The sequence below is a fragment of the Marmota marmota genome, unplaced genomic scaffold (genome assembly GCF_001458135.2).
Source record: "Marmota marmota marmota unplaced genomic scaffold, marMar, whole genome shotgun sequence".
In the NCBI taxonomy this organism is placed as follows: domain Eukaryota; kingdom Metazoa; phylum Chordata; class Mammalia; order Rodentia; family Sciuridae; genus Marmota; species Marmota marmota.
In genome coordinates, this window is record NW_026000057.1 from 30,121,277 (window position 1) to 30,193,365 (window position 72,089).

General features: G+C 39.4%; 2 protein-coding genes across 2 annotated transcripts in view; one reads left to right on the top strand and one right to left on the bottom strand.

Annotated features, from left to right (window-relative positions):
- LOC107141150 (microsomal triglyceride transfer protein) overlaps window positions 1–3,099 on the top strand; it is a 46,559-nt gene extending 43,460 nt beyond the window's left edge. Inside the window, exons 17-18 of the mRNA XM_048813859.1 lie at window positions 120–290; window positions 1,772–3,099. Of these exons, the coding sequence (XP_048669816.1) occupies window positions 120–290; window positions 1,772–1,946 (346 nt within the window). The 3' untranslated portion in view covers window positions 1,947–3,099. The remainder of the gene's footprint in view (window positions 1–119; window positions 291–1,771) is intronic.
- Window positions 3,100–21,813: 18,714 nt separating this feature from the next.
- CUNH4orf54 (chromosome unknown C4orf54 homolog) lies at window positions 21,814–40,205 on the bottom strand. Its single transcript, XM_015484589.2, has 2 exons — window positions 34,738–40,205; window positions 21,814–26,350 (listed from the first exon to the last, which is right to left on the bottom strand). Exon 1 carries the CDS (start codon window positions 40,127–40,129, stop codon window positions 34,775–34,777), a length of 5,355 nt encoding a protein of 1,784 aa, XP_015340075.1. The 5' UTR covers window positions 40,130–40,205; the 3' UTR covers window positions 21,814–26,350; window positions 34,738–34,774.
- Between the last annotated feature and the right edge of the window lie 31,884 nt (window positions 40,206–72,089).

Here is a 72,089-nt window from a genome sequence, read left to right on the forward strand (position 1 = left end):
TCACCTCTCAATTGCTAAGTATTTCCTTCCAATTGTCAGTGTCATAAGTTCAGACAACTTGTACTATCAGTCCAGCTCTACTAACTGTGGTATGAACATGTATTTTTCTCAATCTTTAGGGTGGCTGTGGTAATAACTGGTGACATCACAGTGGACTCCTCTTTTGTGAAAGCTGGCCTGGAAACCAGAGCAGAATCAGAGGCTGGCCTGGAATTCATCTCCACAGTGCAGTTTTCTCAGTACCCATTCTTAGTTTGCATGCAGATGGATAGGGCTGAAGCTCCATTCAGGTAAGAAAAGTGCTCATGGAACGATCCAGGAACATCTATGCTCACCAGGAGCTGCATTCAAATTTAAGTGTTCAGTTTCAGAATTAAAAAAAAAATCACCAAACATTAGAAATCAAGCAAAAAAATGAACTTTCTATAAAGAATTAAAATAATAATAAAACTAAGAAATCAGTTCCTAGGATACCATGCAACTCCAATGACTAGTTTATTTGATTCTGAATTAAATCATATTCTAATCCAGAAATAACTCTTCAAGATAAAAAAGAGATTTGATTTACTGTAAAAGTTACCACATCGTTTCAGCCAAAATACCAGATGTACATTTGCTGTCTGGTATCTTTCACAATTGTCCTCTGGACAGAAAGTTCAAAACGCCTGGCAACCCATTTACAATGGTTTAAAGGATAAGATGAATTCACAATTCTTAGTTATCCTGTACATCAACCTGGCCTTGTTTAACTTTGAAGTCAAGCTTAAGTGTTTAGAATTCTGAAAATTTTTAAAAATGGGTTAATAGAATGCTTAATGTCTTAAAAGCCAAATAGATACTTGTTCATGCAACTTCACAACTTCTCCTCCAATCTAGAGTCTCTCATGAACACTGTGTCCTTGAACCTTTTAACCATTATTTGGAGCAGTACTGTCCCATGGAGCTAGAATGCTTTGGGTCTAGGTAACACTGATTCTTTAGTGATAGTTATAGAAGTCTCTTTGACATAAACTATCTGACTATAAGATAATTTGTGTACTTAAAATAGCAAGTCACAATTTACATCATCTTCTTTGATAACCAGGCCAGAGTATCTCATGTTACTAACATTTTATGACCCATATAATATAAGTACAAATATGAATAGGTTATATTTTCATGAAATAAATGGTAGTGCCTTATAGTTAGAATATTAAACTATCACTAACCTATACTATCTTATGCTTAGAATAACCATCCATCCATGCATGAAAAATGTCAACCTTCTAATGGTCAAAATGCAGTGGCCACCAACCCAGCCACATGGTTACCTGGTTTGGTTCCATGTTTCACTTGGGCTTGGAGCCTTGGGAATGTTTCCTGTCAGCATTCTCAGCTTAAATCTGGTTGGACTTGCTATTTACCCTAAAGGGGAGTGTCCCGAAGGTGGGGCTTCTGGAATGAGGAGCAGAAGACATCGAAGGCCTGTGAAGCTTAGTTCTATTAAACATCTCCAAAGAAATGAAAGGCATTCAGTCCTTCATTCCAGAAAAATATATGGCAGGACTCCCATATCCCAGGCATTTGGAGTATAATTAGTAGCATGAAAGGAAATGTGAAGAAGAAAACCAACCCATTCGCGGGAGTGGAGCACAGTAATCTTTGGTACTTGAGTCTTTTGTCAAATTGTTCTGGGACAGAAGCGTCAAGTGTACACTCAGAAACCTGGCTGGGATGGGTGTGGGGTGACTTTAACGTGTGTGATTTTGTTGTTGCTATTGTCATAATGCAGGCAATATGAGACAAAGTACGAAAGGCTGTCCACAGGCAGAGGCTATGTCTCTCGGAAAAGGAAAGAAAGTCTACTGGCAGGATGTGAATTCCCGCTCCACCAAGAGAACTCTGAGATGTGCAAGATGGTGTTTCCCCCGCAACCAGAAGAATCCTCTTCAGGTGGATGGTTTTGAAACTGAGTGCTGATTTTTCACTTGAATTTGTCTCCTCTAAAGGGATACAATGTGACATGCCTAAGTACTTGCTCTCTGAGAGCACAGTGTTTACATATTTACCTGTATTTAAGATTTTTGTAAAAAGTGATGGAAAACTTCAATTGATTAAATTTGGGCCTATTCAGTACACTACCTGCAATGTCACTTTCAGTCATCACGTGACACTTTCAACAACTTTCTACTTTTCTTGTACCTCTCTCAAATCCCATCTAGCACAGAGAAATTAGTTCTGCTCTAAAAAGAAACAAGCGTTTAAAAACAAAACAAGCAAACAAAAAAACACAGACACTTAGGAGAATCCAATTTTGTTTTGACAGTTGGCTGTCGATAGATACGAAAGCCTTTGAGAGAACCTTAAGTCTGTCTGGCTTTCTAAGAGGCATATTGTCTGCTAAGGGGAAAAAAAATCAGACCTTTTTCTTTTTTTCTTCTCTTTTTTGGGGTGAGGCTGCAGGGAGAGGCTGAAGACCAGACTTTAAAAGAATGTTATTAGCCAGCTTTTAGAATTAATATTTACATCTTCTGTTTTATTAAGCATTAAGGTAGAGAATATGCATAATTAAAACACATCATTTTATCTTTCTGCTAGCCATGCAATGAGGTTGCCTGGAATCCATTCAGATCTCTACCTCCTACAAAAAACAAATGGAATTAGCACATAGAAATTTAAAAAAAAAACTAATTTTGGAAACTCCATTTGACCACTCTTATGCCACATCTGCATGAGACATGTGGCACACTGTTTTTTATAAGGGACTTCCTTATACAGGTTTCTCTGCCTGCATGTTTTGTGATAGAAGCTTGGTCGGTTTGACAACAATCTGCATGATAACCACTGTAACTGAGGGAACATTGCTTCAAGAAATGGATTTGTATTTTGAAAGTATGAAATAAAAATAGTTTCTTTATTTGCATGAATTAAACGAGCCATGTCAAACATTTAAAAATATTTATTAATAAAATCTATATGTTTATTGTGATAAACCCCAACATGAACGACAGGTGCTTATTTGCCCATTAAACATACACACATATGATGAAGGTTTAGATAGCCCACTAAGAGCTGTAAATTGAAAATGAAGTGTGATGTAATAAATATGTGGAAATCTTATTGATATCCTTGCTTTTATTACTCCCAACACTATGAGACCAAGATCACATACAGCCAAGCCTCCACAACAGAGCTGGCCAAGGTCACTAGATGGGAGGTCAGAGACATTTGGAGAACAGGCCCCTGAAAACCACAGCAGTCAGGACATGTAAACTCAAAAAGAAAGCATAAACCTACTTTTCAGAAAACTCCAAACAGCACCTTTATTGTTCTGTTACTAAGAAGGGAGAAAGGAGTCAGAAACTGAGGGTGGCAGGAGCATAGCAGATGGTTGCATCCGCCACTGAGGAAGCATCAGTAAATATATTGTCAGCTCATGCCCTGGCAAGTGGGTCCAGGGCATGAGCTGAAGATATAGTGGGCTGACACACCTCAGCCATGGGTTGTTTAACAACTCACAGCTGCCTCTTTGAAATGTAAAATACTCACTTCCCAAAAAGTAAGACTCTGGTGCCCTGAACATTTGTGCTTTGCCACTCCAGACTGCTTATCTAGCAGACTTAACCAAATCGCTGCTCACACATGAAGACAGGGCATGCTGGCAACTTTAGCATTCTCCAGAGAAACAAGAAACCATAAGCCTAGGATAAACAGTGACTCCTTTTTAGAGAAACATGGTAGAATTTTAAGAGGGATGGACTATGTTCTGCATTTGAAAATGACACATCCAAGCCAGCTCTGACCACTTCACAGTTGCAAATGTCAGACAGCCTCTATCTTCTGTGCAGATGTCTGTTGGAAACCACATGGTCCTGGAAGATGAGTCTCCAGGCCTCTGCCCAGTCAGCTCCTTCCTATGAGTGGTATGGATATAGCCAGGCTTCTCTTCTGTGAACTGTTATTTCCTGTCATGTGTCCTGTCTTCACATTCAAATAAGTGTTAAAACTCACACTTATTTAGTGTTTTTTATTTGCCAGGTATCTTTAAGTGTTTTTATATATATATATATATATATATCTCAAATCATTTAACCTTCACAACAACCTTGTTTAAAAAATAGTAATATTTCCATGTTGTAGATCAGCACCAATGAGGAAAATATAATGTATTTTAAAATTTAATGTATTGTAAAATATTTTTACATTTCTAGTAGCTACATTTAAAAGTAAACAGAAACAGAAGAAATTAATTTTAATAATGCATTTTATTTATCTAACTCAATGCATTAAAAGTATTATCATATCAACATGGAATTAATATAAAATTATTAATGGGATATTCTACTTTGGAGAAGGATTTGGTCTTCGAAATGTGATGTCATAGCACATTTCAAGATGGCTAAACATATTTTGAGTGCTCAGTATCCTAGAATGGCTAGTGATCACTGAACAGAGCAGTGTAATTATAGATGGAGAAACTGAGGCAGAGAAGACACCTCACTCCACAGAAGACGCTTTGTCACCTAGAAAATGGTAGAACAAGGACTCAGATGTACACGGTCTCACCCCAGAACCTGCTCTCTCAACTCACTATGCTATATTTATGGGATTCTTTTGGTTACAAAGATTTGTTTGTAAGAGAATGAAAATGGTAGGTCAATGAAATTAACAAATGGGACAGTAGCTACAAAGCCTTATATTACAAAGTTCTGAGAGTCATTCCCCTTACTCCATGACTCCTGTATCTCTTTCTGTGATGGTACTAGAGGCAAGTTTGAATTTACAATAACAAATGCACATTTTTTTTGTAATAGCTTTATGGAGATAGAATTTACACACTATATACATTCACTCCCTTATAGTAAATAATTTAATATTTTATCACATTCAAAATGTTGTACAGCCATCACCATAATCAATTTTAGAATATTTCCATCATTTCAATAAGAAATCTGTGCTCTTTAGCTATTGTTTCCAATCTTCCCATCTCCCGGTCCTAGGAAATCACTATCCTATTTTCTGTGGTTGTAGATTTATTCTGAACATTTCATGTAGTTGGAATTTAGCATTATACTTTCAAAGTTTCTCTACATTGTAGCATGTGTCAGTATTTTATTCTTTTGATTTGGTCAAACAGATTATATGGGTGTGCTGTTTGTTTATCCATTCACTCGTGATGGACTTTTGGTTTGTTTCCAGTTTTGACTATTAAGAATAATTCTTTGATAGACAGATTTTTGGGGTGGGCAGATTCTTTCATTTCTTTTGCATATATACTTAGGAATGGAGTTGCCACATCAAATATAACTCCACATTTAACTTTTTGAGTACTGTCAGATTGTTTTTTCAAGTGACTAAACTACTTTATATTTCCAAATGCAGCATACAAAGGTTCTATTTCCACATTCTAACCAACATTGTGTCTTTCTTTTTTATTATAGACATTCTAGTGGATATTAACTGGCATTCACTATGGCTTTGATTTATATTTTCTTAATGCCTAATGATGTTGAGAATCTTTTGATGTACTTGTTGACCATTTATCTTTTTTAAAGAAAAAGTTATATGGATTATTTTCCCTTTAAAAAATTGAGTTACTTATCTTTTTATTGAATTGCTAACATACTTCACATATGTTAGCTATAAGTCCCTTATGATATATATGATTTGCAAATATTTTCTACCATTCTGTGTATTTTCATTTTATTGATAAGATCTTTGAAGCACAACAGTTTGTAATTTTAATGAACTCTGTTATTTCTTTCATTTTGTTTGTGCTTTTGGTATCATATTAAGAAAAAGTCATTGCCAAATCCAAAATCACAAAGATTTATTCCTATGTTTCCTTCCAAGAATTCTGTAGTTTAAGTTTTTAAATTTAGGTACTAGATTCATTTTTGTACATTGTGTGAAGGAGGGGGTCCAAAATCATTCTTTTGTATATGGATATCTAGTTGTTCCAATAGCAATTTTGAACAAATTGTTCTTTCTCCCTTGAATTGTTTTGATATCCTTGTTGAAAATCAATTAACCATGAATAGGGAAGCTCAACTCTGGATTGTTCATTTAATTCCACTATTTGACATGCCATATTTATGCCATTACTACACTGTCTTGATAACTGTTGCTTCATACTGAGTTTGAAAATGTGAAGTATGAATCCACGTATTTTGTTCTTTTTCAAGATTATTTTGGTCATTCTAAGTACTTTGAGTTTCTATATGAATTTTAGAATCCGCTTGTCAATTTCTACAAAGCCCAGTTGGAACTGATAGGGATTGTGTTGAAACTGTGCATAAATTTGGAGAGTATTGCCATCTTAATTATATTATTTTTTAACCAACAAACATAAGACATCTTTCCATTACTTATATCTTTAATTTCTTTTAATGTTTTGTAATTTTCAGAGTATAAGCTTTACCCTTCTTTTGATAAATTTATTCCAAATATTTTAAGATTTTCAATGCTGTTATAAATGCAATTGTGGTTTTTCAACTGTTTATTGCAAATATGTAGAAATACATACTTTTTGCATTTATTGTGTACGTATCCTGCAACCAAGCTAAACTCATTTAATAGTTCTAATATCTTTTGGGAGATTCCTTAGAATTTTCTGCTTAAAAAAAAAGTGCACAGAGATAGTTTTACTTATCTCTTTCTAATCTGGATGGCTTTTATTTCATTTTTATTGCCTAATTTCTCTAAATGCAATCTCCTGCACAATGCTAAGTAAAAGCGGCAAGAGTGCACATAGCAAAGATGACAGTGTTGTGAAAATGTGACAGGCTGCCAAGAGCTACAGAGTAGGAAAGCAAGGCCCAAATCATGCAGTCATCACATTAGTTCTCTTTTCACTAAGTACAAATAAATCAAAGCCCATTTGAAATCATCTCAGTGGCCTCCTGTTAAAGGACGGGAACACAGAATCCAGGGGACCTATCCTAGCATTCAGAATCTGTTCAAGATTCAAATTGGTTGAAACCTCAGCATTCCTTACCAGTGGAGCTGTCCCCTAAATAAGGCAGTGAGAAGAAAAGGGAGCAGGAAAGAATAGAGAGGCCAGGCCTGGAATCTCAGCTCCATTACCTACTGGCTAAATGATTTGGGATATGCGACTCAGGTTGTCATTGCTGAAAGAGGTATGATAATTTCTATTTCACTGTGCTGTTTAAAGATCCAGGAGATAATGCCTATAAAGCATAGTGCATGGCACACAGTAGAATTTGGTTAATGTGTGTGCCATCAGAGATGCAGTGAGCAAGGTTCTCATCAATGGTTATTGATAAAAGAGGTTTTTATTGCACTTTGTTTCTATTCCCCCCTTACAAGTAATTGGAGAACCCAGGGTTATTTCTTCTCTAACTTTCAGGGCTGGGAGTAGTACAGCATTAGGTATCGTTCACATACAACATCCAGGAAGGTGGGACGAAGGAGAGTAAGGCAGAGAAGGAGATTTGGAGCAAGGTACTCCTGTACATCTGAAATCTTACCTCTTCCTCTTATTATTGATATAAAATTTTAAACCTCTAAACCTCTCAGCTTCTACATCTGTCAAACAAGCATCAGCCTATAGGTGGTTGTGCAGATGAAATAAGGTCAAGGGAAAGTGCCTGGCACTTCATTAGTATTCACTAATGTTAACTTTTAATATGCAGTCCTATAGCACTCCTGAGTGTCATGTTCTGACTTTGGGGAGTGAATCTATTTTTTGGACTTTTACTCATGAGCATATGAGATTTGGAAAGGTTACCAGTTTTGTTATTTTATTTACTTATCATGTAAACACTACTTTCACAATATAACAATTTTTTTCATTTTGTGTAAAACATGACTTTTGTCCATTTCTCCATAAGCCCAAGTTAACTTGAGGTTCTACTGATTTTTTTCATCAAGTTCTATTGCCTCTGTCCTCTGTGAATGTGGTAATTAATAAGAGGAAAGAATGAGTATTTTCATGAGGAAGTATGAAATGAGTCTAAAATTCAGTCTCAAAATAGGCATTTTCCAATAAGAAGTTCTTGAAAACCATATTAAGAGAATTCCATGTCTGTTATGGTTTGGACGTGAGGTATCCCCCAAAAGCTCATGTGTGAGACAATGTTAGAAGGTTTAGAGGAGAAATGATGGGTTGTGAGACCCTTAACCCAATGAGTGAATTAATCCCCTGATGAGGATTAACTGAGTTGTAACTGAAGGTGGGTAGGAAATGGTGGAGGAGGTGGGCATTGGGGGACTTGGCTTTGGGGTATATATTTTGTATCTGGTAAGGGGAGTCCCTCTCTGCTTTCTGATCATCATGTGAGCTGCTTCCCTCTGCCACACTTTTCCACCAGATGTTCTTCCTCACCTCGAGCTCTGAGGAATAGAGCCTAGTGTCTATGGGTCGAGACCTCCAAAACTGTGAGCTCCCAAATAAACTTTTCCTCCTCTAAAATTGTTCTTGTCAGGTCTTTTAGTCATAGCAGCAAAAAAATAAATAAAACAATGTCATAAATGAAATAGATAGTTTTTATGAAAGGGAAGAAAATGCCAGAAGACCATACTTCAGCCTAATCATTATCTTTCTCAGAATTTGAGCATAAGACTATTATTCTTAGTCACTATCTCCCTATCAGTTTCTTTTTCTATGCCAAAATCCATGCAAGAAATAGAGTTACTACATGAAACCTTTAAAACTTGATAATTTGAGAAGAACTCAGTAAACTTCATAAAGATAAGGGCAAGGTGTAGGAAAACCACAGGGTACAGTGTAGCACCCTGAAACTCAGAACAGCAGGGAGCCTGACAGGTCAAGGAGTGGAAAGAGCTGTGGTTTGGGGTTGAGGGCATGAACAGCCTTCCTTATCTCCACCAGGAGAGAAACAAATACCTGACTTCAACTTCTTCCCTCTGATCACCTGAGGATATATACCCATTGAAATAGCCAGAGGGCAAGAGTTCTTAATGTTCTAGACTAGGCAGAGCTGGTAGAGAGAGTCAAGAGTGGTTTGGAGGGGGGAAATAGAAGAAATCTAGCCCATACATGTGATGGGTTCTTTCCTGCAATTTGTTAATGGAGGGTCCATTAGGATGAAGAAATGTACTAGGTTGAAAAAGAATACCAGCAAGATAGATTGCCTTACCTCCAGAAACAGGGCAACGAGGAAAGCAATACAAATAAAAATAGTTTTGTGCCATTTAGCACAATGGTATAAATGTTACCCCCAAAAAATGTGTTCAAAATCTTGAGGTTGTACTGATTTTCATCATCAAGTTCTATTGTCTCTGTCTTCTGTGAATGTGGTAATTACTAAGAGGAAAGAATAAGTATTTTCATGAGGAAGTATGAGATGAGTCTAAAATTCAGTCTCAGAATAGGCATTTTCCGATAGGAAGTTCTTGAAAAATGTATTAAGAGAATTCCACGTCTGTTATGGTTTGGATGTGAGGTGTCCCCCAAAAGCTCATGTGTGAGAGAATGTTACAAGGAAAAGATAAAGAAAACATCTCTGAGGAGGTGATATTTGAACTAGGCCCCATGATTTCTTTGTTGTTACCTCAGTTACTACTTACCCAGAACTGGCCTTTGGCTTTGGCTGTGTGTATCAGCTTCCTGTACTATCCATGGCATCCAAAACCCCAGGGTGGAGTCAGTCCTGTTTATCTTCAGCTTGGGTGTGTAAACAATTTGCACACTCAGAGATCTTGCTGTACAATTGGAAATTCATAAAAATTCTACCACTGAATGACATCAGTAATCCTTTGCTACCCTCCTATTAATAAAAGTTTAATTTATTCACAATTGACTTGGAACATCACATAAACCTGTAAACTCTTTTCACCCTTCTATTTTTATTAGAAAGATTCCTGCCATAATCTTCTAGGATTACATGTAAAAAGTTGTGGATATCTCTTTCCAGAGTAGGCTTCAGGTTTAAATTACCTGATTTGTTTTTTTAGTGAAACTGAATCAACTCCAGTCTGTTTCAGAGTACCTATTTCCGCTTTTTAAAAAAAATGTACTTAAATGTATTTCTCCCACTTAGTTTTCTTAAAGATTAACCATGTAAACACAGTCATAAAATAAGAAGTCAGTGTGAGAGAAAATATTCAAATTGTTGAGATATACAAAGATACTTAAAGATAGAGCTGTTCTTATATATTCCTTAACTAGAAAAGAAGACTTTAGCACTTTAATGAGATCTGAAGCACGGTAAATACAAACTACTTGGCTAATCAGACAAGTCCTCCAAATTAAAATTATTTATGCCCAACCAAAGTCTCCCTCTATCTTTATTTCTTAACCAACATTTCATATTGCATTTAAGTGTCAGGTATTACTACAGGCACTTCATAAGAATCAAATCAGATAAGGGCTATTATATCCTCTGTCTATGAGAATCAAAGCACATAAAGTGTTAGAGAGGTTATGCGTTTCATTCTAGCCTAGGATGCATGACATTATGAACAACATTGTCTCTTGTCCCTGCAGGGTGGCTCTCCCAAAGAGACCTTACTCTTGAGTGTTCTTCTTTTCTTATCGTTCTCCTGCCTTTCTGCCTAAATGGATCTTCCAAAGCCCAGCTCCTATCCCATTTCCTGTGCCTAGAAGCTGCCAGCCACAGAGATACCTGCTTCCCAGGTATGCTTATTACATATACCCGCATAGGAATTAACCATACCAACTTGGATGACTGTTCTTCTCCATTGCCTCCTGTTGTTATATTCTAGTTTTTATTTTTTTTAATATATTTGTTTTTCTTATGTAAGTATTTTATCTTCCCAAATAAAAATGTAACCTTCTCAAACTAGGAGGATGCTATAGTCTTTAGTATCCTCCATGCAGTGGGTGACAAGTGTTCAATGACTACCAAACTACTCCCAGGGCATTTTTAACTAAGAGTGCTCCTCAAGATGGCCAAGGTGTCATTTGAAGAGGACAGATTTGTGTCACAACCTCCACAGCAAAGCAATGCACTCTGCCTCCATAGCACAGTGCTCTTATTACTCCCCTTAAAAGAATAAAACTAAATAAAATGTCAAAAAATAAAGGCTGGATTTAATTTACTAAAAAGGAGTGTTATAATCAACTTTGTGTTGCTGTGACTAAAAACCTGACAAGAAAGATGGTGGAATAGAGGGGGTCTCTTTCCTGGCTGATCCATGAAACCCTGAAAGCAGACAGGCAGCTTCTCTGCAAGGTGGGTGAACAACAAAAAAAAGAGGGGGCGCTATGCAGGAATTTAAAACCAGACATTCAAAACAGACCAAGGACACGGGAGGTTGAATATAATAAGGTAAGGGAAAATATCAACAGCGACATACCTGCTGCTGTGGCCAGGCCAAAAAACAGCCAACGATCCCTCCATGAGCATAGTGGAGGGTAAAGGAACCCATATTTTTGGGAGGCTTGAGGCATGTCTGGGTATGGACTGTTTAGAGATCAGGGACATTGCCCAAAACAAACCTGAAAGACACACTGCATAATATCTGTGTGCAGGGAAAGAAGCGGCCATCTCTCCAGGTAGCCTCATCGAGGAGGACAAAGGAAGGAACCATTCTGCAGCCATGGCACAGGTGCTGGCAGTTAAGGGAGTAGATTCCTGGCAAACCCAATTTTGTCCTGAAGTACAGGCCCAGGAGGCATAGAGTATGCTTAAGTGACCAGGAGAGAATCAAATGTGGAAAGAGGTTTATGCAGGGGACAACTGGTTGCAGAAACCCACTCAGCTCTACTGCTCCCACTCCAGTCGGATTGCTTGGCGGATCTGCTGGGAGAGATGCCTCTGGCCAGGAACTCAGAGGGGTTGGAACAGGAGAGACTGAGACCAGGAAACGTGGGATCTGCAGATGATGTAGGAAACTAAGAATTGGCTCCCCTACCACAGGAGTGAAACCCAGGGGAGATCCCTGGGGTACAGTCTTCCAGCATGGACTAGCAAGTACTGGGTCCTGGAGGTGAGCAGATTTAAATCTCCAGAACAATTGACATTAACCAAAGAGCCTGGAACCTGCCTAAGCCTAAACCCTAACTCCAGGAATTCCACAAGGGATTACCTCTCTCTCTAGCAATCCAGAGGGTGAAGCATCAAGCTCCAGATGACCCTACCAAAAACTGCTGAAAAGAGAAGCTTAGAATATTTTGAACTTCAATGGAAAGAATTCTTTAACTCTTCATCAAGATCTTTTTTTTCCCCACTTTTTTTTAAAAATTCTTTTTCTTTGTTTAATTGACCTTAATGGACACTTATACATTTTTTATATATTTTTTTCTCATTTCTAGCATTTTTGAAGTCAGTTATTTTTCATGGACTAGTTTTTTTTTGTGAACTAGGATGTTTGATCAAAATATTTTATTTTGGTATTGTATTCTACTATTTTTTTTTAATTTTTGCTTTATATTTTTACTTTATATATTTTTTTCTCCTACCTGTTTCCCTTGAGTCTCCTTTTCTTCTGCTAACAGCCAATCTCTATCTTTCACTCTTCCTTTAATTTTTTAAACTATCTTCTCTCCTTCTCCCTCATAACCATAATGTCATATATCACTTCTTTTCTCTCCCTGTCCACCATTTAAACTTGTAAACCCTTTTGCAAACTTGTTGTTTTTATTGTAGTCAATAACTGATCATATTCTTTCTGCTTATTGTGATAATTAACATTATAGACATCATAGTATGAACTATTTTGTTGAATGCTGTACCTTGTTTGAATTAGTTACAGTTATTATTTGTCTCCTCCTGAACAGTGAGGTACTGGAAACCTTCAGGGACACTGTAAGTCCACAGGGTAAAAACTTAACTGTCTCAGATCCATACTGTTAGATGGGTAGACACACAAACATCGTGAAAAAGCAAGGGAAAAAGTCACCCCAAATAAATCAAGATAATAATCCAATAAGAGAATCCATTGATAGCACAGTGGAGGAAATGTCAGAAAAGAGTTTAGAATGTAAATAGTTAAACTGATCTTCAAAGTAAACATGGTGTAAGGAATGAAATCAGAAAGAAAATACAGGAGGTGAAAGATAACTTCAATAAAGAGGCAGAGATTTAAAAAAAAATCAGAAATTCTCAGAATGAAGGAACTGATAAACCAAATTAAAAATTCAGTAGAAAGCATCACCAACAGACTAGACCACTTAGAAGACAGAACCTCAGGCAATGGAGACAAAATATATAATCTTCAAAACAGAGTTGTCCATGGAAAGATGATGTTAAAAAACCATAAAAAGAACTTCCAAGAACTATGGGATAACATGAAAAGACCAAACTTAAGATTTATCAAGATAGATGAAGGTGCATAGATAGAAACGAAAGGAATGCACAATCTTTTTAATGAAATAATATCAGAAAATTTCCCAAACCTAAAGAATGAAATGGAAAATCAAATACAAGAGGCTTACAGGACCCCAAATGTACAAAAGTACAACAGACCCACACTAAGGCACATTATCATGAAAATGCCTAGCATACAGAATAAAGATAGAATTTTAAATCCTGTGAGAGAAAAGTATCAGATTACGTATATGGGGAAACTAATTCATATCTCAGGTGATTTCTCAATCTTTATAGGAATTTGCAATTCCTATAAAGAACCTTAAAGCTAGGAGGTCCTGGAATAACATATACTACCAAGCTCTGAAAGAAAATGGATGCCAAACAACCCTATATCCAGCAAAATTAAGCTTATATTTGAGGATGAAATAGAAACCTTCTATGATAAACCAAAGTTAAAAGAATTCGCAACTAGAAAGCCTGCACTACAGAACATCCTCAATAAAATTTTCCATGAAGAGAAAATGAAAAAAAAAAAAAAAGAGTGAAAACCAGCAAAGGGTGGAACTGCACTAAAGGAATAGTCAATCAAACAGAAACTAATTCAAATTAAAAACTGGAAATAAACCAAATTGACCAGGAATAATAACCTTGAATGTTAATGGCATAAACTGCTCAATCAAAAGACATAGGCTGGCAGATTGGATTAAACACAGGACCCAACAATATGCTGTCTCCAAGAGACTCACCTCATAGACAAAGACATCCACAGACTGAAGGTGAAAGTGTAGGACAAAACATATCACTTACATGTATCACATAAACAAGCAGGGATTTCTATCCTGATATCAGGTAAAGTGGACTTCAAGCCATAGCTAGTCATAAGATATAAAGAAAAACACTTCATACTGCTTAAGGGAATCATATATCAACAAGACATAACAATCATAAGTTAACACCCATAAATCAAATGTATTCCTATATATCAGTGATGAACCCACTGAAAGAGAAATTAGGAAAACTACCTCATTCACAATAGCTCCCTCCCCCCCAAAATTAAATATTTGAGATTCAATCTAACAAAAAAAGTGAAAGATATCTACAATGAAAATTATTGACACTAAAGAAAGAAATTCAAGAAGACTTTAGAAGATGGAAAGATCTCTCATGCTCTTGGATAGACAGAATTAAAATTGTCAAAATGGCCATAATTCCATTTTGACAAAAGCGCTATACAAATTTAATGCAATTCCTATAAAGAACCCAATGGCATAATTCTTAGAAATAGAAAAAGCAATCATAAATTCATTTGGAAAAAAAGAGACCCAGAACAGCCAAAGCAATCCTTAGCAAGAAAAGTGAAGCAGGAGGCATCACAATACCATAACTTAAATTATATTACAGAGCCATAGTAACAAAAACAGCATATTATTGGCACCAAAATGGATCTGTAGACCAATGGTACTGAATAGAAGACACAGAGACAAACCTACATAAATACAAATATCTTATACTATACAAAGGTGCCATGAACATACAATAGAGAAAAGATAGTCTCTTCAACAAATGGTGCTGGGAAAACTGAAAATCCATATAAAGCAAAATGAAATTCTCTCACCATGCACAAAAATCAACTCAAAGTGGAACAAGGACTTAGACATTAGACCAGAGACTGTGTGCCTAATAGAAGAAAAAGCAGGCCCATATCTTCACCATTTCAGCTTAGGAACTGACTGATTTCCTTAACAAGACTCCTAAAGCACAAATAGTAAAATAGAGAATCAATAGATAAGATGGAATCAAACTAAAAAGCTTCTTCTCAGCAAAGGAAACAATGACTAATGTGAAGAGAGAGCCTAAAGAATGGGAGAAAATCTTTACCACATGCACCTCAGATAGAGCATTAATCTCCAGAATATATAAAGAACTCAAGAAACCAAAAATCCAATCAATAAATGGGCTAAGGAACTGAAAAGACACTTCACAGAAGAAGAAATATGATTTGTCAACAAATATATGAAAATATGTTCAACATCGTTAGCAATTAGAGAAACGCAAATCAAAAACTACACTGACATTCCATCTCACTCCAGTCAGAATGGCAATTATCAAGAATACAAGCAACTATAAATGCTGAGGAGGACGTGGGAGAAAAGGTACACTCATACATTGCTGGTGGGACTGCAAATTTGTGCAACTTCTATGGAAAGCACTATGGAGAGTCCTCAGAAAACTTGGAATGGAGCCACTAGCTATCAAAATCAGCATACTACAGTGACACAGCCATATCAATGTTTATAGCAGCTCAATTCACAATAGCTAAACAATAGAACCAACCTAGATGCCCTTCAAAAGATGAATAGATACGGCTAGGGTTGTAGCTCAGTGGTAGTTTACTTGCCTAGCATGTGTGAGACACTGGATTCGATCCTCTGCACTACATAAAAATAAATAAATAAAAATAAAGGTATTGCATCCATCTACAACTAAAAAAATATTTTTTTAAAAAAGATGAATGGATAAAGAAATTGTGGTATATATACACAATGGAATATTATTCAGCCTTAAAGAAGAATGAAATAATACAATTTGCTGGTAAATGAATAGAGCTGGAGAATATCATGCTAAGTGAAATAAGCCAATCCCAGAAAAACTAAAGGCCGAATGTTTTCTCTGATATACACATGCTAATCCACAAATGGGGGGCAGCTAGGGAAGAATAGAGGTACTTTGGATTAGTTAGAGGGGAGTAAAGGGAGGGTAGGGGGTATGAGGGTAGGAATGATAGTAGAATAAATTGGATATTTTTACCCTATATACATATATGATTACAAAACCACTGTAACTCTGCATCATGTACAACCAGAAGAATGAGAAATTATACTCCATTTATGTATGATGTGTCAAAATACATTCTACTGTCATGTGCAACTAATTAGAATAAATGCAAAAAATGCAAAAAAAAAAAAATCTGAAAAGAACAATTTAGCGGAGGTAAACTTATTTTGGCTTATGATTCAGAGGTTTAGTCCATAGTCAGCCAAGTCCATTGCTCTGGACCCAAGTGAGCAGAACATCATGGCTGAAGGTCACGGTAGGGGAGCTGCTCCATTCATGGCAGCCAGAAAACGTTACAGCTCTCACAACCCAGTCATTTCACCTCTGAACATTCCTGCATGAAGACAACAGCTTATCCAAACCATAACAGGAAGGAAAACACTTTTTTCTTAAACTATATTTTAAATATGTTCACTAAATTTCTGGAATACCACTAGTGAACTCTACATCATGTACAACCACAAGAATGGGATCCTAATTAGAATAAGGATAGGCTCCAGGTATATAGAATACATCAAAACACACTCTACTGTCATGTATATCTAAAAGAAAAATTAAAAAAAATGACAAAATCATAGAATTTGCAGGGAAATGGATGGCATTAGAGCAGATTATGCTAAGTGAAGCTAGCCAATCCCTAAAAAACAAATGCCAAATGTCTTCTTTGATATAAGGAGAGTAACTAAGATCAGAGTAGGGACGAAGAGCAGGAGAAGAAGATTAACATTTAACAGGGATGAGAGGTGGGAGAGAAAGGGAGAGAGAAGGGAAATTGCATGGAAATGGAAGGAGACCCTCAGGGTTATACAGTGGAGGGGGTAGAGAGAGAGGAGGGAGGGAGGGGAGAGGTGGGGAGGGGGGAGGGTGGAGGATGGGAAAGGCAGCGGAGCACAACAGACACTAGTATGGCAATATGTAAATCAATGGATGTGTAACTGATGTGATTCTGCAATCTGTGTATGGGGTGAAGGTGGGAGTTCATAACCCACTTGAATCAAAGTGTGGAATATGATATGTCAAGAAATTTGTAATGTTTTGAACAACCAACAATAAAAAATTTAAAAAAAATAAAAGAAAAATTTAAAAAAAGATACTTCCCCCCAATAAATAAATAAATAAAATCTCGAGATGGGCATTTACTACCTTCATTTAAAAAAAAAAAAAACGTGGAAAAGAGAATTCAAGAGAAACTGTCTCGTTGGGTACTATTGCACTAGCTTAATGGGTCAAAAGCAGAGTTCTCGCCTCAAAATATCAGCCTTCCTCCTGCCCTCCAGGAAAATATTCAACCTGTGGTGGTCACTGCCCATGGTCCATAGCAGCAGTTCTTAAATTTATACAAGAAGCACCCAGAGAGCTTGTTAAAACACAGATTGCCACTTCTCATCCGTCCCCCTCCATTTCTGATAAACAGCCCTGGAGGGGGGCCAAGGATTTGCACTGGAAACACATAAGCATCACAGGTAATGCCTATGCTGTTGGCATGGCAACCACACTTTGAGTGCCCTGCTTGGTTGAGAGCCCTACTCCAGAGAAATTTGACCCAGGGAGGAAGGAAGACACTTAAAATCTTAAGATCATTAGTCTTTCCAGTGTTTATAAACTGCGGGGTGGTGGTGGGTAGACATAAAAGCCAATTCTGTACTTTCTGCAGTAAAATATGTATTTCTACAAATCACAAGGAGCCTCTTATCCTTCCATTTCCAGGATAATATCAAAGGAAACACAAAAGCAGAAGTTTCTATCTGGGGTGTTCACATGGCAACTCTTCATTAGAATCAAATATTTCTAAAGAATTGAGAATAGTGGAATTGGGAATCTCATGTCAAAGTTTTAAGAGTGCTCATGATCTTTATTCAGTAATACTAAGTAGAGAACTTGATCTCATGGAAATACTCAGAGGTGCTTACAAAGATTTACATTTAAAGATGTTCATCACAGCATTATTTTCATAGCCCAAAACTATAAAAAGCCAAATAATTAAAATATGAAATTAGTTAAACATTATGTTGCAACAATGTGAAGAAATAAGATTCAGTCATTAATATTTGTTCCTCCAAGAATATTAGAAAATAGAAGAGATAAATTCATAATATTATGAAGCAAAAAGTAGACACAAAATAACCTGTAAAATATGAAATACCCTTATAAATATTTATTTTTCTGAATCAAGTGCTTAAGAATTCTTTCCCCGATTTTTCAAGTATTCAACTTTTAAAATATTTTCCAAAGTTCCTTCAATGAATTTGCATTATTTTTATAAATGGGAAAAAAAATCACAATAAATGGTTTGAGTATTTTTTAAGCAACCTATGTAGCAATGAATTTGAATTTTGGAGAGACAGAAGTGCTAAAATAAAGAGGTATGTTGAAGTAGTTCACATTTCTTAAAAGGTAACTAGAGACTAAGAATAATATGTATTATCTCATTATAATTTTCCCTTTATGATAGTATCTACCATATGTTATAACAGTATATTGTTCTGTAATACTATAGAGTACATGTGCATACATACAATATTCTAGTATGTGATTATGCTAGTTTTAAGAGAAGATAACATAGGTTTAGGAATTCAAAGTAACTTGATAATAAGGGGTTGAAGTGAATTTTGAACCTGGGCATCTCTGACTTGAAAAAACGTGTTCTTTCTTTTTATCCCATGGTGTAAGAGGTAAAGATATATAAAACTTCAGAGAAGATTAAATTCAAGGGATGATCATTGATCTGGCTATAAATTCAAGGGGCAGAAAACAAAATATTAGTTTCTGCTAAGTTTTTGGATGACTACTTTTTATACTACTTCTGCTTGACAAATACTTACTAAAAGGTTTCGATTGTACTGCGTCCTTCATTCCACCTTCTGCGCCCTTCGGTGACTGACCTGTCCCTGCAAAGCCAAACGGCTTTGCTTTCAATCCCTTGCCTTGCTCTGGTTTTCCTGGGGCTGTTCACACCTAGCCCTCTTTACTCCCCTGCCCACCCCATGCTGGGTGGTGGACATGAATCTCTTGTCAGTGGCTGCTGTCCAGTTTCCTCTTTGAATCTCCATGCCTCTGGCAAGGCTTAAACTAGACAGCTTCATCAGCATATCAGGCATGCTCACCATATTTAAAGGCTTCCTGAAATCCTAACCTCTTCAGGAATTAGAGAACCTGGCATATGGTAAGCATTTGTTCTATCCCAAAGAAAGTTGATTCCCTCACATCCAAGCGATTTCTGCCCTCAAGACCCCAAAATATTGCTCAAAACACAAAAAACAAACATGTCCACCAAAACTTTTTGTGGTGGGTGTGGTGGGGGGCGGGGACTGAACTCAGGGGCACGTTACCACTGAACTATATCCCTAGTCCTTTTATCTATCTATCTATTTATTTATTTTTATCTTGAGACACGGTCTCACAAAGTTGCTGAGGTTGGCCTCAAACTTGTGATCCTCCTGCCTCAGCCTCCTGAATCACTGGGATTATAGGGGTATGCCACAGCACCTAGCCCACCAAAATTTTTATAAACTACTCTCATTCTAGGTTTTGCTTTTTTCCCTTAGAATGAGCCTACACTAGAACTCCTTCTTAAAAGTACCTGTTTGCCAGGTGCTCTGTTGAAAGCCTGTAATCCCAGCTACTTGAGAGGCTGAGGAAGGAGGATCACAAATTAGAATCCAGCCTCAACAATTTAGCAAGTCCCTGTCTCAAACTAAAATACAAAGGGCTGGGGATGTAGCTCAGTGGTAGAGCAGCCCTGAGTTCAAATCCCCAGTATTGGAAAAAATAAGAAGTATGTATTTAAAATGCTTCTTAATGAGTATGATTTTTTTAATGTGTCCCCAAATTCTTTGGCACTCTTCCTATTAAGATGTGGGAATTGTGTTCCTGATTGTTGAATCTTAGTTCTGCAATTGCTTGTTAAATAGAGAATAGAAAAGTGATGCTGTTCGTGAGATAGGCCTTAAAAAACTAGCAGCATCTGCTTCCTGCCTCTTGGGATACACACTGTTGGAACGTAGCCACCATGTGTTTAGGAAGCCCAAGCAGCAAGAAATTCAAATGAAAAGGAATTCAAGCCATTTGCTCTCCATTCCAGCTGAGAAAACAGCTGACCTCTGGTATCAACTTCTCAGGCATGTGAGTGTATTCTGCAGTCCCTTCTGTACTGCTGTGTGAAGCAGAGAACCTTCCGTGTTGAACCCTGCCCAAGCTGCAGATTCATGAGCTAAATAAATGATTTTTATTGTTTCTAAACCACTAAGTTTGTGGGTAGATTGTTGCTCAGCAATATGTAACTAGACAATAGCATGCTTGGGTTTTGAAGATAAGATCTTCTGGATAGAAGATAAAGGGTCTGCATTAGTAGGGCTTAATTAGGTGGCTAAATTGTTCTATAGAATAAATGACAGTAACCTGGCATGGTGGGACACACCTGCAATTCCAGCTACTTAGGCAACTGAGGCAGGAATATTTCAGATTTGAGACTACCCTTAGCAACTTAGCCAGATCCTATCTTAAAAAAAGAAATGGGGTTGTAGCTCAGTGGTAGAGTGCCCCTAGGTTCAGTTTCCAGTAACATACATACACACACACAAAACAAAACAAAACCAGAAAATTGAAAGTTTTCGAGCCAGCAAACTAGAGAATAGAGGAAGAGGAGGGAGGGCTAAAGGAGAGAGAGAGCTCTAGCCATAGGGAGAGTGGTTGATGCATCTATGAACTCAACAACCAGTGAAAATTACCTTGGCATGAGACTATTAAAGAATAGGAATTTGGTAGTTCAGGTTTAAGGTGTTTGATAATGCAGCTTGCCTGTCATGTGATGGACCTCTTACTAATCCCTATCCTGTTTATCTAACGCTTCAGCAAAATCCTGCCCCGCCCCAAGCCTGTGAGTCTGGAATACTTGGGATCGGGTCGGTATGCTGTCATAAAAGCTACTGCAGCAACACAAGGCAGAGAACAGTAAGCACCTGAGCAAAATGGAGACCGTAGTTTGAAATGCATTGAAAGGAAAAGCTGGAAGAGGTAACTTGAAAACATAAGGTCTGTAACTGAACTCCTTTTTTCTTGTAGGCTCTGTGTACTCCAAGCCCTGGACATATATGAGGAATCCTGGATATCATTCTTTCTGGGGTATCGGTTAGAGTGTCTTGGGCTTCAGTCCTAAGACTTAGTGTCTTCAGGTGACTGGTGGATGATTTAATAAGAGATACCTCACAGCACTGAGCATCACTGTGCAGGAGGTATTTAAACTGTGTGCCTGTGGTATCTAGTTTTAAGAAAGATGACTATTATTTTCCTGGGCCTCTAGGTGGCCCTCAGGGACACCTGTTGTCCAGGTAACTCTTTGGTGTCAGCAAAGCATCACATACCTGGGTAGGTGCTCCTCAGAATGCTGTTTACACCAGACTCAGGTTGGCCAGGTAAAATTTTCTGAGTATAGGTAAAAACCTATATGAGACTTCTAATTTCCAGAGATGTAAGATCATAAATTTGCATTTTCTTAAGCCACTAAATCTGAGAACATTTCTTGCCACCACAATAGAAAATGAATTGAAATTAAGTAAAATATTGAGTAAATGAAGGATTCAAGCTAAAAACCAGGAGAAAATGAAACTGTTGAAAATGTCCAAAGGATTGTTTTGTTTTGTTGAAGTTAAAAAATAAAGACAAATGATGCATGTTTTCTTTGCAGTCACTTTTACTGGAAAAAAAAGAAACAACAAAACATTTTTTTTTCAAAACAGTCAAAATAAAAAACCAATGCACAAGATTGCACAATCGTTTACAAATGCTGGCAATTAAAGGCAAGTAGTCTAGTCTCACAAGATCCTTGTCTAAGTAGTTTTCTCCATGTGCTGAAAAGGTAATTCTTGGAGCTGTAGAGTTGGATTCAAAGCCCCTTTAGCCAAATTCACTGAATTCTGTCATTGAATAACATCAAACCTCAGGTAGGAACTTTTCTACCAAGATTTCTATGTTGATTGTAGTTTAAAATTTCACATTCTTTCCATATGCCACCAGGTTTATTCATAGTCACCAGTATAATTCAGTCTTCTCCAATGTCCTTCTGTACATATCACACAATGTCCTCTCTTTATTCATACGTAACTTCTACAGTCTTCACATTCTTTTACAGCCACCACTGTCTTTACTATACAATAATATAATTTATACGTAAATACAGAAATGCATATTTTCATGGGTGGGGGTGGGGGTGGGGAAGGGGAAGAGCCTCCTGTTAGAAAATGCATACAAGTATGGCAGGTAGTTCAGGAAACCCAAGGAAGAACTTAACACTAGCTTGTAAAAAGTAATTCAGAAACTTTAAAAAAAAATCAAACTAGATGTGTGTGTGTGCATGTATGTGTGTGTGTGTGTGTGTGTGTGTGTGTGTTTTATTCTGCACCATTATGAATTAAACAGGAATAAATCTAATGATGTACTCTAGCTGCAACATGAAACACCGAATGCTAACACCTGATAAATGATGCTGTGAACATTCAGTTTTCTTCTGAGATGTGGGGCATACAAAGGAGTCCAATTTTCAGAATCCTCCCCTGGGCCTTGTCCTCATATATGTCACAGATGGACATGATCCCTTTCTAGAGGACGAAAGTCTGCAATTCTGATTAGATTCAAGCTCAAGGCACTATGTAGCAAATGCTACGTGCTTCGTTAATGATTTTATGCACCTGTAAGGTCTACTTGGGACCCAGAAGTTAAAGAATATATAAGCAGTCTCTTGAAAATATATATCTTATCTATGTATATATCTCCTTAGAAATCATGTAAAAGTCTAACATAGTTTATGGGATTGATTTTTTATAAGCAGTTTTCTCAAACAAACTTACACATAATTTTCCCCTTCAACAGTACTGATAAAATACAGGGCACCTTTTTCTTTCAAGTATTTGGGTAAAATAACATACCCTGAGAATTTGGGGTGCAAACCTACACCTTGTAAACTGTAGAATGAAACTCCTCAAGCACCACATAGGAAAATATATAGCATGATAGTTTTATACAAAGACTATTGTTGACTGTGTTTTCCCATGCACTTACACAGACTTATCATGAGGTTATAGTCAGTCTACTTAGGAATCAATACTGTCCTGCAGTCTGTAGTCCAAAATATTATTTCGGGTAGCGTGAACATTCAATTTGTAGCAAACACAGACTTTCATTTCTATGAAGGATGAAGACAATCAAAATGCATTAAATCTTGTGAAGAAGCAAAGATGATAAAGCCAAATCTGAAATTAAGAAAAAGGAACTTCTATCACTTGATGTTTCCTAGTGATCTGAGGATAAATTTGAAATTCAGGTTAATATTTGAGAATTATTTTTATAATGTTTTCAAAGTGTAATTTTTTAGCTTATTTACTCAGTGATAAACATACAGAAAAACTATGTCCTGAGTCTTTACCAGTGTATCTGGGCTTCATTTAATCCTGAGTGCAATTTCAGTGAGTGTTTTCAGGAAAATACATTCTGGAGTATACAATTTTCATATGGATTACAGATGTGTTCAATTTTCCCAAAAACTATCCAAATGGGCCTATTCAATGTGGCCTTTCACCAACAGGAAATAAATAAAAGAGGAAATGGGTCAAGATTTGTACACAGAGTAACCTGTGATTTTTCTAGAATAGTGAGCCACACCCATAACCCTGAGTGGAAATCACAAAAGCCAGACTCCACAATTCTGATTAGATTCAAGCTCAAGGCTTTCTTTAGGAAATGCTTTATTCGTGGTTTATGTATATAAAACATAAATCAGGTCTCTGTGGCTATAGAACATTGTTGGGGTAATAGTTTGAGAGCTTCATAGATTTTTGTTTTGTTCCATTTTTGTTGAAAAGGAAGGGCATAATCACTTCATTCAAATGTCCATGCAACCTCAAGAAATAACTAAGCAATGAAAAGGAGGATGGAAATTTCCCTTACACCTGTGAAAACGTTCTTTTCCTGTCACTTAGGGGAGTAAATGACGTACAGGTTTGTTTAGTATGATGACATTACCACTAGCCAATATGGAACTCACAGAACAGCAACTTCCCCATGGACTCAGCCTCTCAGAGCCAACAAATGAAAAGTTCTTTCCCAGTTTCTATCCTAGTTTACCTCAGTGTGAGAACCGAAGGCTCAGATCTGCTGGTGATAAATACTGGTAAATAGCTAATAGGCAGCTCAACCCTCAGCCTTACCCCATTCTCTAGGGAAGGATTGTTCTCCATTTGGAAGAACTGGCAAGTAGCCATGGCTCAGTGCAGCCACTGGGCTTTCTTGAAAGTCCCCTGTTTTTTTAAACCAGTCTCACATTTATTTTGTTACTGTACATATTGTACGCCCACACCCTATGTAAGTTTCACTACTCAAGGTCAAATACTTGAGATTTCACGGTGCTGATTTGAGTGTTCATAGTCTGAAATTTTTGAAATGGATGCTACTTTCTTGTTTCCATATGAAGTGACCTTATTTCCAACCAATCTCTCTCAAAAATGAAGAAGCACTGATGCTTTAAGATTTTTTTCCCCCCCAGTGGTTGAAAAATTAAGTTCTGGAGTGAATCTACTCATGTACCTGGGTAAGAAGACCTCTATAATAAAGAAAAAGTATTTTCCCAAATATGGCACAGAGCTTCTTTTCCATACAGAGACTATGCTTCATATTTCATGTCTCATGGAGATGAAAGTTTCATTTCACAGCTCATTGGCCCAATGAGTAATTGAATCGTGGTGAGATTTCCTGTCTCAAATATTTCTCTTTACACAAAAGAACTTTTTATTTTTTTAATGGGATCCCGCTAAGAAATCCCCTGAAAGTGTCTTTGTTGTTGTTTTTTAAAAAGTCTAGATGAGAAGCATAATTACAAAGTAATAAGATTATATTAATCATATAAAATCCAGTCTCATGAATTACATATAATTCTTTGGCTTTGAGAGCCATTTTTAAGCTGAAACCAAATATTGACAATCATTAATATCAAAATAATGCTTCTGAAAAATTACCAAAATGCCTTGGCTTTAAACAAATAAGTTAATAAAAGGAGACTCCTTAAAGACAGTCTGGGAGAATGTTTGGGTTTTAAAGGGATATTTCTTTAGAAAGGAATTAAGAAATATTTTAATGTAACATCTGTTGAGTGTATATTGACACCTTATAAATTATGACAAGTTAAATAAGGATCTGTTCAATCAACCCTTCAGACTCACTATGAACACTCACTCAAATAGCCTTCAGAATTGGATTACAACGGAGGCAATATCAAATGTCAGTGAAAGATCCAGTGATTTGGATTTTTTAACATCTCTTAAAACCTGCCTCATAACAAGCAAGCACTGTAATTCTAGGTTACTGCTTTGGGGAGGGCCAGGGCTAGAGGGAATCAGAGCCCCTGAATTAAGAGTTCACATTCTACTCAACTGCCCCAACAGGTCACTCTTCAGACTCCAGTCTGTGAGAGACAGGAGTGTACAACTATGGAGGGAATCACAAGAAAAAAAAAAAAAAAAGGCTACGCACTCACAATAAATGTTGGATTTTTAAAGGGAAATAGATATTTTATACCTTTCTGAAACAAAGAACTTAATTTTAAATGCAGTCACTGACTTTCCACTATTCAAAGCCAATCTATTTTAAGGCAACAAATAGTGTCATGGCATTGTACAAATGGGAAAAAATTAAAACAAAGCACAAAAGTTAAAACCATTGTTTTCCACAATCACATTTGAAATCATCCCAAACCCAATAAAAGAACACAGAGCACAAACAAGAGAAGGTTTAGCTGATATATAATTCCAAGAGCAGACCCAATATATTTTACACCGAAATATGTGCTACAACTCTGCCAGCTACATTTGATAGAGTCCAAGAACCTGTAAGGTGATTTGTGATCCAAATTACTGATTTGCTCACTTTGTTTACAACAGAAGCCATCCCATTCTGTTGTGGGTTTTGATTGAAGCATGGCAAACACTTAAGGGATTGTTTGCCTAGTGAGTAGTGCAAGAGGGAGGGAGGCGAACAGAAAGCTTGTCTCTTGTATTAAAGTATAAAAAGAAACAGTTTTACAGGGGAAAAAAAATTCAACCATTCAATCATCTTAGTAAAACTTAAATAACAAAACTGCCTTTAAGAGAATTGTTCAGGAAAATATGAAAACTTACACACTTGGTTTATAAGAAGCAAAAATTAAGAATTACTCATGTGGAGGAAATTTTTCAGCTGGATTCATAGTGCTATTACATTTCAACTTTTAGAGAGTCTGTATTTCTGTCTTGCTCCTACAAAAAAAAAGAGTCAAAGAAAAGATGGTTAGTTCTAAACACACATCTCACTTTAAAAGAATCAAGAAAAATGTCAAAATATATTTTATTTATTCTTTGATCTAGTTTCATTATAAATAACGGTGAAGCCTACATTTTAAAATGTATTTGTCAAGAAGAAAAACAATTAGACATTACTCTGACTTTAAGAAAATGCCCGCAGTGGAATTTCTCTTTGAAAATTGAACTATTCAAAAAATAGTTTTAGAATTAAGTGTTTAGTTTCATTTAAATCATTTATATCAAGGATAAGACAATATAATATATGTTCCTAAAATTAGCAGGCAGAATTGATATTTAAACTAAATGGAAACATTTGAAATTAACTATGAGTCAGTAACCTAATAAAATGAATAAACTCTACACTAACGATTCTTGTAAAGTAAATGACCACTAATGAAATTATGTGTAATTACACACAGTGCCTTTGGCTTTAAATAAAATATACTGATTACAACCTATAACTTATTTACATCTGTTCTAGTTCAGCACTGGCAGAGTCAAAACATACTCAAAGTCAGGCCTTTCTTTCTGTTTTTTTTTTTCTATATAATTTTGTAGATCTATTGGAACTTTGCTGAAGGAATACATTTTTAACACCTGAGAGTTGATATTTGGACTTAATATTATGAAGAAAGAAATAGATTGGACTACAGGTAGTATTTGTTAGGGATTAAAAAGACTCTATCATGGGGAAAATAAGCTGCAAGTATTATCAAATAACAACTATCTAACCAATTATACGCAAGGATCAAGGCAAGGGATATTTTAATCCTGTCATCTAGAAAAAGATCTGTCTAAATACATGCTTAAGAAGGACATCTATAGGAATAATTATGGTTTTACAGCTCATGCATATATTTCACATTTATTTTATTGTTTCATATTTTATGAGAAATAACCTTCATGAATTTTTTGTGTGTTTGGAGATCTCTTCTTTGCTAAACTAATTTTTCAACCTTAAGACAAATAGATTAGTAAGAGGAAAAGGGGAAGAGAGACGGGTACAGTAGCCCACACCTGTAATCCCAGTGGTTTGGGAGGCTGAGGCAGAAGGATAGCAAGTTCAAAGCCTACCTTAGCAATTTCGTGAGGCCCTAAGCAACTCAGTGGGACCCTGTCTCTAAATAAAATACAAAATAGGGCTGGGGATGTGGCTCAGTGGTTGAGTGTCCCTGGGTTCAATCCCTGGTACTGAAAAAAAAGTGGGGAGGGGAGGACTAAGAGACTAAGAATAATAATTTCAGTGTGGATCAGGGATTTCACAATAACTCTGGCTATGTTCTCTTCCAAGGCAAGGTTTGTAAAGATTTGAGCACTATGTAAAAACACCAAGAGGGTGGTGGTCTATACTCTGGAACAATGACAATGAGAAATGGAGGAGAAATCTGTTTATACAATCTACTAGGATCATATCTGGGGATCAGTGGAGTAGATTTCGCCTGTTTGGATATTCATAGGATATTGCCTCTATTTCCATTAACTTCAGAGAAATTTTGTTTGAAAGTAATGTATCTTTCATATCAAAAGTCATTTGATTTCATGAAAGTAATAAAGTTGTTTCAAATTTTATTAAAGATAAAATAGTAGGAATTGCCAAATTAACCCACCAGAGGCCTCATGAACACTGTGTGTGTGTGTGTAGTGTGTGTGTGTGTGTGTGTGTGTGTGTGTGTGATAACAGATCATAAAGAAGTCAGCAGAGATAAAGGGGAGACTGTACTGTGTTACCAGGGAGTCTGGCTGGATGATTCTCTACAACTTTAGAACCAGGACACATGACAGAGTTCAGCAGGGATGCTGGGTCATATTTTCCCTTGCTCCACACAGCCCTGTGCCCAGACAGAGAGGAAAATCACCACACACAGTTGGCAAGCTAGGCCCAGAGTTGTATAACATTCTGGAAGGCTATGGGGGGATACTAGAGTACCCTGATGCACAGCCAATTAGCCTGCCCTGAGGGGACAGTTGGGCTGAGGGCATTGCCTTCAACTTGGGGAAATACAGAGCAATCCTGGGCATAGGCCCTGACATGGCTCCGGGTGTCTGCAAAGACAAGGGCTGAATTTTGCTCTGATGGGGGGCCCTAAGAAGATGAGAGGAGCCTGAGGCATTTATGAGGTTCCAGTCTCCAGAGGATGAACACTTACTATGTGCCATGAACTCTGTGCTATGTCCTCTGTAGTGGGTTTATAATTCAGTCTTCACAACTGTCCTTTCAAAAGTATCTCTGTTTTAGCTGTATGGGGTGCATACTCATAATCCCAGTGGCTCAGGAAACTGAGGCAGTAGGATTGTAAGTTCAAAGACAGCCTAAGCAATTTAGCAAGGCCTTAAGCAATTTAGTGAGACTCTGTCTTAAAAAAACCCCCAAAACAGCTAGGGGTGTGACTCAGTGGTTAAGTGCCCCTGAGTTTAATACCTGGTACCATCGCCCCCAACCCCACAAAAAAAAAAAGTATTACTATTTTGTGGATGAGGAGACTGAGGCTCAGGGAAAGCAAGTTACTTTTCCTAGATTAGTAAGTAACAGAACTTGAGTCAGGGTTGCATGACTTCAAGGAACGTGTACTTATGTTTTAGTCACAGCCACACAGCTCCCTTCGACTATATTTTAACCCCCTGCCATCCAGGGACTTCCCGTGCTCACCTGCACAACCCACACCTTGCTCTCCTTACACACACACACACACAATATCTCACCACAGGAGCCACCACCTCTGGGCATCCTGAAACTGGCTAAGATTTCTACTTGGGGCATAAAATGTTCTAAGAACAGCTAATTTTCTAATCAAAAGAAAAACACATATAGAGTAAATTTAGCATATGTGGGACATTATCAGATTTGGGTCAATTTTTTAACTTATTTCCTTCTCGACCTTTCCTGCCCCTTCTCTGAAACTCAACACACACACACACACACACACACACACACACACCAAGGCAGTGAAATGACTAGCAGATTCTAGTTACTCTTGGATAGGATTTTCATTTTCCTTTGAATGAAACTGAAGTTAGGAAAATCAGCCAGTCAACCAACAGCTGTGCTTTCTCCTCCACAAGGACGTAAATGTGTCACGTAACTAGTCCTTTACCAAGCTGATTGACCAACAGGCAAAAGGCAGTAGCTACAAAATTTTGGAGAAGCTAGGTAGAAAGACAGACCTGACACAGAAAGTACAGATAAGGGAAGAGAGACAATTCACAATAAAGAAAAAAAGAGCAGAGAGTAAAAGAAGTTGGTGAGCAATGAGTTCCTCTATAATAAGAGCATGAGGATCTGGGATGAGTTCTCTTTGGGTTGTCAAAGAGGAATTCAAAATGTACCCACTTGCTGAAGAATCCAAAGGCATGATGTTAAGTCTTGGCATATAATAAATGATCGATCCACATCAGATATTAGTTTTTGGTTTTTTACTAACCTTAGGGTAGGGAAGAAAATATTAAAAATTAGAATTGTGGAGAAGGGCACAAAATGGTACGCTGGAGGGAGGCTTCCCTCCAATAAAATTGATGGGAAAAGAAAAGGCAAAAAGACATCAAGAATAGAATAAAACGAATTAGCAAATTTTTACAATGATTGAGAAAGTAAAGTACAACCAAGTTAGAGGGAAAGCAGAAATAAATTCATTATTTCATGAGTGTAGTTGTGGGATTAAGTGAAGACAAAACATGAAGCTTGCAGCCTCCATCCACCAGGTCTCGAGGGGCAGTCACATTTCTGTCCTTCCCATGATCCACCAGGGCTGCTCCAAGCCCTGGAGATGCTCAAGTGAAGGAGCTGGCAAGGCCCACCCAGCCCTGCCCTTCAAGCTGTGATAAAAACAAACTACAGGCAGTGAGGAGAGGGGAAGACACAGGGGTGGGGGCACTGAAGTCAATTATGCTGAAGTGAATGCGAAATGAGAAACACCATAAGAAAGAAATGGCAAATAAATAGAAAAGAGCCCAAAGTAATTTCTCAAACACACAGCAAAGGAGAAAGGGAACAGTGGGACAGAAACCAGGAAATAAGACCATCAAAGAAAAGTGGCCTTAAGGAAAAAGAGAAGCAGAAAGGATCAGTAACCAAAACAGACCCTGGTATAAATATTCAGGGTTTCAGTCTCAGCTCCAAAGGGACATTGTGACTGAAGAAAAGACTCGGTTCCCTCCTGCAATCATAATACGAAAGGGAAAGGACTGGATTGGATCACCTGAGGACTCCTCTGGAGCCCCTTGGAATACCCCGTGAAAACAGCTCTCCTCGAATCCAGCTTTGTCTTCCACTTCAGTGGCTGATGTGTGGAGCTCTGTTTAGGGGGTAGCAATAACTCAAGGAGAAAAGAAAACACCAATAATGTAGGAGCAACATGAAGCACACTCAGAAATGAAGAAATAAAGCCTTGCAGAAAAAAAAAAGGAGGGATGTTCAAATGAAACAAAATTATTGCAATTAGCTTAGACTGGTACCTCCTCTGTTAGCAAGCAGAGCATCCGTTAGTTTCCTTTTGTTAGTATTCCATGCTTATTTTATTTTTATGCCCTTGCAAATGGTATTTAGTATCAAATCTCAATTAAAAATTTAAAACAGAAATTTGCCTTCCAAGTGGGTGAACAGGAGAAAAGATGAGAATGAATGTCAGGAGAGGAACAGCACAGCCACGTGTCTCAAATGACAGAAACCTAAAACAAAGTCGTCCATCAAAAAGCATCAAAGATCCAAAATATACAAACAAACACAAAAGTCCTCACAAAAATACAGACTGGTGAGGTTTTGCAACTGATGTGCCTGGCACACTGGTGTGTTTCAAATGGGCTGCCTCTGTGGCTATATGACTCCTGGGCCACCGGGTACTAAGTGGTGAACTGCCTTGTGCAATTGTCACAATGAGCAACGGCATTACTAAATAATAATAAAATAAATATATGTTACTAATTATCTTTTTAGATAGGTGTGGCATAGCAAAATTTGAGTACTGGAATATTGACCACAGGTTGAGAAGAAGCGAGAAAAATCCACCCATGAAAGGAATTTTCCTAAGGGAGTAATCAGAAAAAGGAGAGCTGGTAGTGCTCAAATATACACCAGGAGGAAAGAAGGAAAGCTCCCTGTTACAATGTAATGCTAAAAATAGATGGTGAACTGCTTATTCTCTGAGCTGGAAGGAATCTTAAAGGTTATGACAGTTCTTGAACACGGGGTTTGCAGTTTTGTGTGCAGACGTCTTCCTCCCCTGCTGGAGTGTAGTCTCCTGACTTGTGGAACCGCCTTGGGTCACATTGGGTTTACAGCCTTGCGGCAGAGTGGCTGATGAAATGCAGGCACGGAATTTGTGTTCATTGAATGAATGAGAAAATTGGTACATTTCCTTCAAATGTGTATTTTACAAATGTCCAGAAAGGCAAATGGAAGTGTAGATGGTTAATGGCCAATTGTCACTAGGGAAAAGATCCCAGATGTCCTTGCTGGCAGGTCAAAGCTCACCATATCTCCTCTGCCAGCTCTCTTTTATTCTATGCATCCTACTAAAGAACATCAAGAGTGTCCTTGCAGGGACTGTGGTTGGCACCGGAATGAAGAATCAATGCCAAAAGTCCTGGTTCTCTCACTCTCTGGGGACTTCAGCAAAATTATCTCTTTTTAAGTCCCAGTTTCCTTCTCTTGAAATATTGTGACTGGATCAAATCATATATGTAACTTTTCAGTTGAACTGAGGACACAAAACCCTACACTGGGAAAATCCCTGCCACCAGGAAAATCCACAAGACAAGTCAGTTTTTCAAGGAAATATTGAACTGAGACCGTCTTCCAAGACTTTTCACACTGACCAATCACACAAGCATTTGTCAATGTTTTGAAACATTTGAACAATGCTTTAAAAATTTTTCATCCTGAGAAAAGAACTACCCGCTTTTTTTAAAAAAAAATATGACTTTAAAAAAAGATGGTAGAGAACTTTCAAGAGTGTGAGTTTTGAAAGATTTTAATTCATATCTGAATTTGATTGACTTCATTTTTGCTTGTACACAGAAACGCTAACATTGAGTTCTTTTTTTTTTTTTAGAGAATTTTTTAATACTTATTTTTTTTTTAGTTTTTGCCGGACACAACATCTTTGTTTGTATGTGGTGCTGAACATGGAACCCGGGCCGCACACATGCCGGGCAAGTGCGCTACCGTTTGAGCCACATTCCCGCCCAAACATTGAGTTCTTGTTGAATCATTAAATCAAGAAGCCAGCCTGTGTCTAGCTTTCGGGCTATTTACTACCATAAAGATTGTGCTTTCAAAAATGGAAAAATTATCAAAAATCATTTTTCAAAGATGCAAAAGTGTGATTTATATCTGTGTCTGATGGAAAAACTCCAAGCCTAAACTCTCCAGACTCAGCAGACAGAAGAAGGTCCGAGGCTTCTGCTAGGCAGACACCATAGGAGTGTGTCCCAGTTATGATCCCTCCTCTGCTCTCTGTCCCCCTTTCCCTTGCTGCTGTACTTCCAGGGCTTCAAATACACCTTGTAGGATTAGCTGGTCCAAAATAGCCCTAGGTAAACATACCACCTGTCCAGGAGATTAGAACGCTTTTGCCTATGGGCTCTTTTTTCCCTTCTGCAAAACTAATCCTCAATTCTGAGTTTTCTCCACTTGCATATTGATTTTTTTCTTTATTTTGTATGCCAAACAAAAGATGCATTCTTTATTCCCTCCACTCCCAGCAATTTGTGAACATTACACAATTCCTGTTGAAAACTCTTGGAGAGGAACAATAAAAATCACCTATTTCTAGTTTGCAACTAAAAGGAGTCTTGTGCTTTCCCCTGGATTCTTGGTGAAAGTCCTAAGGATTTTTGAACAGTGCCTACTGCTGTCTTACAGTCCAATAAATGTGATAATTTAGAGCAATGATCCCTTAATTTGGAAAAGGTTTTATAACTTACAATGCACTGCTCTAGAATGTGACACGCAGCTACATATTGAGAGACACACACTAGGGATAACCCAGCAATGCTAGAGTCTGTCATGCCACAGCTAACATAGCTGGTGAGAAGCTGTATGACTTTTGAGTCAAGTGAAACCTAATTTCTAATTGAAGTTTCTTTCATTGCACAAAACAGCAGCGTTCCTCTGCTCCTTTTCAGTCACACGAGGAAAGAAAAAATGAGGCTTATTTCTATTATAGAGGCATGAGTGGGATTTTTTTTCTTACTTCAATCTCCTTTTTTCATTCACTGACATCTTACTAAAGAGTGAAAGTACTACCTAGAAGTATTTGTGATCTCAACTCTTCCCATTCTGAGGAGTACAGGAATAAGAAGGGCAAGCTTGTCCCCACTGTTCTGACATCTTTACACTCTTGTCTGAAGGTGTCTTTGCCCGGTCTCATGTGTTTGACCTGAAGTGTCCTGGTTCAGACCAGCCAAACTCACTCCTCATATCAAGTTCCAAGGACTGTATTTACAGCAGGGATTCCTGTCTGTGAGTGTGGATTAACCTAGGTGTCAGGAATCTATTTTCTCTGATTTCCTTTGCAGAGGGGTAAGCAATGAAGTTGATTTGTTTCTGAAGGGAGAGAACATATATATGACATGAGGGCCCTTGGGGACTAGCCACGGAGCATGATCAATTCAGTCAGAATAGGACCGAATTAACTCCATCCAAAGAACAACTGCGTCTCCAGAATCTCCCCCTTTCCTGGAGGTCAAAGTGCAAAACTTTGGGGGAGGGAGGCAGGAGCTAAGATACATTAAAGACCTTGTACTTGCCCAAAGAAAAAGTGTTCTGATCATTTGAAAACCGAAAAGCAATACACTCCATTTGTATAAGAAATTTCAAAAGGAAAATGAGGGGGGGGGAAGAGGAGAGAGAAGCATTTCTGCAGATTTTAGTAAACCTTCCTACCATGCAAGCGACAGCCTTGGACTCCTCTTACTTCTTGGGGAGCAAACAGATTAAAGGTGTCCAGTGATCTGAAATGTTAGTGTCTGTCACTGTGCTGTCAGAAATTGTGGGGCTTGCTGTACAATATCCAGACCAGATTTTCATCTCTTTTTCCTGCCAAGTTCTACCAAAGGCTGAAGGGACAGATGGAAGGTTCCCTTTCCTCTTATGGGGGGTAGGGAGGGGAGAAACACTCAAGCATTTTGAAAAAGTAGAAGGGGAAAGCCTGGTAAAGGGGATAGAGGAGTCGGGAGAGAAGGAACTTGGAGAGCAAATGAGCTCCTTCAGACATCACATGGGATTTAGTTTTAACTGCCTATTTCTAGAGGCCATCTCTTTGGCTGTAAATCTCCCACTTCAAACACCAAGAAATGGGATTGTTCTTGTTCTCTTAATCCTGACTATCAAAGTAAAATTCACTCACCAGCAGCTGTTCCAATCTGCTTTCTGGTGACTTCTTGTCATCTGTGTTCCACCACAAAACTCATGGTGGTGCCATCAAAGGAAGGGGGAGCAATGATCCGCGGTCCCAGGGGCTGCGAAGTGATGCTGATGACAGGTTTGCCGTGCAGCTGGGCGAAGCCCTTGGCTCCCACCAGCTGGGATGTGGCTGCTGGGGCTGAGGAGGAAGAGGTGGCAGGAGACTGACCAGAGGCCATGAAGTATGGGGCCTCTGTGAAAGTTGCAGCTGCCTCTTTGTTGTGAGGCTCGGTCGCCATTGAGAGCTCACCACCCCCTGGAGGGTGAGCAATTGGCGTGGGCTGCAGAGCATTGGTGGGCAGCATTGTGGGCAGAAACCCAGGGTAGATCATGTAGGTGGGTCCATAGGCCCCAGGACTCAGGGCCAAGGGAGGCACAGGGAGGGACATGGGAGTCACAGCCTGCTGCTGGGAGGTTATGGGCACATCCACATATTGCCCTGTCTCAGGGTCAAATAGTCTCCGAGTCATGGGCTGTACTGGTGTGTCCACCAGATAGTACTGGCCAGTGGTCACATCCAGGAGCATCTTGCGCTGAGTTTGCTGAGGTGGTGACTGCTGGAAGGGGTCTGTAGGAACAGCAGCTGGGCCTGCAGGAGCTGGGGCAGGCATGCCTGGTGGTGAGAAGCAGAGGACTTGAGGTTGGGCACCCTGGAGGGTAAAAGGCAGTGGCTGCTGGTGGTAGATGGTAGTAGGTGTATGCTCAGGGCTCTGTGGCCCTGAGCGGGCAGCTGCTGTCTCCCGGGGGTTGTCAGGTTTGGTACGCCAAGCTGGCCGGCTGGTTCCACTGACCTGAGAGCCCTTGGGGCTACTGGAGACCTGACTTCGGGCACTCAGTGGGGGTAAGCTACAGAGAGTGGCAGCTGAGGAGATGGGGGCCCCCTCTCTTGCAGCACCAGGTCTACCAGGTAACTCTCCTGCAGCAGAGGTTCCCTTAAGGGGGATAGTCAGGTAATTCTCACAGTCACTATTGCTCTTCTCCAAATTGATGCCACTTTTCCTGTTGGTCGCCTCATTGGGTGGTGCCTGGGTGGCCGGAGAGATCTTGAGGGACCGGAGTCCCTGTGATTTGATGCCCTTGACCACTGAAGAGCTCTCTGGAGAAGGCCCTTGTGGGAACTTGCCAGCGACACCCCCAGTTTTCTGAGTGCTACTGGCACTCACTGTGAACACGTTCCGGTTGCTGGGGAGTGGTGGGAGGGGCTGCAGAGGCTGGGTTCTTTCCACATCTTTGTGGACAGGGGGAATATAGAGGGATCGGGGCCTTTCCCTGGCCATGTTCTCAAAGGCTGCTGCCCGGGCAGACACACTCTCGGTGCTGGGGTTGGAGTTTCTCCTCTGCAGACGTTCCACGGGAGCCCCTCTCAGGACCACAGCACCTTTGTTTCCCGTGCCTCGTTCTTCCACCTCACCTAGTCGTTTGGCCAACTTGTCAGGGTTTCCCTCAGGACCCACCACCCCTTCCCTCTCCTCACTAGCAATGAGTGACAAGACATGACTGTCTGTCATCATGGGCAAGGGATCACTTTTCCGTTTCCACTCATTCCTGTTGAAACTGTACAGCTCTTCCATGGATCTCACTGCAGCAGTCAGCTTCTCCAGGGCATTTCGGGCTGGCTTTGGGGTTTTACCTTCCTCCTTAATGTCCTCCTCCTTGGTTTTCTCTGGGGTCTTCTGAGCAGCAGCCTTGGAGACAATTTTGAGCACAGGCAGGTATGAGCCCTGCTCAGGTTTATTGGGGGCAATGGTGGCCACAGGCAGCCTGCCAGATGCCCTGTGAACCAAGACAGTCCCTTCTGGGGAGGAGGAGTTCAAGATCCTGCTGCTGTTCCCTTTGCCCATGCCTTCCCTGGGCTCCCGGTCCATGCTGTCTTCTCTCTGGTTCACTACAGCCTGGCACGTAATTACCATGGGAGACAGGGATCTGGATCCACCAGCTGCAGGAGCCAGCTGCCTGGGCTTGGACCCTGTCAGTCCCTGCTCTGGAGTAATGCTGCCTTTGTCACTGCTGTCCCCTGATCCTTTGATTAGTTTTCTGACATCTCTCACCTGGTGGAGGGGCCCTTGAGCCTTGGACTTGTCTCTGACATCTCTCACCTGGAACTGGGGCACTTTTTCCAGATTGTCCCCACGGAAGAGTTTCTGCTGTGCCCTGCTGTTGTCCTCAATGGTCTTAAAGAGGTTAGAAGCGCTGCCTCCAGCCAGCTTGGGTGTGAGCAATTTGGCAATATTGAAGTCCGAGCTTGGCTGTTGGACACTCCCCAGCCGGATCTTGATTTCGGGAGCCTTGGGTCTGATCACTGCCGTGGTTGTGGCCTGGGCAGCAGGGTACTTGGTGGCCTGCTTCCCTGGCTGCTTGTCCTTGGGCGTCTGCTGGATGTTGGGGACAAAGAGACGAGACATGATGGTGGACTTGCTGGCAGAGATCTCCCCGAGATCCGCCCTCCAGTCCCCGCCTTTGGGGAGCTTCAGCTTCCCAATAGGGGCTTTCTCTTCCCGCTTCTCGGCCCCTTTCTCCTTCCATGACCGAAAAGCACTGTTCTGACTGCGGAGAAAGATGCCTTTCACAGTCTCTGAGGCACTCTTTTTAATTTCACACACTTCAGTTTGTCCATCGGTGAAACTCCGGCCAGAACCTGCGTTGCCTTCTCGAGGAGTACTGGCTTTGAAAATTGGGGATTTAGACCCCTCCCCACCTGCGTCAGACACACTGACCACCGTGTACTCGGAACCCGCCTCTGAGTGGCGGGAATTCTGCCGCTGCAAGACCCTGTCTCGCAGTTTCTCAGCCCCAGAAGACCCCTCTGCTTCCTTGGAGGTGCCGGGGAGGTTGTGATGAGATGTGTCAGTGACTTCTCCCCTCTCCATTTTAAACTCGTGCTCCCGTTGCATCTTCTTGGAAATGACATTTTTGAGCAGGCTGGATGCAAACTTGGACTTCTTGTGGGGGCCTTCACCGCGGGGGGCAGGCTTGTTGCTCTCAGAGGTCTCTGAGCCATCATCTGTGCACACCGACCCAGGTCCCTTGCTGGAGCCCTTGGTGGCCCTGCAGGGTCCAGTGGCCGAGCTGGCTTTGCTCTCACTGCGTAAATTCAGGGGTTCCAGAAGAGTGACGACGCGAGAACCCGTTTGGATCTGTTTCTGGAAACACAAGGGTGTCTCCACATGTTTGATTTCCCCCTCGACTTTGCTGACCACAAATTCCAAGGCCTTGGTCTGGGACTTCTTGGACTGGATGTAAAGCTGGTCTGCAGGACCACGGGCCCCACTGCCCTTCCTCAGACCTGCAGCCACAGAGGCCGCGCTGCTCCTGAGAAGGCTCTGTTCCACCCTGGCTCCAACACCTCCACATTTTAGGTCCAGGAAGGTTGACCAGCGTCCAAAGCCCACTTCGGAGAGGGTGGTAGAGGACTCACGGGAGCTGATGTTCAGAGCCTCAAAGTAGGGGTAAGCAAGGCTCCGGAAAGCCCGGGAGGTCAGGTTACGCACCTCTTTGTCTGCATCGTCCAGTTCGCTCACGGCACTGGAGGCTCCGCTGGAGTAGTCCACCAGCTCCTTTGCCCGTATGGCCCCGCACCTGGTTTGCAGGCGAGCAGGGACAGCAATGAATTTCTTTGCATGGTCCTGAGCCACGGCTGCAGCCGAGTTTTGCTTCAGTGAACTTGAATTGTGTTCAGCAGCTGTAGAGACTCGGAGGCTCATGTCGCCTTCATGCTTGGCAGCATAAATAATGTTTTGCTTTGCACGCACGTTGCTAGGCTCATTTATAGCCCGGGAAGTTGGTTTGATTGATAGGAGGATCTGGCTTGCTGCACTCCCACAGCTGCTGGCGGTGGTGGCGGCTGCCCCTGAAGCTGCCTCCCGGAGCTCCAGCAAGGGCTCAGGCAGGGTGGCAGTGCCAGGCCCAGTGGGTGGGGGAGTAGGGTCACTGTCGGAGGGGACACTGCCCACTTCCGTGCTGCTGGTGTCACGACCACTGCTGCCTGCACCGAGGCGAACCAGGTCGCTACTGGTGGGGCTGGGTGTCCGGGTGGCATTGGTGCTAGGAGTGGTGCTGAGGTAGCAGCTGTTATCGTCGTCCTCTTCGGTGGGGGTGGTGACGTCCCCTGGGGTCTCGTCGCTGCCACCAAAGGAAGCATAATCCACGAACGAGTAGATCACGTTGTTGTCCTCGAAATCCCAGCGGGAGGCCAGCCCCACGTCGAAATCCATGTCCTGCTCCACCTCACTCAGCTGGATCTCATGGGTGGTGATGTAGTGAGCCTCTTCATTTTTGGGGGGATCCCTGTTACTCTGGGATTTGGCAATAATGTCCCTGCACTCTGTTCCATCTCCTGTCCTCCCTCCCCCTTCCTGCCCTTCTCCTCCTCTTGCTTTTTTCCCTACTTCTCCTCCCTTGGGTTGGCAACTCACTTCGCTCTCACTCTCAAAGCCTAAGGATGAAGAGGAGGTAGCCAGAGCCCCGGATGATGTGGCAGATTCATCCATTTTGGAAAGGCCATGGTCTTCTGCTTTGTCCACAGGGGAGGAGGAGGAGGAGTTGCCACCCTCATCAGTGGAGAGTTGGGAGCTGGAGCATTCCGAGGAAGCAGGGTTCTTCTGGGGGATTGGAGTCCTGCACTCTGGACTAGTGGGCTCACCCTGGGCTCTCTCCTTTGGGCTCCTAGAGGCTTTCTGATCCCCCGAGCGGTGTTCCAGTGTAAGTTTCACTGTCCGGGGACTCGCCCTCTGGATTCCGGCTGAAGCGCACATCTCCACATATTTTGCTTCTCGCTGGGAGGAGGCTGAAGGCTTGGGAAGTGGCCGCAGCTGCTGCCTGCGCTCCTGGCTGTCTTGCTTTCTGCTCACTGGATCCTGTACTTGCACCAGTCTGGCCTGCGAGTTCGGCTCAGGAGTGGCGGCTTCCATTCTGAGTCCTTGCCCAGGTTCCAGCGACAGGAAGAGGCAGTGGTGAGCACCCGGGCTGTCTTGGGTCCCTCTTTGGTCCTGGAGGGGCCGCAGTGTTGCCTGAAGCAGGGTCCCACGTGCCTGGACTGGCCCCAAGACTGTAGGCACCACTGCCACTGCTGTCACCACCTCCCAGGTCTTCAGCCCCTGTGGCGAGGCTGAGGCAAGGCGGAGGGAAGTGGGAAGGCTCCTGGATGGGGCGGCAGAGGTGGTCTGTGGCTGGGGGGCTGCTGCTCTGGCCGAGACTGCAGCCTGTGACTTGTGGCTGAGCTGGCCTGTCCAGTTATCTGCCTGGCACCGTGGGCAGCTGGGGGTCTGAATGCCATGAGCCACGGAAGAAGCAGCATCTGTAGGTCGACCCCTGGACTCCCAGAAATGAAAGCAAAGCATGTGCTGTTTCTTGTGAAGCCTTGTCCCTTTCCTGGATGGGGCAAGAGAGGGTCACGTCATTCCAGAAATATTTTTAGTGTCCATTCCCTAGTCATATCAAAACCACACTTGAGGGGAAGAGGGTAGAGATGAAAAGAGGCTGGGGGTGGAGGGATGAGGGTTCCAATTCAAATCAACCAAATGTTCTATGTAATCTATTATAGAGATGTCTAGCAAGTATGCAATTATTCTTTACTCGCTGCCATCTTTCTCTCCCGAGCCTCTGATTAAATGGATTTTCCCCCTTGTTCTGAAACAAAATTCAGATTTTTACACTGCACTTCAAACCAATTGAGGACACTCTGGAAATACTTCAAAATCTCCTTCATACATATGGTAGCTTTATATTTGCTTCAAAATCTTTGTGTTTCCTTTCTCTTTGGAAAACCAAATCGGAAGAGTTCTGGAAATAAAAACTTTTCATAGGAAAATAATATTTCATCCCTCTTTCCCCGAAGTGGCATTCTATGAAACATAACCTGTTGTTCCCAAATAGGAAGAATCCCTTCTAGAATCCTTGCTGTGATGACTCAAAGTACCAAAGGGCGATTTTCAAAGACCTGAAATTTAGTGCCTTAAATAAATTTTTAATTATAGTCATGAAAAAAGGAGCACCTAGGGCCAAAGCTGACACTACTGCAAATCCCTACAATATCTACTCGATCTCAAAATGTTCCCTAAACTTGTAAAACCATGGCAAGACAATAAGCCCCAATTAAATATAGCCCAGGCTGCAAACTCACTGATTCTGTTTCGCTGGCTGTATTCCAGGCCCGCAGGGCACGGAGTCAAAAAGCACGAAAGAACAAGGAATATGCTTACCCTTCATCAGTACAGTGCGGCTTGGAGGGAGGTTCAGAGAGGAAATGTGACCCGCTGGCATGCCCCATGGAGACAAAGCCAAATCCCAGTTCACTGCCTCTGAGCTACATCCATTTCAAACAAGTCAGTAGTTGTGCAGGCAAGTTTGCCAGGAAACCCAAGTGGGGGTCTGTGCTGGCCATCCTCAGAGCAATTCCTTGGGTACTACCGGTAGAGAACCACATCTTGATTTTGGTGAGATCTGGCCCTCATCACCTGCCAGGCCCAACTCCACCACTATACATAGTCTATGTGTCACTTACACCGATTGAATAAAGCACTATTTTAAACATCCACATTTGTGGGGAACAAAAATAACACCATCAGCCAGCCCCTTCCAATATGAATGCCACCCCCACACGGAAAAATGTTCTTTCCTCTGAATAGGCATGTGGGTAGGTATGAAGTGGGAGCCCCGAACAACTGAAGCATCCACCTTCTCACACTTGGGATGTGAACTCATAGCCATCTCCCGACAACTCCCTCTGCCCACACCATTGCCATTAAAAACACTACCCAAAGAAAGACTGGAAATATCAGGAATAAGAGTATGGATATAAAGTCAGAACTCTAGGCAAAGACAGAAGAAAAGAAAAGGAAAAAATGGCACAATAATCTTGGTTTCCTAATACTAGTCATAATAATAATTACAACTAAGACTTAAATAGTGCTTACTACATGCCAGGAACTACTTGAAGCACCTTTTAAATGTGTATATTATTTAACCTCATAAGAACCTGATGAGTTAGATATAATTATTGCACTGATTTTGTAGATGGAAAAGCTAAGGCACAGAACGGTTCAAAAATTATGGAGCAGCGTTCACATCCAGGCAATCTGGTTGCAGAGCTTGAATCTTAACTATTAAGCTACACAGTCTTACTGACTTCTACACTCACATACTATACAGGGTACCCAGATAATCAATTAGAAGAAGGAATTTATCCAATAGGTAATTTTATCTGCATGACCACAAATAAACCATGCAACAGTTTTGAGTTTTTTTTTTCATATAACCAACCTGTGTACATATTAAGTACTTAGGGATTAAGTAACATGATCCTATAAATAAAATGAAATAAAATATTGTTGGCTTCTTCAGGCAAGCAGAGTGTTTTCTTTTGCTCTGAGGTTGATCGTGCCTTGGCTGATAGATCCTGGAGATGGCCTCAAACACTGTGAAGCATACATACCCCATAGTTGAATAGAAGGCAGAGTTTCTGCCCATCAAAGCAATTATAGTCTAGGGAGGAATTTTTCCAGCACTTTCCATATGGCCCTGTCTGTCATGACAACACAACAGATTTCAGCAGAATTTCTCCCAGCAGTTGGCAAACTACAAAATTGCAAGGTCAGATGTCCCAGATGCAGGTTAAATCATAACTTCAATACCCCCAGTTCTGAAAAATCTCACTCCAGAGTCTTGCTCCCTCAGAGAGCACAGTCCTAGCAAGCCTCTCCAAGAGGCTGTTCTAAAATAGGTACTTACCTTCAAGATATCTGTGTAGCTCTCTTTCTGCTGTTTTATCTAAATGAATGGCAGTACAGGAAAAAAATTAAAGGGAAAACTTTTTCAAATAAATTCAATTTCCAAAAAATCAGTTTTAATTCGAACCACAATTTCTTCAAAAACTTGGAATAGGACAGACTCTACCTCTTAAAAGAAAAAAGTCCATAAATGGAAAAACAGTGACCAAATTTAGGGTAAAACAAGAACTCGAAACTTCTTGCCTCCTGGCATTTTCAGAGTCATTTTCTGGGTGATTTTTTTGTTACAATGAAAATAGATGCTCTCAGTTCTGCTGAAATAACTTTCAGTCCATTGGTAGCCATAGGGCCTTTTTATTCCTTAATGTGACTAGAGTCATTTTTTTTTTACAGATGAACTCAGTGATTGCCTACCTGATCTCACTTCTTGAGCAATTAACAGTGACTAATGTTACCAGCATTAACCCAGGGTAAGTGGGCCCACTTACTAAGCCAGGCAAGGTATACTTGGTTGATAACTTTATATGGGAATTCAAAGAGCAACAAAGGAAGTGACTCAGCATCATTATTTTTGTCTCTGTAGAGAAAGTTTCTCAGTATTCCCTGAAAGTCTTGTGAAATGTATCACTGTATGTAAAACTTTAACATGATTAAAGAAATGAAGAATGAAAGCCAGATCATCTGCCAGTTAGGAAAAGGATATGATTATATTTAGGGTCTCTGACAGTGGCATAATGGGATAAATAATATGTCATCGAAAAAGAAGAACAGTTTATCGAAGGTAGACCAAGACCGGAAATGAAGAGAGAGATTAAATGCAAACCAGAAAGGAGACAAAGGACTTTCCAAACACAGACATTCTCAGATTCCCTGGGATGAGTGAGAGGTATTCTTTAATTGCCTTATTTATGCACAATGGTATAAAAGAGGTTTTTCTTTCCTTTTTTTTTTTTTTGAGACAGGGTCTCACTTACATTGTCCTAACTGGCCTTGAACTCTCAATCCCCCTGCCTCAGCCTCTCGAGTTATTGGTATTACAGGTGTGTACCATCGCTCCAGGAGGAAGAAGGCTTTTCTTCTGGCCAGTGCCTAATGCCCTGTGGACAGCTGTTTCTCTCTGGCCCAGGTAGAAATAACATTTGAAGGAAAGGCACCGTGTTACCTTTTGTTGCTGAGGGTGAGAAAGAGTATTATTTAGTTTTTGAGGTAAATGTTTTCCATGTTTTGCTTATCAGTCCTCTCAATCATACCATGAAAGAGCAATTATTATTCCCATTTTATGCATAAAATAATTGAGGATGAGTGAAGACATGTGTCCTATATGACCTTTACAATTAATAGTAAGTATTGGAGCCCTGATTGCATCCCAGCTCTGAGCAACCCAAGCCCACGCTCAGTTGGTGGTTGAGCATTCAGTCTATGAGGTGGAGGTCACAGGGCCAAGCCCACTGCTGGCTACCACCACAACCAGCTGCCTGTACTCAGCACCAGCTGGTCTCCATGGAGTCCAAAGAAACGGAGTGGCAGGATTCGTATAAGACTATCCCTGTGAATAGAAAAACAGCATGTACCATGAGGATGAATAAGTAGCATCGTCTTCTTGTACAAAGAGAAAAGCACCTTATTGTAGAGTCACATTCACACCGTAGATGCAACCCCTTAGCCATGCCCTTAAAACTTGGAAGGACAGAGAGGAACAGTTCACCACCAGAAATAAAATCTTACTAACACTTAAGCCTGCACACACAGGCCTCAGGTAGCACAAATAGGTTTGACTTTTCCCCTTGAGCCAGGATGCTCTATTTTCTTCTCTGGTCTTCCTCCTCCTCCTTCTGCTTTTTGAATGGTCTCTTTGGCAGTTTGTTGTCTTTTCCCTACCCCTACTCTTTCTCTCTTTCCTTCTGGCCCTGACTTGTTATCTCGGGCCATAGTTTCCATTGGGTTTCTCCTAAGGGAGCTGTGAAGGTTTTAATGTTTCAGATCTTACTGGATAAAGGAAAATGATCCTTTCCAGTCCAGCCTCAAGGTGGAACATCAACAAGCAAACAAATCTTTCTCTACATCGTACTTAAAATAATCTAACTCTCTTGGTCCATCTTGCCCATGATCTCTGTTATACTAACCTGCATGATGTAGGAACCAGACTTGCCAAAGGTCCCTTCCAAGTCTGGGAAAGTAGCGCAGAGAAGATGCCTTATTAGGTTTTAGCAAATTACAGTCAATTTTTCTAACTTGGCATTGAAACAGAATTTAATTAACCAGCCAACTCAGCTGCCTGACCACAGAATCATGTGGATGACTTATTGCTATGATTCTTAACAAGCATTCTTTTTTCCCTTTTATTCTTGATATTATAACTTGGGTCCTAAAATCTTGTTTCTGTCTTCATCTGCTTTGAAAAATGTTTATTTTCCCCAAATTTCTGATTTTAGACATCCACAATTTCAAATATGGACCTCCAAAAATTGACTCAATATTTTATTTTTCAATATTCTATTTCCTTTGAACATCTCATTTCTTCCCTTGCTTCAAATCACACCTTCAAATCTGCTCAACACTCAAGACCTAAGATGCAAATTAAAGCAACTTTTGAGAAAACAATCTGAACGTTTCTGTCATACAGAATAAGAACATGAAAATAAAAATTTTTTTCTATTATAAGACAAAAACATTTTCGGAAACAATCCAAACAACTCTGAGCTACTGAATGAGAATTTAAGAGTATAACCATCCCTTTGTTCAGTCTTATCTTCCCACATATACAATTTTGGTGTTTAGTGTTCCATAAGATTTTCTATGTTATTTATAATTTTATGTTTATTAAATATCCAACTCTTTATCTTCAAGTTTTAATCATCACTTCCACGTGGGGTCTTCCCTTTCCACTGTATCTCTAAAGTGGGACTCAGAATGACCTTGTCATATCCCATCATCTTATGCATTACACTGTTCACCAATTATAAAAACTCTTGTTCTGGTTTATTGCCCATCTTTCTCATCAGAATTTAAACTCATTGCAGGCAGGGATCATGTCTGACTTGTCAGTTGCTTTCATTTCAACATCTAGGACAATATTAGCTTCACAAAAGCAGAATTTTTGTTCTTTCTTTCTACCTTTCTTTCTTTCATGTTTTGCCTCTTTTGTTTACTAATATTTTCCCCAGTGCCTAAGAAGGGCCGGGCATACAGTAGGTACACAATACATCTTTGTTACCTCTCAAATAACTAACCAGTAGGAACTCAGAAAATGCTCTTTTGCCTCCATTATTGAATCAATAATTAAATAGTTTATTACTTTTGGATAACTGGAGAAAAGCTAGCAAAATTATTTAGGGAGAGTCCTCTTTAACGGAATATCTAAGAATGATGTATAAATAATTCATCAAAGCATTAAGATCTACAAGTGTTATTAAGACATTATTTATAGTCACATTTGAAGTCCTTAGAAACACTTAATACTCAAAAGTTAGCAAAAATTACCTTATTATCTTGTTTAACTTCTAAATTTACCTAGCAAAATACTACTTAAAATAAAGCAAATTCTAAATACATTGTTATCAAATAGTACAAATTCAGAATTCATAAATCCTAAATAATTACTTTTGTTTTATAATTCAACTCAATGGTTAACAAGTCAAACTCAGAATGGGCCTCTTCAGAGTATGCTATTTTCCTTCAGGTTATATATATATATCAGGCACAAGCCTCCCAGGTCAAAAAGGGATCGTTGAATGAATAGTCTTTCAAAGATTAGAAGTTGTTAATCAAGAAAGATGGTTTACTTTGAGCTGAGAACTCTGACCTTATCCTGCCAGCAACCCCGGGTGACCAAGGATGCAAGGAGATCTGACTGTCGCTGCTGAGCATCGAGGCTTAGTGGGATTACAAAGGAAGGAGAAATCAGCCAGATACATTTCAGGCCAGCAGACCCTTCTTGTATTTATGACAACATGTTTTCCTAGTAACAGTTTATTTTGCTGAAAGCATTTAAATAAAAACCTCCAGAGACTCTTTTGAGAAGGTGGTTTTGCATTCCCCAGTCAAACACCTGCCTGATTTTAATGTGCTACTATTTTAGTCCCCATAAGCATATGCTCCCTTCCATAAGACACAAGCTGGTCTCTGTATATTTATCATCCACACAGGCTCTAAAAATAGAAATAGGTGCAGAAGATTGTCCTGGCTATCTCTGTGTGTCCTCAGCAGCTAGGGAAGCAAACTCATGGACAAGAAAACCATTTTTCTCCATGCTAACTCAACACAACACACTTTTGATATGATAGTTCACAAACTCTTTGGAATATGTTCCCTAGCTGAAAGGTCTTCTTGCCCAGTAGTCTCTCTGTTGTCTTAGTGTGACTAAAACAACCTCAGCACAACACTGTATAAGGCCAAACAGTTCAATCAAAACACTCCTAAGCTGCTCTCCCCTTCTCCTCCTTCTCTATTCCTAGTGAATTCTAGGATCAGATAGGGAGAGAGCCCACTTCCTTAACAATCACACTTGTATTAGTGTTGAGACCAGGAGACATACCTCCATTGTGCCTTCTCACTCCCCAAAGGGTCATTTTAATTCATGGTGGGGCCACAGGCTGCTCACTGGTTGGACTTCTGAGACACAACTTAAAGTAAAAAGCAAGAAAGGCCAAAATTGCTTTTGGAAACCCCTCAAGTTTCCCATAGGTCTGATTTCAGAGTTTTGAGTATACAATTCTGTATAATATAATATGTGACTGCACATGATTATATATGGTATATAATACATAAGTGCACATTTATTCAGTAAAGAACACTTTGCAAAACAACATTTTACAAGGTTGTGTTTCCCACCCCAGTGGTTGAATTTACATAAATCAAATGCACTTGAACTCAAGATGACTCGGCTTCAGGGGTTAGATAAGTCTTTTGGCCTCTCACTTTTCTTGTGTGGCCTTCCTTCCTGCTCTGTGTTTGAAATAAGTCCATTTGGAATCAGTTGGCTTTTGGTGTGGTCATCAAGTTTTTTTAAAATCAATTAAATGTATTTTCCATCCCTTATTTTGTGGTATGCAACCAAATTAAATTTATGTAAAATGGCTTAAAGTGAACTCCTATTTCTGTGCATATCTGCACGTGTAGTGGAAGAGAAGGGCAGGAAAGTACCGAGTTTTCCAGCTCCTGAGTGAAGTGTTTATACCGCTTGATACACACATAACCGTTTGCTGTGGATAGACATATCTTCTCAGTTTGCAGAGCTGTGGTTTTTTTCCAGCCTTTACTGCAACCGGCATGATGAAGACAATGCTGATTACTTGGTTGCTCAGGCAATGGCACTGTGGAGAGATTAAGCATGATCTCCCCTGTATCCGGTAGTGGACAACGTAGAAACTTCTGCATGAGACATGAAGTAACCCTGTAAAATGGGGGAAATGATAGCTACCGGGATCTGATGAAGATTAAAGGAAGTAATACCTGTGAATGACTTAAAACAGTGCCCAGCACACAGTGAGCTCTCCACTGTTGTTAGCTGTTACTGCTTCTATTCTTGGTCTTGTGCCAACAGGCATCCTGGGAAGGAGTTTAGGTCCCTTTTGGAACCTTCTAGTGATATTTTTATAACTTAGTCACTCAAGATACTCCCAAGAGATATCAGAAGCTTGGTAGAGTTTACTTCTAATGGCAGGTATTTATTTAGAAACAAAAACAATTCCACCAAGACTTTTATCTTATGTAGTCTTTGGGGAGAAAAGATATGGGGTTGTAGTTTTCCTGCCTGGAAATGAGGAGAAATCTGTAGGAACAAGGATTCTATAGGTCATTTAGTTCAATCCACTTTAAAAATGATAAAACTGAGAACAAGAGAGGCACAAGGTCACAAAGATTTGTCACTACCAGTGATAAAGATGTCTTCTTTCCTCACTTGTCAAATTCTATGGAGGACGAAAACTCAAAATCATGTTTAACCATGAGATTAAAATATAGTCCGGTCATCCTTAAAAAGTAAATTCTATGTAGCTTTTTAAATTAATCCTACTAGGAAGATTTAACTTATAAGGTTTATAGATACTTGGCCAAAATATATTGGAACATCTCTAGAAAGAGTTGAATAGTTGATAATTTTCATTATCTCTTTAATATCAGGCCACTTGTCTGCAAAAGAGTAATCAGTATGAACATGAATGACCAAACTTAAATTGCTGAAATTGTGCCTCAGTTGACTCAACAGTATGTATTACTATCATGGAAATTCCTACAGTATACCTGCTTTTCATGGGCTATAGAAAATGGCAGAAAAGCTAGAAAATGTGATTTGTTGCAAAATTAAATGATTATTATAGATGTAATTGCGCATATGCAAGAAGAAAGCACAGGGCACCAACATACCACCATGATTCATAAACGCAGAGTATCCCCTGGAGGTCCGTGGGGTAACAGTTTGGTCTCAGCTTGCCACTAGTGTGAGCTAGTGAAAACTTTAAGAGGTAGAGACTAGTAGGAATTCTTTGAGTCATTGAGGTTGGGCTTCTGAAGAACATTGTGAGACCCATTTCTTTTCTTTTCTTTCTCTCCTTCAGTTCCAGCCATGAGATGAGCAGTTTTGCTCTACCATATAACCCCACCATGATGTGTTACCACAAAGCCAAAGCAACAGAGTCAAGCCATCATCGACTAAAACCTCAACCTGTGAACCAAAATATTTCTTTTCTCTTTGTAGGTTGATTACCTCAGGTATTTTGTTATAGTGATAGAAAGTTAAATAAAATTACCTGCAAGTTAAAAACAAGGATATTTAAACCTTCTCTATAGCCTTTCTAAGGTACTATTGTGTTTATTTTCAGGAAGCCTTCATAAACTATTTTGACTAAAGAATTTAGACAAAAAGAAATTAGTTTAAATTTTTTCCCTGGATAGTATCCTTTAGCAGTCATTTTTTTTCAACAACTTTCTTATTTCTCCCATTCCCTTATTTTTCAAGGATAAGTGGATCCTCGGACCTACCAATATCATGCTGTCAATACAGATAGCCCCATCTTGGATTTGAAAAGAGCCATAACAAATATAAGGGCCAGCATGATCTCCTAAAGAATACTGTATATTATGTTCCTTTGTATGATAAACATTTCTTGGACCCTACTGATCATCCATGTATTCCTAGCTTTAGCATAATTTTGCATATAGTGATGCAAATTGAATTAAGATTAAGATTAGAGCTGTTCTTGTAACAAAAACTTAGTGGAAGTTTTTATATGGAATGATTTTTGGAATAGATGGGGGCATATAGCTTCAAAGGAATTCAGAGGAAGGCAGACTAGTAGGGAAATAGAACTCTTCATGGAAGCCATCTGACCACTAAGAGAATCCTGGTGCTATGGCCAGCTCAAGACAGAAAAGGTCCCCGTCACTTGGAAGGGTAGATCCCATTGTTACCATCATGTTGGTAAATATGTCTCAGGAATAATTAAACAGATTAGGCTGAAGGGAAGAAAGATATCTGATAGGGTATATTTTCTGGGTTAGCTGTGCAAACAGTCTGATCTGGTATGGTACATTCTTTGACACTTGTGTCTGGTGCCCTCTAAAGCCAGGATAAACTCAGTAGAAATGAACCATGAAGATACAGACAGAGTCAGAGAGAATTGACAAAACTTTATATTTGAGGGATTTGTTGCAAAAAATGTCATTATTTAAAGGACATCAAGGCCCAACCTGAAATGAAGAGAGAAATGACAACCCAGCAAGGTAGTAACTAGGAGGACCAGATGAGGACCAGGGAGAGACTAGATAGGGAACATGGCTGTACCCCAGGGACTGTGAGTGATTTACCTCTATTAAGCTTTACCCTCACCCCTCCACCTGTGATATCAGTGCTCCTATGAGAGTTGTTAATGAGCCCTTAGATTTAACAACAAGGGGCACGTTGTTAAACACAAAGGTCATTTCTCTGCTTTTTTCAGTAGCATTTGACATGGCTGACCATTCTCTCATCTGTTCCTGTAGCTATCGTTGGTTGGCTTCCAGGAAACGTCAGTGGGTGTTCCTCCTGCGTCAATAATTGCTCCTTCTCAGCCTCTTGAACTTGTTCCTTTCTTCTCGGTCTCTGGTCTACTTTTCCTCTCCACATACACATGCTCCCTTTGTGCTCTCACACCGTCTCCTGACTCTCAGCATGATTTATATACCAATGATTTTGAGTGAATATTTCCATCCTAGCCTCTCTTGTGAACTCAGATTCATGTCTCTACTGGGGTATCTCAATTTGAACTCTACCTTATCCCAAAACCTGTTTCATCTTATCCTTCCAGACTTTCAGGTGGAAAACCTAGGTGTAAACATTGACCCCTCGAATTCTCACTTCCTTGCCAATCCATTAGAAATACAGTTGGTCTGTCTGTACAACATAGGACCACTAGTCTGAATTGCAAATTTTATTGACTAGTTCTCTTTAAAGCCCAACTTAGATGTTAATACCCATACGAAGCCTTAACCAACTTCTACCCCATCCTATGCCAAACTAGTTGCTACTTCTTATTTTCACATCTTTCCTATACCTGTTACAGGTATATTTTACAATATTCACTGCACTGTATGAAAATTAGAATGTACATCTTCATATAGTCATAAATTTGTGATTTTCCTGCTACACTATGAGGACCCAGAGTCTAGTGAATATGTTTTATTGATCTTTATCCTTATAACTAAACAGATTCATATGAGCCTATGGTAAACAATTAGCAAATAAATAACAATGATTTTAGGTCAAGTTTAGTTTATGTGCTTTTATAATTTTTAAATGTTTTTTAAGTAAAGCTAAAGGATCATCATTACTGCAATTTAAAAAAAATTAATGCAGAAGAATTTAAGCATAATGGCTTGAGGGAGTTTTGTTGTTGGGTTTTTTGTTTGTTTTGTGTGTGTGTTTTGTTTTGTTGTGTTCTGTTGTGTTGTTTTTTACCAGGAAAAGGTTCAGAACATAAGCCCTGAGTTTCTGGCCTTGAACCTTCAGTGTGTCTTCAGGTTTAAAGAAGCAGATTAATCCAGTTGTGCCATCAGCCTGAAGCCTCTGGAAGCTGGCCAGAGCTGCCTTAGAATTTTCCTCTTCTTTTTCTCTTTCTATCTGCCAGGCTAGCTCAGTGAGTCCATTTGCAGAATCAAATGAAAATCAATCCCTTTTATGCAAACCTTCCTGAAGTGGCAAGGCCATGTTTGGTCACAGGAGTGGAGGTTCGTGCGGTGGAAGCTCTGGTGGTGATTTCTCCCTGTGGAGGGCTCGCCAGAGCCCTCCCTCCACATAGCGATGAAAGGGAGGATCAAACAGCTCTCAAAGCCAAGCTCCATTAGACTCGCCTTTTCTAAATATAGCATGCTTCAATAAACACCATTGTGAATTTGCAGTTTGCTTGCTGGGAAGTACATTGCCACCTCCACCAAAATCTCATGCATGCATGTATATATTTACATCTTATTGGACCTCATTTCATCAACTAGAACTATCTGGAAATTCATTTTTTATTTTATTATTTGATATTCATTCAGTTCCTGCTTAGTCTTTTAGATACATAAACTGCAAGAAAAAGACCTCTGACTTGGGGCAGATTGAATGAAAGTGAACAAAATTTAACCAAAGATAAGGCTGAGATCTCTGCAGTTCTTGGAAAATGCCACCTGAGACCAGGTTGCTGAGATCCACTGCCCTGAATCCACCAAGTGACACTTTCACCAACTAAAGAACAACAGGTGGCTCAGATTAAGACGGTGCATTGCTTTATACAAATTCTCCTGAGCAGTGTCTGCTGGTGCAATTAGGAAGATGTGTTCCGTTTGATTTTCTGAAAGAAAACTTTTCCTCTGCACATACACATTCTCCCTTTGTGCTCTCACACCATCTCCTGACTCTCATCATGATTTATATACCATATTCTGGTAAAAGTACTATCCTTATTTTTGGTTTATGCTCATCTTTGATTCTGATGGAAATGAAATCTCTTTTCTGAAGCCAACACCTGATCCTTGAGCTTCTGTTCTCTCTCCCCTAAAAAAAGACCAGGAGAGAAAGCACATCAGGTGTGCAAAGCTCAGCAATGATTTAGGATGGGAACCAAGGAACTTGATCTCCAGTGGAACCCATGGGGATCACCATGGGAGAATGTGATGATTTGAGTTGACTTTAACCCAAGAGGTCCTCATGCAGATAGGAGAGACAGGGCCATCCGAGCAACTGCAGAGGGACAGAGTTGATGCTTTTGTGTATGGTCTGAAACCAGCTTTCCCCAACTGTTGGGTATACTGCTTTATTTTTTTGTTTTTTTATGGGGGAGAGGGGCTGGGAATTGAACTCAGGGGCACTCAACCACAGAACCACATCCCCAACTGTATTTTATATTTTATTTAGAGACAGGGTCTCACTGAGTTGCTTAGCGTCTCACAGTTGCTGAAGGTGGCTTTGAACTCATGATCCTCCTGCTTCAGCCTCCTGAGCCACTGGGATTACAGGCATGCACCACCTCGCCTGGCTTGCTTTAGTTTTTGCATAGAAAAAAGCTCATAACCCCAGTACATCATGACTCCCTATATCATTTGCAAAATTTGTTATTTTTTAGAGGTTATTTGTTCTGCTTCTGCCAATTTCTACTTAATTAGTTTTTCACGTAAACCAAACAAATTAGAGTAACAACTTTAGAAAACAAACTTTTCAGTCTGGAAACAGAAAAAAGAAATAGATATTATATGATGTTAGCTAATATGAGAGAAGCAATAACAATAAGACAAAAAAGGAAGACAAAATTTTGTGGAATTCTTGTGGTTTGATTTTTTTTAAATCATTTCTGCTTTTTGTGGCTCTTAGCTATATGTTTATGCTGCATGTGTTAAATCATTCCATCTTCAAAATAAGCAGAAACTAGTGTTTCAACCATTTGTCAAATGAGAATCCCGCTTTAGGAAAATCTCTCTTGACTTTTTTTTTTACTCACAAAATATAAATTAGGATATGGTTTTCTTCTTCACAAGGAAAAACCTTTAAGTCAGAATTATGCAGAACAATGTTTTTGCAAATAACTGTCATGTGTTGGAAAAAATCAAAACATCTCAATTAATATCCTGTCACACTATTTATTAGTACCTTGAGCACTTAAGTCCAATAAACTTTTAAGCTTCTATGTTGTTTTCTATAAAACAAAGATAACAACACCTACTACACATACTTTTTAGGAGGAAATGAGACAAGTACCTACCCTGTGCCATGAACATATATATACTTGGCACTAATATTAGGATCTACTTGATACTTTTACTTGCTACTTTTCCTTTGTATCAAAATGCTACATTATACTGGATTCCATCAAGCATATAATAATTGGATTTTTTTGTAAACTACTATTGTTGCTCAGTTTTAGAATATCATAATGATGAAAAGTATTTAAAAATAAAATTTCATTTGTTTGTATCCCACAACTTCTCAGAAACATATCTACTGTGTAAAGTGAAGGGCAGATTCACATATTCATTAACTTCATGTATTTCAGAGTGAAGACAGGGTCTACTTCTAGAAGACGAGCCATCTTTACTAGACGATGTGAAGTCAAGGAACATGCCTGCATCTCAGCCTTTCTGAACACAGAATGAAGGCAAATACATCTTGGTTTGTGGGTGCAGATTATTGAGGGGCTGGCCACTCTAGAGGCTCTTCCAGGTTCCTCTGCAGTCCGTAACCTGAACCCCTGTGTTGGGTACCTTGGCGAGGTGTTTCTGGTGGGACTAATTTCTGGTCTTCCAAGCTACGGCACAATGAAGGAGGTTCTGCTTCAGTCTGCTTTAATGCACAACCTCCTTGTGGGTCTTCCCCAGCTGCCATCGAACCCCTTGCCACCTGACCTCATTTCCTATCCCTATTAGTGCCTGCATGGAGCAAGAACTACTTCAATCTTACAGTGGATTCTAAGGGCTTATATACCCAACATTTCTGAAGAAGTTACATAAACTATCACCAGAAATTTTTGTTTGTTCCAACCATAGGGAGAATGGTTGTAGCCTTATACAACTCAAAGAGGCTCCAAACACATTCTAATCTATATTCATAGCACAGCCTGGAATTTTCCGGCATATAGCCTATGCGGCAATACATGGCAGCCCTGATAGAAAAAAAATGAGGAGCTCTGGAATATCCCTTGAAACTGAATCTGAAGCTTGATCATATGTAAAACCTACACTCTCTTTCGAATTTGGGAAGACCACTTTAATCTTGTAGTCAGTTAGCTCTGGAAAGGGTTCTAAGTACAAGCAGGCTTAATACTTTGAAATCTAGCTCCTCTCCTGTATCCAAATTGTCACTGCCTTAGTTCAGGTCTCTATCATTTCCTCCCTAAATTATGCTAACAGCCTCCTATCTGGTCTCCTTGCCTTTAATCCCCACCTCTCATCCATTTCTTAGCGTTGACAAGGTGACCCATCTAAATCACAACCTGGTCATATCATTCCACTGTTTCAAGCCCTTAATAACTTTCCACTGCCTCAGGACAGCATCCAAACTCCTCAGCTTGGCTAGAAGACCCTTCATGACTCTGGCCCCTGTTCTTTTGCTTCTGTAACATCATGCCTGCTCCAGCCAGGCCTTTACACTTGATACTGTATGTGCCTACAATACCCCTTGACCTTGCTACCCGCTTTTCCTGACCAAGCCCAGCTTGGACACTACCTCCCCTGGGAGTATCTGAAAGCAGAATCAGGGAGTAGAAATTTTAGCAATGAAAATACATCTTAGACCCACAAAGTGTTGAAAAGTAAGTCTTAAGAAAAGTAAGAAAGAAAAAGTCATGCCTGACACCCCCCCACACACATACATACATCTGGTTCACATGGGTTCATTGCTGGCAGCAGATTCGGTGAGATAGATGTATAGAGTGAGGGTCATGCCAAGCTGTGCTGCTGCATTTCTTCCCAACCTCCAGGCAGGTGCCAGGAATGAGCATTGGTAAGTGCCTCTGGGTGCCAACCAGAGATAACCAGATGACAAGACCCAGTGAGAGGCAGCCACAAGTCATGTGGGAAATACAAGATGGAAAATGTAGCAGAGAAAAATTTAAGCTCAGGAGCAGTATCTTTAGATATCAGTTTATCATTTTAATATAAGAGCACTAGACTCTTCCATGGGTTGTAGATGGTGCTTTACATGGCGTAGGAGTTCTAGATGTTTTTCAAGAGCCACCTCAAGGAAATAGAGGGGATGAACACAGTTTTTCTCAAACACCTCCACTTTGGTGTAGATCCTGTTCTTCAGTGTAAGATAAATCAAGGGTTATGCTGTTTCAAATGCATTGAAAACCCCGAAAAGAGATGTATCAACAGCAAACATTCAATGAGTCAACCTATGCACATCACCTCCTGGAAGTAAATAAGATGTGGTAACAGAAACACTCCAGAGCTATTGGGTGCTGCTCTCATAGACTCTTGTCTCCAGCTTCCTCCTCCCAGAGATCAGTGGGACTTATTCCCAAGCCAGTCAATGCCAGTTGCCTTTTGTTATGTTAGTTGTAGGTATTTAATTAATTGCACATTATATAAGTCAATGAAATATAGTGAAAAGAGGGTTCTTTTCTCCATTAATACTAAGGAGTATTTATATCAGGAAACAAGGCACTAAATAAAATATTGCCCTAGAATTACGCATGGGTGAGTTCTCTCTTTGAGGAAAGATTGTAAATATATAAATGGAAGTTACTCTCAGATTGTTTCATAGCCATCCTGGAGAACCCCAACCTGGAAATTGTATATGATCTATTAGAAGTGCCAGACACACAAAAGAGGCAATGACAGAACCCCAAATGGTGTGTTCACATCCAAATCAAGCTTTGGTCTACATGGATGGAAAACAAACAGACTTCTGTGTTTTAAGACAAAATAAAATACTTTAATATAAACACTATTTTATGACCTTCCACTTTGATTTTTTAAATTAATTGCTAGTCCTATCATGTGTGGGTGTGTGGGGGTGTGTGTGTGTGGTGTGTGATAAGAAAATGTTCTTTCTGCAAAAACAAATGATCCCACAGCAATAGCTCAGAATATATGGTTCTGTGGGCATTTTTCATCCAAGCAGAAAAGACACTTCTGTTGAATCGAACCCTGACTGGCCTTCGTTTGTGCAGCTGTCGGGCTCAATGGCCACTATAACACAGACAACACAGTCGTTTCCAACTACAACAGGTGTCCTTGATTTTAAGTCTTTCTTAAATTTCAGCAGAGACTGCAGTACGGTCATGGAAAAAACAGTTGGAAGAGAAGAAGAAAGGTAGTCGGGGGTGTGGAGTGAATAATGTGATCTGGACCCTTTCTCACTGGTCATTACATTAGTCATGCCAAAAGGCTCTGCTTGGCAAGCCCAATATGACAAAGATGCATTGATTCTGCTCTCTGCTGTGACCAGTCACTGAATGACTTAGATCATTTTTTGTTGGGTAGTAACAAGACGCCAACCATACAAGCCCTCTTTGCCCAGAGAGCAGTGTAAGAGTTTACAAAAAAATCAGCAGGGCAGCATGGCCAAGGGGTCAAGAGAAATGTACCAAACAGTTGAGCTCATCAACCAAACAAGAGAAATACACGAGTTGCCTGGAAGATGTGCTATATTCTTCCATAGAAAGTATATTCTGAAAACTGATTATAGATACCTGGTGTGTAAAAGAGTTTCATAAAGGACTAATAATTTATTTTCTTATGAGTGTCTGTGACCTGTAACTAAACCACAACCTTTAACAAATAAAGATCATAGCGTCTTAAATTGTATTCAAGCATGAGCCTCCCATAGGCATCTTGTCACCTGGGGGATTCCACCTGGAACTCAGACTAGGTCTTCCAACCACTGTAAAGCCAGTGTTTGCCTCCTACACCCTGCTGCTCTTCTGACCTCTCACCCCTCTTCCTTGTGATAGCCAGTGTCTCTGTCCAGACATATTTTATGAATATTAAAAAGTGCTTTCTATAACACATTTGAAATCATTGTTTATATACAGTTCGGCAAATTGTTTTATGCATCTCATTTTTGGAGTCTGATTTTTTTCCCTCCAGTTTTCTTGAGAGTGTAACTGATAAATACAAATAGTACATATTTAAGATGTCAACTGTGATTTTTTTTCTTTCCACATTTTTACCGGCACATTATAGTCGTATAGAATGGTGGGCTTTGTTGTTACATATTCATATGTGCACAAATATAATAATATAATTGGCCAATTTCATTCCCCAACACTTCCTCCCTACCCCCCATCCTCCTACTCCCCGGTCCCTTTCCTCTATTGATCTCCCTTTGATTTTTGTAAGATCCACGCCCCCACACATCATTTCTTTTCCCTTTTCCTTGCTAATTTCCACATATGAGAGAAACCATATAACCCTTGACCTTCTGAGTTTGACTTATTTCACTTAACATAATAGTCTCAAATTCCATCCATTTTCCTGCAAATGTTATAATTTCATTTTAAGGCTAAATAAAATGCAATTGTGTATATATTCCATATTTTCTTTATTCATTCATCCATTGATGGACACCTAGACTAAATCCATAGTTTGGTTATTGTGAATTGTGCTGCTATAAATACAGGTATGCATAGTATGATGACTTTAATTCTTTAGGGTTAACACTGAGGAATAATAAATCTGGGTCATATGGTGGTTCCATGCTTAGAACCTTTGAAGAACCTCCAAATCAATTTCCATAGAGGTTGTACTAATTTACGATCCCAGCAACAGTGTAAAAGTGTTCTTTTTTCTCCACGTCCTCTCCACCATTTATTATTGTTTGTATTCTTGAAGACTGCCATCCTAAATGGTATGACATAAAATCTGTGTAGTGCATTTCCTCAATTGCTAATGATGGTGAACATTTTTGTATTCAATTGTGATATTTTGATATATGTATGTATTGTGAAATTATTACCCTAATCAAGCTAATGTATATTAATATAACCTCACAAAGTTTCTCCCCCTTTGGTGGTGAGAACATTTAATATCCATTCTCTTAGCAAATCTTAAGTATACAATATGGTCTTGTTAACGATAGTCAACCACCTAGATCTCCAGAATTTATTCTTCCTGCACAATTCAAACTTTGTACACTTGGATCAACATTTCCCCCATTCCCCAGCCCCAAAGGTGCTATTTTAACTAGATTCTATAAAAAGAATGGGAGTAGAAGATGAAAGGACTAAAAATAAAATGGAACCATTGGTCCCCATCTGCAGATAAACTTAAGATGCCTACAGAAGTAGTCCGTGTGACCTGTGCAGGGGAGTGATGCAGAGAAATGGATAGATGAGGAAGCCATTCCTTGGGATAGTGGCCTGCCTGCTCACCTTCACTTCTTGTTTGACCCTTGCCCTGAGCAACCACAGCTGACATGGGTGTTGTCATCCCCCAGTAACTGCATGGATCTGATGGGTTTCAAGTTCTTGTCCAATTCACAGATATGAGAACTAGTTTGGCAGATTTAGCCCCATGATAGCATCTTCATAGAACCCATATGAATGCCTGACAGTTCCCTGAAGTTTGTTGCCATAGTATGAAATCAGTACCTATTTCCCTGCTTGGATCTGGAGAACTATTTTTTCATTCCCAAAGGACAGAGCTCTGGAAATAGTGTCTTTAGACCCTCAAAGAAAAGTAACTGACCATCGATGAGGTCTGCATATCTCTAATCCTTATTGATATTGCTGTTAGGAGGATGGTTGAGCTTTGCTGAAGGTGGTGGGACATCACAGAAGCATCTTCAGATCTTTACCTGGGTCCCCTCATGTTCAGCAGAAATTTCTGTTTTATCAAGGACAGACCCCATAGTACAGCTTATTGGCAGTCACATCTGGTCAGTAGCGTCCACCACTGTATAGAGGATCTTGATCACTCTTTTCTGCACTGAGGAGTAAATATCAAATTTATATCAGTATCTCACAGTGTCCGTCCATTGTGTTTTATCACCTCATAGCCTACAGGGTTTACATTGTATTAGCCACTAAAGTGTTTCTATGGGTTCCAGTACTCTTTCCATGCCAGATCAGCACCAGTTTATAGTTAGCTATGATGTAGAGTGTGTATGCAGCACCAACTAAAGCTCCCCAAGATTCTGGTATAGCAACAGCCACCCCTATTCTCTGGGCACTTTAGCATTTCTTATAAGGCAAGTCTAGTGGTGATAAATTTTCTCAGCTTTTGTTTGTCTGGGAAAGTCTTTATCTTGACATCATTTTAGAGTTTAGTACTCTCGGTTGGCAGTGTTTTTTTTTTTTTTTTTTTTTCAGTAAAGAGCTCATTCTCTCCTAGCCTACAGGATTTATGCTAAAGAATTCACTGATGGTTTTATGGGGGTTCCTTTGAACATGACTAGTCATTTTTCTTTTCCTGCTTTAAAATTTTTCCTTTTGTATCTGTGTTTTGGAAATTTGATTATAACATGTCTTGGTGAACATCTTGTTATCTATCTGGAGTTCTTTGGGCTTCCTAGGTCTGGAAGTTCATTTTCCTTTCCAGATTTGGTAGGTTTTCTCTAATTATTTCTTTTAAAAAGACTGCAGCCCCTTTCTGTTTCTCTACTGCTTCTGAAATTACCACAATGTACATTTTGGATTACTTGATGGTGTCACATAAACTTTTTTCACTATTTATTTATTTATGTATTTGTATTTGTTTCTCTGGGTAATTGTAGATGTCCTGAGCTCACCATTTTTTCCTGCTTGATTGAATCTGCTTTGGAATTCTCTGTGGAAACTTTTAGTTTAGTCATTGTGTTCTTCAGCTCCAGAACTTCTGTTTGGTTCCTTTTTGCTCTTCATCAACTGTCCTGTTTAGAAATTCTGTGAGGCCCATTTGACAGGGTCCATGATAGGCTTCTATGTATTTACTAAAGATTATTTAGCTAAATGACTCATGTTTTATTTTCTAAAGAAATAAGGAAGAGCATACAGAAGCAAAATAATTAAAACAACATAGAAGGCTAAAACATTTTTTAAAAACTGTTTATAGTATAGTAGATACAATAGCTACTTGGAGAGTGGGCAGGGGGCTGGCATCTGAGGGTTAGAAAACTCTCTTGAGAACAGGAATAGGTCTACTCATGATGAGACTTTCCATTTTCTATGAAGTTCACAGCTAATCTCAGGCTCAATGAGGATACATGTAACAGAACTTGAGTAATATCAGTAAATGTCCCTCAGCCTTGTCATTATCCCTAACTGATATCTGCTGTTTATAGCATCTCAGCAAAGATGTCAAATGAATAGGAGTCAGTGTTTTCTAAAGCCAGTCTTCTCTGGTGTATCAGGTGTCAAACGATTATGAGAGCTCATTATACCCTGATTAACTTTCTTGCTTTCAACCTGGACTTTCCCACTGATTTGGGGGAAAGCTGAGAGTAAACTTAATGAAGTTTCTCATATTAAGAGTCAACAGAAGAACAGTTTTTTAAGAGGATCAAAAGAGTCATGCTTCCTAGCTTCCAACCATAGGGAGTTAGGAAGTCCCACAAGAAGGAAACTGGCACTGGAGTCAGATCATGTGCCTGGGTGAGAATCCAGGTCCACTTGCATATCAGCCATATGTCCTGGGCATGACTTAACCTTCCAAGCCTCTGCTTACGCCTGTGTAGGGTGAGGTATTAATCCCTCCATTATAGGGCTAAAGGTAGAAGTAAACAGGCTATGGGCCAGAGCACATGTGTACCATGTCAGACACTGTGCTGGATTTCCAGAGGCTAGACATGTATTGAGCATATGGTCAGTTATTAAAGACTTTTTGAGTTGACTTGATCTCATAAAGTAATTGTGAGACTTAAGAAATAAATATGACACCCAAAAGACTGTACTAGAAAGGACTTGGGAATGTTCTGTGAAATAAGAGACTAAGTAACTCCTTCCACATAAATTTTCCAGGTCTCCTTCCTCAGAAATAGAAACGCAGAGAAGAAGAAGGGAGAAGAAAAATAAGATATTTCTTGAGGCTAAAAATGAAAATTATAAAAATAATGCACACAATATGTCCACATAGCATCATTAGTGAAAATTCTTTTGCAAGGGGTCATGGCTTAAATTCTGGCCCTCTTCATTTCCAGGCTATGGATATTTAGAGAAGTATTTCTGAACCTCAGCACTAGTGACCTTCCAGATTTCACCTGTGCAGGACTGTCTGAGAATTGTAGAAAATTAGCAGCATCCCTGGCCTCCACCTATTAGATGACAGTAACACCCTTCACTAAGTTGTGACAACCAAAAATATCTCTAGACATTGACAAATGGCCTTTGGATGACAAAATTGCCTCTCCCCTTTTTGTCCCATGGAAACCACAGCAAATTCTCCTGCCTACATTTCTCCCTCAATCCCTCTGCCTCCTGACTGACTATTGCTTCTCCATGTGGTCCCTGTGGCCAGGGTGTGCCACCTCCTCTTGGGAGGTGTGAGTATAACAAAGTATCTTCTCAATGACAATTATTTCTTAATTGCTTGAATTCACCACAACTGAATAACGATAAACTTACATTTTAAAACACTCACATATGCACAAAACAAAGCAGCTTTGGGCTTGTCCTGAACAGGTAGGTGTGTGCTCTAGCTTCTCAGGCACTCTGTTCCTTCCTACCATGAAGCTTTTATTCTTGCTGTTCCTCCCAAAAGAGACAACCCTCTTTCTCCTGACAGCTTCCCCAGACCTAGGAAATGTCTCCATTCTTCATATCTCATGGCCCTTAGGAACTTCCTCAGAAGCAGTCCCAGAGCTCCAGTAGAGGTCAAGCCCTGTTCATCTTTCTAATAGCACTTGATTTTTTCTTTCTGACACTTAACACGGTCTGTGTTTATCTGGTGCTTATTTGATTAAGGTCTGGTTTTCCCCTCAAGATTGGAAATGTCAAGAGAGCAACAGCAGAGTCTATTTTTTCTCACTATTGCATCCCTGGCCCACTGCCTGGCACATGGTATGTACTCAATATTTGTTAATTTAACAAACAGATGAATATCAGGAGCTCCTAAAAAAGAGAGAAAGAATCTTGAAAGAGAAACTGAAGTCCAGCGAGAGAAAAATGAAGACAGTCAAGAAATGTACTTTTTTGCAGTTAACATGGTCTCGTTTTCCCTAGGCAACTGTTATTTCAGCAAATAACATGAAGTTGACAACATAAAGGTTAAATAAATTATGATATATACATGTGATATAATATTATTAAAGATCATGTCTATAGTCTGTCTTATAAATATGGCATAGTCCTAGAGAGGAACACTCTGTAGTTACTCATATTATGTATTTATGTTTGTTAACGTTGAAAAATAATCTGATAATACTGTTCAGTAAACAGAAAAGCAGGTTATAGAGTAATTTGTATAGGTTGATGTTTTGTTTAAAATTAGTTTAAATTATAAATGTGTGCTTATGATACATAAGATATTGTGAGAAACAATTTGTCTTTATATGAAATATAAAGCTCAATAAAGTAGATACTATTATTATTTCCATTTTAAAGATAAAGAGCCAGGTGTAGTGGCTGTAATCTCAGCAACGCCAGAGGCTGAGGCAGGAGGATCACGAAATCAAAGCCAGCCTCAACAAAAGTGAAGTTCTAAGCAACTCAGTGAGACCTTGTCTCTAAATAAAAGACAGAATAGGGCTGGGGATGTGGCTCAGTGGTTGAATGCCCCTGAGTTCAATCCACAGTACCAAAATAATAAATAAATAAATAAATAAATAAAGAGAAGGAAGCTTTTAGAGGTAAAACATTTGCCCATGATTTGGGGATATTTTAATAGTAATTATCTCTAGTTAGTATCAATTCTTTTTTTAACTTTATTTTCTAAGTTTTCTGCAATAAACATGGTTTAATTTTACAATAAAGCATAGATAATTTTAAAATAATTTAACATATATTTAATGACATTAAAATATGAATATAGGGCTGGGATTGTGGCTCCGTGGTAGAGCACTCACCTAGCACATGCGTGAGGCACACAATTCTCAGCACCATATAAAAAAATAATAAAATAAAGATATTAAAAATATATATTAATATAATAAAATATTCTTCATACAGTGTTAATTGTAAACACAGTAGACTAAATTTTATGTACCAATGATTTCAATTATTATTTTAAATGAAGGTATAATAAGAAATACCTTATTATAAATACTATAAATGAGTACACAGATGATAAATGAGTCTTTTCAGCATTTTGTATTTTCTAGATTTCTTAACAATGATTTCGTATTTGCCATGTTACTAAGCAATTTGCCAAAATTGCCTACTTGGGCTTCATTTCAAACTAAATCCCCCAAAAGGATCTGAGGCAATCACAACTCTCATCCTACAATGTGAAGTGTGTAAGAAAGACACTGTAAATATTTTTATATACAAAAATCAATTTTTATTTCAAGTTCTCATTCTGCAAGAGTGGAAACCTCGAGCTCAGTACATTTGATTCTCCTCTCTTCCCAGCTGACTTCGACTTTCACTCTTGCCAGCACACCCTTCCTAGGGATTAGCCATCGTGTTTTATTGCATCTCAAAATATCAGGGAAAATTAACATTTGTCAGTATTTCAGAAGGGATCATTCCTCCTCACATCAGTGGTATTGAAACACGGGGTTACAAACAATCAGAACTCAAACCAAACTAACCTGAATTCACCCCTCTGAGTGATCAGCACACTGGTGTTTGCTTGGTAGTACTAAGTCATAAAAATTTCACCCTCCTGTGATTTAAAGTCAGCTGGATTGACGTGACCGCTCTTTCCTCGGGTTGAAGATTTATTATCAAAAGGAGATAGAATCCTCTTTACCTAGAAAGGGTGGTCATGCCAGGTCATCCTGGAGGGAGACACTGAAGCCTAAACTGGCAGCCGCCTTTGCCTACTACCTAGTCTTTCTGCTCTAGAGCAGTTGGTGTTGGCAGAGCCACATAAGTCAGCCTGGAAAGATACAAACACATGCAGCAGTTAACTTTGACTTTCCACACTAAATGTCCTTTGAGCAAGCGCGCGCGCGCGTGTGTGTATGCACGTGCATGTACATATATATACAAATATATGCATACATTGACATCACTACTTCTTATATAATATTTAGTGGGCTGGTCCCTCAGGGTATTTTCAGTGCCTCCCTACCAGTGCTTGGACCACACTGAACAGTGTACACATTCACTGCATCAATGAATAAACAAGTGATATAGTTAATAAATCCACCTTTTCAGAAAGAGTAAATATACACAAAATACATGCTATAGCTATGACACAATTTAGGTGTATTTTATTCATACAGTGACACCTGGGGTGTTTTCAGGGAAAAGAGCATAACCAGTTGCTTTCTTCAGAGCTTCAGAGCTGAAACTGGGGAATGTGACTGCAAGAATTTGTCTGGAGGAAGAAACATTTAGGGTTATGCTACACTGGTGTGGGGAGGAGGGGGTGCCTTGATTTGACCTCGGGTGTTCACACTTCACATCAAAGCAGCTCTTCTGAGTGGAGGCATGCAGGGCTACCAGATCACCACACAGGGGCTGCTCAACACCAATTCACTTCAATTGAATACCTTTGCTTAGGTTGTGGGACCCGCCAGAGGCAGGGAAGTGCTAACTCTACACAGTGGCTACAGAATGTTAGGGGTCTTCTGAACTTGGCTTTGGAGTCAGGGAAGAATCCAATCCTAAATATAGATCTCACAATGAATTCAGGAATTTGGAACTTGGCACCTAGTAACACCTTCTATTTTCATTATCATGGTCACAATCATTAACTTTGCAATTACATTTATTTGAATACCTATAGCCCAGGCACTATGCCTTGTACTTTGTTTCTAATTATTATAACCTCCCTGGAAGATATTATTACCTCTATATTACACAGGAGAAAATGAGCCCTGGGAAGGCTAAATAATTTTTCAAAGCTTGTACCTGGGGGAGAACTTGCCTTCTCAGCTCAAAAATCCACGTACTACCCCAGAGCAGAGGCACATGCCTAGAATCCCAGTCACACAAAAGGCTGAGGCAGGAGGGTCACTTAAACCCAGGATTCCAGGCCAACCTAGGCAACACAGTGACATCCCACCTCTAAGAAAGAAAGAAAGAAAGAAAGAAAGAAAGAAAGAAAGAAAGAAAGAAAGAAAGAGAAAGAAAGAAAGAAAGAAATCCATTGACTCCCCTTTACCTCACGTTGCAGTTTTAAATCTAGATTTCAAATAACCCTAGGGGTTCCCCCACCACAGGAATCTACACAAGAGGAGATCATGTTGTGGATGGAATCTAGGTGTCCTCTCCACAGTACTCATTTTGACAAAGCATCTCTGATTTCATCCATTTTCAATGCTACTCACCATGTAATATTTAGTTTGAAGAAAGCGCTCTACTCTGATTATTAAAAAAATAATAAGAGAAAGAAAGGAAGGGATTGAAAAAGGAAGAACCAATCGAAAGACCAAAAACCATTTGCCTAAAGAAGAAAAGCTTAACTTCCTAATTCTGGGATTTCTGAGCTTTTAGAAACTTTTCCCAAGACCCTATCCCTTATGTAACCACAGTCCCTGTTCCTAAACTCTGATGATCCCACTGGCCATGCTGCTGTGTCTTAAATCCCATTCATGTCCATGTTCTTCATGTTGCTTCTTCAGTCTCCCAAGCTCAGGCTATTTTTTTTTCCCTTCTGTTCTCTACGTCCAGCTGAATGATGTCTCTGTCTCCTGAAGACTTCACTAGTTTCTGCTGTCTGATGTGCTCTGAAAGTACATAACACTGTCTTAATCCTTCATATGAAACTGATTTTATACTCCCTTGAACCACACTTAGGAGCTTGCATAACATGTATCTTATTCCCACAGACACAGATATGACCCTGAATATTCTAAACTTACTTGGTTTCCTTCTTTCAACTATTTATTTACTCACCATCTTTTTATTCCTTAATAAAAACCAGGGCCTTGTTCTAGTTTGGTTTAATTAATTTTGACAGTTATTTTAAATTTTCAACCTATATATAAATATATATTCATATGAAAGATGTGCCCAAATTAGCTTGAGATAAATCTAACCAAGAACTCGTTTAATCATCAGATAATTTTTATAACATAAAAAAATTCACAGGAAAACAGTTACCAAAATCAACATAAGTAGAAATAGAAAATCTTAATAACCTTGTATGTATTTAAGAAATTGAATTCATAATAAGAAATTTTCTTATACACAAAAAATCCTGTTTCTATTCTCTTACACATTTAAGAAAATAATACCAATTTTACACAAATTCTTTCAGAAAATAGAGATTTATATTGAAAGCTGGACTGCTTCCTACCACACTTTGGTATCAAAACTTCACAGAAATATTGCAAATGAAGAAAATTATAGGTTATCCCTTCTCAAGAACATTGGTGCAAAAATTCTAAATAAAACAGTTTTAATATAAATTGAGCAAAATATTAAAAGCACACTATACTCTGACCAAGTGAAATACAGAGTTGGCCTAACATTAAAAAAATAAATTAATGCCCTTTATCTTATTAACAGAATACAGGAGAAAAATCATTTGGTCTTTTCCACACACATAGTAAAAACACTGTAGAATACCCAATATCCACACAAAAACCTCACCAAACCAAGGGTAGAATTAAACTTCTTGAGTCCGATAAAAGCTAACAGACCCTACAGCTAACATTATACTTAGTGGCAAAAGATGTCCGTTTTCACCACTTGTATTCCACATGTGACTGAGGTCCTGGCCCATGCAAGGAGGCTTTTGTTCTCCACTGGACAATGCTGCCCGGGAAGACAGGCTGTGCAATGCCTGGACACACCTTTGGTTTTCAAGACTCTGGGAGGAAGTAGATACTACTTTCTTTGATGGGTAGAGCCCAGGGATACTGTCAAACATTCTACAACCTTCCAGACAGGCTCAAAATGTCACCAGTGCCAAGACTGAGAAACCCAAACTTGTGGCGAGGAAAGAAATGAAAATCATATAAAATTGGAAAGAAAAATGTAAAACCATCTGTATCTTCAGATGACGTGACTGCTAATTTGGAAATTCCTATTGAATCTATATTTTAAAACTATTCTAACTAGCCACAGATTTCTCACGTGTCACTGGTAGTAAGGTCGATTTAACAGAGAGTTAATTTTATTTTTGTGTACTTTCAGAAAACAACTAAAAATATTTTTAAATCAAAACAATGAATGTATTAAATGTTCAGAATATATTTAAGACACTCAAGACCTCTAAAGTGAAAACCATAAATATTGCTGAAAGAACTAAAAAAAAAGATACAAATAAATAAAGACATATAGAATGTTCATGGATCAACAGATATAATGTTAAGATAGTAGTTCTTTTCACATTGATCTATAAATCAAACACAATCCTAATAAAAACATTAAAGCATTTTTGTAGAAATTCACAATGTGATTATACAAGTTGAATGACTTACATTCTATAATTTAAGACTTACAGAAAGGTAACTAATTAAGATAATGTAAAATCATCATTAATGTAGACATTCTATAAATGGATGGAATGGATTAGAGAGTTGGGAACTAGAACAATACATGTAGAATCAGTTGATTTTTTACAATTAAAAACTTAAATAAATAAAAACCTTTTTATTTATAAGTTTATTGTAATTTTTAAATTAGTTTGAGACAAATAGAACTGGAAAAACTAGAATAACTATATGGAAAAAATAAACCTCAATCTCTACCTCAGACTATACATAAAGGAGAAACAGTGAAGTAGACTCTCCATCGTGTCTGAGCTTCAATAAATTATGTTGAAGTTATTTTCAGTTAAAATTATTATTTTTTGCACTATACTGTCCTCTGAGAAGAAAAGTCAAATCTTAAACCAAGATGGGAAATCATTTTCCAGTAGAAATAAGTATTATTCTATTTGTACTACCAAGTAACTATAAGACTTTGAAGGAGAAATAGAAAAAGTACTCATGTAATTTATCATCAGAAGGCATATTCTACCCATTTGCATACTATGCATTTTCTCTGGTTAATATTGTGCTTACGATAATGCTCATGGCTGCCCTTTGACATGAATACTCGTCACAGCCGACACTGATGAACATAGAATCATTTCTGATTAGCCAACCGGGTATGTTGACTCATCAAAATGTGCATCCCCTAATGTTTCTTAATAAAGTAATATGGCAATTCAGAATTTTCTTTCATTAAAATAAATGCAAAAATATAGAAATAATTTTTCCAAAAGAAAATAAACCATACAAATACAGAGTATGCTTATGGGTGAATAAAAATCTTATTGTACTTAATTTGTTAATTTCTAAATAATATCATTATTGTGTGCTAGAGACCTTATCTAGAGATTAATTCTATTCTAAAATAAATTTCTATTTTTTCTTGAATTATGGTAGGATAATTTAAGTTGTATAAATTATCTGAGCTACAGTTTACATGTAGTAAATTTTAAGTATCTTATTGAGGCTAAATGATGTTTTTTGTGAACAGGAGTGCCACTTTCAAAATAGAGACTCTGGGCTCTTCCCAATATTAATCTTAGGGAGTTATTGATACTTTAGATATGTCAATTACTGATTCTTCCCTTAATGGAAACTGTATCTATTGTGTTTACAGTAAAATAGTTTTGATGATATTAAATAGTGCAGGTATAAAATTCTAGAAAAGGACATCTCCTAGTTTCCCCAGAGATGAGCCACCCAGCCAAACCTGGGGCAAAGCGTGGAGTTGCTTCCATGAGTTTGGCTGGTATTGACAGTCTCTCTGTTCTGAAGATGAGCTAATACCTAAAGGTCCTAAGCTCTTAACAGGAGCTTAATGAGCAAAACAGATGAGAATGGACACTTTCAAAAAGACAAGATGGAGATTCTGTTTCTCATAATTGGAAGTAAACTATAGAGATTTAAAAGGGGGATAGATGGGGTCTGTCATCAAAGACAGATAAATAAGGATAAGATTTGGTCCTGATGCTAATTTGAAGAAGTAGATTAGGAAGCTAAGCTTATTTTAAGGGTGAAATGAACCTTCATATCTCACTACCTATATCAGGAACACATATCAGGAAAATCATACAGATTAGAGAGAACTAGATGAAGGCTTAAAGCTAAACTTTAGAGCACCAATGTCATAGAACCCTACACAAATGGTGGGCTCTCCATGAAATGATGGTGGCTCAAAAAAGAAAACCTGGGGACACATTGAGAATGGCTTCTTTCTCAAGGAGGCAGTGAGCGGGCAGAGCAGAGAACACAATGACTGAGCAGCCAGGGACCCTGAGACATGACTTTGGAATCTAAACCTGGTAATGATATTTGGAATTAATTTTGAGAGACACTGTTGACAAATTTTTTGGCAGTGCTCAGCCAAATCTAGCAATTTAGTCTAGCAAACTCAGACAAACCAAGATCAAGAAGAAGGAACTAAGATAGGCAAAGCTTTTCTAGCTAAGATGTATGCAGTTAGGTTTAGTTAGATTAGGGGAAGAAATGTATCTACTCTGTACCATCCAATTTTGTAGTAAGGTCAAAGACTAACCCTGCCCAAGTGAACTAAGAGCAAATTTCCCATGCTGGTTGCAGTGAAGGTAGGATGAGAGGTACCATGAATAGACCAAGATGTGGCGTGTGGATGGCAGGGTACATTCTAGCTCAGGAGGCTGGCGTGCAAGAGTAGTATAATAAAGCAAAAATATGAAATGCAAGAAGGGGAGAATCAGAATGAGAATTTTTAACCTCATTTATCCTGGAATTGTCCCTTCACTGATATAGCCATAGATTTGGTTATGGTCATTTAGCAGCCATTGAGACATTTTTTTAACTTTCTGAGGTTATTAGTGAGTGATTACTTCTGCCAATACTGAGCAATGATGAAAAGAGAATTGACATAAACTACAGTTTCTGAACACAGCAGTGGCCCTCAGTAATTATCTGCTTTAACCTCACAGCAAGACTTGGACAAGGTATAAGAATGGATTTAATTTATGATAGAATTTTCAAAATAGAACAGTATCTTGTGCAGAGTAGAACGTGGAAACAGCAACCCTTAATTGACCCAGGCCTGCAAGGCCCCCTTGCTCATCCCTTGGTTCTTTGAGAAACAGTTTTCTCCCCCAGACTACTTTTCCAAAACAATTCCTAGATTGGGGAATGAAACTCCCTTTCCCAAACCTCCAGTCATTCCTTACCCTCTCTCCATGCACACACCTCTCTATGGCTCCAACAGACTGGCTCCTTACCTGACCCCAACTTCCAAATGTGTCATCTATCCTGGTTTTCACAGCAGAGAAGCTTGGCCAGTCTTTGTTTCTAGATCTGCTCTGGCTGGGTCTTCCTCAGATGCACTCACGGTACCAACAGCCTTCAGAAATAAGTCGGTAACACCTGGCAGTCATATCCACTACTTGCCTTAGCACCTACTCTCAGCCCCAGAGACAGACAGGAAGGGATGGCCACTCTATGCTGGTCACAGAAGAACTCCAGGCTGATGAAGTTACTTCCCTTTAAGTTTGAGCAGATATTAGGACCAACAAATCACACTCAAGAAATATGAATTTGTACATTGGAATGCTAGTTATTAGCTCACTGTAAGAAATACCACTGCCAAGAAGACTAAATTCTTATGCCAACTGGTTTGTGAGATTTATTTTCCATTAGAAAAGCTATTTGGAAAAATGATGAGTGATTTGTTTAGTGACTATAGAGACAAAAATTAAGAGAACTGGATAGCTCTTGGGAGATATTCTGAGAGATTAAGACAGAACCTAGTGAGTAACTTTCCTTTGCCTCTCTAGTAATCTGGATTAACTGTGCACTGCAAAATAGGATTTCTCATCTCCGAGCACAATGAAGATTAGATCTTAAAGCTGCTGCTCTTGAGGCTGTTGATCTTAAAATTGAATATGTCTTTCTCTGAGCATTCATTTACTGGTTTATTATAGTGAAGTGATTTGAAGGTTTAAACATAATAGCTTTACCTTGGAAATCAGATACTCAGATAGAAAATAGATAATCCTATGGTGCCTGAAAGATGCTAGGTGCTCAGTAAATCTGAGAGATGACTGAATGAAGAAACGTGGGTAATTCAAGATTAACTAAATATCCCTGAATAACCTTATAAAAATAGAATTGGAAGTAGACATTCTGTATTGAGACCATTTCTTGGATTTTCTGCTTGTTATGGTCTGTCCCCCAAACGCTCATGTGTTGAAGACTTGGTCCCCAGTGCACCAATGTTCAGAAGTGAAGCTTTTAGGAAGTGATTGGATCATGAGGACTCTAATCTCATCAGTGGATTAATCCACCGATGGATTCATAATCCTTTGGCATTATTCGGAGGTTAAAAATGTAGGAGGAGAGGCCTATTTAGAGAAAGTAGGTTAGCAGGGGTGTGCATTGGAAGGGTTTACTTTCCCTCTCTCTCGCCTTGTTTCCTGGTTGCCACAAGGTGAGCGGGTTTGCCATAATGTCTGCCTCACCGCAGAACCCAAAACCATGGAGTCAGCTGACTGTGAAACATCTGAAGCTCTGAGCCAGAATAAATCTTTCCAGTGGGACAGGATAGCCCATGCCTGTAATTCCAGTGACTCAGGAGGCTGAGGCAGGAGAACTGCAACC

What these genes read in the sequence shown, in the direction of transcription:
- CUNH4orf54 (XM_015484589.2), bottom strand. Translation starts at nt 40,129, where the DNA reads ATGCTTTGCTTTCATTTCTGGGAGTCCAGGGGTCGACCTACAGATGCT.